This window comes from Dufourea novaeangliae, unplaced genomic scaffold (assembly GCF_001272555.1).
Source record: "Dufourea novaeangliae isolate 0120121106 unplaced genomic scaffold, ASM127255v1 scaffold187, whole genome shotgun sequence".
NCBI classification, from domain to species: Eukaryota; Metazoa; Arthropoda; class Insecta; order Hymenoptera; family Halictidae; genus Dufourea; species Dufourea novaeangliae.
The window spans coordinates 2,973,687-3,045,775 of record NW_015374075.1 but is presented as its reverse complement, the minus strand read 5'-3'; the positions used below and the strand labels follow the sequence as shown (position 1 = coordinate 3,045,775).

Here is a 72,089-nt window from a genome sequence, read left to right as displayed (position 1 = left end):
GACAGTATTTGAATTCTGAAAATTCTAAATATTTCTAATATTTCTCCTGTCCTAGTTTCTAAATCAAGTTTTCAAAAGATGCTTCCAGTCGATTTTACGATCATAGTATATCTTATCCACCAGCTATACTTTATAGCACGTTTATCGAAAGCAACAGTAGTATGTCCCATGAGAACGTGACACGTTTTAGACATGTCCGAGAGAAAGAAGTGTCCTTTATTTCCGACGACAACCTGGGGCACAATCGTACTTAAGAAATGTCGTTCTCAACAGGGACTTTAACCAAAATAAATGAGAGAATTGACACAAATCGTATCCATCATTTTGAAAAAAATGATACTGAAATCGTAACCGTAATTATTTCAGTCTCGATTCCCTGGATGTAATATATTTGTACATACATTGTACGCATGTTTGTATACATGAGCCGAACGGATACAATTACCATTTACACGTGGACTCAATTCAAGTAATTAACATCATTTAGAATAATTACCGATACCTGGATTATTTATACGTTCAAAATGATTTCATTCGTATAATTATCAACGAATCATTAACGACCACATGTATACTTGAAATATAGTAATCCCGAAATTATTCAAGAAAACTCGACGACAGTCTTATGAAATATTAATTAATATGTATGTATGTACATAAGATAGTAGAAAAGTATTTCCCTTTTAATAATAAATCCGTATCTATAATACATCATTTTATGCGGACACGGTAATCGACGTTCAATCAGTAGAAATTGTTGAAACGCTGTTTCATTTCCTTACACACTTGATATCTATTGTTATAATTCTGTTATCATTTTTAACAGTCTATACACAAGAGGATAAAATGATAGCACTCGTTATATTTTTGAATATTCCATTAAAATCAACAGAGCTTATAAATCAGTACAGTATTGATCGTATATTTTAACGAAAATTACTGTACTATAAAGCACAGTGTTTTATAAAAAAAAGTGGGAAGTTACATATCCTCGTGTACAAAATTTACAGGTACGCGGCATAAAGGTTTATAAAGCGATTATTTCAGTAGCAACGATACCAATATTAAAATTGAAAAATATTTCACACATTTTGAAACGAAGAAGTTCCGTAAAAGTCAGTTTTCGTAACACCTTGTTTATGTTACTAAAAGGTGTGACACACCTTTTTGGTAATTTACCGATTCCTTTTACATAAAAATCTTAATTTTAGTATCAACATGGTTCGAAAAAACAACATATCTTTCTGACAGACCTAATATTAATACTAACAATAAAATAATAAAGACAATTAATAATATCTCGACTGTAGACTGTCATACGACTTAAAGTTTTACGAGTCTCTTAAGGAAACAGGGATGAAATATAAATGTACATATCCTGGTGAAAATTTTGAGCGGTTAAAAACATAATACGAAAATTTAGTAAATTTTCATTAGGGTATTCATTGTTTTATATTTGATAGCAGGAAATCTTACAGATTTCCAACTGTAAAGTCAAATTTTTCCCATTACAATGAAAAATCTCAAGGTGACCTTCGAATCTCGGTAACAAACGAAATAACAGTAAACTAGTAGTCACATCGTATAGCCTTTTTGGTACTACGCAACTTTTGTTTCAAACATTCTTTCGTATAACAAACAGTTCACAAGCAATTTAGGTGGCACACTTAGCAGAATCACCCTGTATATTAGTATCTTATCAGAAAATATTAAATTCCCCATTGGTACAGCTATTAAAATATTCGAAATTCAGACGTTGTTAAATTATGTTTCTTCTATGTATTGATAATAACACGATCCTCAGTGAAGATGGTTAATTCACAGCTTGAATAATGTGTAAATAAATCACTATCCAACCTGTGCTATCATTTTCCCCTGTATCGTAAGTGCTTTTAACACTAGAACTACCGGACCCGTCTCAGATTGTAGATTTCTTATTTTCCGAATTACTGAAGAAATTATCATAGTGTTTTTAGCGGTGTTTTTGTTGACTTTTAATTTACTCTACGTTTCATATTATACTTTATTTACTTAGTGTACATTTACAAGTACACATTACAATTTCATTTAATATACATTTAATGCTGGTAGTTTTAGCGTTAATAAATGTTACGTTAAAAACATTGTTGAATAGTTGGCCGGGTGTACGGTACTGGTAATAGGAATATGGCTGCTGCTGGAGCCAAGCAAGGGGCACCTCTTAAATCTTTTCGTACCTGACGCCACGCCACACGAGACTATTAACTTAATAGCTTACAGTTTATTGGGCCTCGGTTTCACGGTGCTCACGGTCGGTTTCTTCGGATGCCGTGCCGCGTTACACGGAAATCAATGTATTCTAGCTACCGTGAGTTCTTAATATACGTTGCACGCCTAAAAGAGATATAACGAAGACTTATGATTTTTTTTATTCTTCTCTTTCACGTCACTTCGATTACTACACAATAGGTCATTAGCGACGAAGTTCAGTCTGTATTACGGTATGTTAAGGAATCTAGATTTTAGAGTAAAGTTTATTTTGAAATTTATTTAAAGCTAGCAAATTTAGAATAATTTTTTGCTTAATAGTAAAAGCATGATTTTTTGTTCTCTACGAGAAAAAACGAAATCTGAAGAAAATTATATGTTGAATGGACAGAAACACTATCTTTTAATGAATTAGCGATGAATGGTATGATCTTACAGACCCAAGTATTAGTGAGAGTGATATCTAATGTGTGTCTATTATCAAATGTATCCCCCATACAAGGAAATAACACAAACAGTTTTGGGTTTCTTATGTTTAGATTTGTTTCTTTTCAAAATCAGAACCAAAGGCAATAGAACGCGATGGCCATCTTAGTTTGCGTTATATAAATTAGGAGTAGCTGACCAGGGACATCAGAGACATCATATATATTCTTTCATCGACAATTGTCTATATCTAGGGGTCTGTAAAATGCTCTTGAAGTTGAAAGTGGGAAACATATTTTCTTCTATACATTAAAGAACTAAATGGTTTACAAAAAAATTGTTACTTGGTCAAAGCAGTGTCAAAGCAGTGTCCAACACTTGATTGGCCGATTTCTTTTTCTCCCACAATACAATATTTGGTATAAATTTCGATAAAATCAATACTATGCCAGACTTATATGGTTATTTGAAGAAATCCCAAACAAATTACTATATTTATACCACCGTGAATACACGTATGAACCCTATCATCGTCGAGGATAAGGCCCACTTAGGTCCCACCGCACTAATAACTTTCGACCGATAAATTTCGTAATTTTACGGATTTCGCTATATCTCTTTTAGTAACGTACACATGCACCTGTTGGATCAAATTCACTAATATATTTTTATTCATTCAGTACATGAGCATGCTTGTAGCTCTGATCGTCACAGAGCTGGTCACTGCCGCGGTCGGTGGACTGATGACCTTTCGAATACTTTCTGGGTTAGAAGAGAGACTAATTAGCAAATTGGCCGACGACTATGGCCACGAACCGACCAGCGATATCCCTTTCAGCCATAGTCTCGACTTTGCACAATATAAGGTACACCTAACTGTGTCGTAATAATAGCGATCGATTAGTTATTCTTAGAGCTTGTTTGTCACACTTTAACTGTGATATGCATGTACAATGTTCCATTCTATAGTTTATGTACTAGGAGGTAACGACATAAAGAGATAGTAAACCAGAGGAGTGGGGGATGGTGGGTGGGTCATAAACAGTGGTTCGCTGGAGGTTTAAGTCTGACGATCAATGAAATGTACCACGACAGTAAGGAACTGATGTCTCACTCAATGTCGGTGCCGTGGCAAGCATCTCCCTTCGAAATTAATTTCCTTTTATTTAAATTCTTAACATTTTTTAACCACCTTATGTGGTTTTGAATTCAGGAATCTTTACTTGCTGGTTTCACAAAACGAGATTCTTTATGCAAATAGATTTACTACATCGCTATGTTTTTACCTCCTAAAGTCTGTTTTTCAAACGAAGACGCCTGAGGCGTGCTCGCATGCTGGCACGTGCCATAGAGGGGACCCAATCCAATGATCGCGGCGTAATTCGTGCTACGTTGCCAGACTGTAAAACATAGCGTGTACCTTTTTTTGTCCATTAGCTCAACAGCGTCTCTCTCACTAACTCGCTAAAACAACTTCCTTGTTTATCCATGAATCCTCACATTTTGGCATTTAAAACTTTGCACAACGTTTCCGTTTTAATCGTGTAATAAACTTTTAATGTTCGATCAGTTCAAATGAACCCAAAAAAGAGATTTTATCTGAAGTTTAAGCCATTACTGTTAAAACAGTACTCCCACTTTTCGTTTGTAATAAACAATGTTCTAATGACAAAGTATTGCTTGAATAACTAATACAAAAAGTGAAGATTAAGCACAAAATAAATGTTACAATACGTAACAATACGTACTATTCGCAACAAAAGTATATTGAAAAATACTGAAGTCAATTTTCACGTTTGTTACAAACATTCCACATGCCTTCCTTCCATTTCAATGCAAAACTCACATCTGCGAATCATAGATCCACGTACAACATAGATCAAGTAATCTTTCTCGACATTAATAGTGATCTGGTGTTCTCATACAACCTTGAATTAATGTACTTTCAATGCATTTTGTTTGTTTACATTCAATATATCACGAACAGACTCACTTACAAAATCGAACACTCGTAAATGCGAAAGTGGATTTTACACCGAAAGGATTTATTACTTACATTTCTCGGAGTAATATAAACCTCTAAAGTCCTAACAGACCCTTTTTTTTGGCACCCTGTATAAGAGATAAAAATAGATGGTACGTAGCGACACATGTCTAAACAGTTGAAAAATATTGGTCAAGACGCGAGGTGTGAGGATAAACACAAACGCTGTACAGTAGACTCGCGTTAAAGTACCGGTAGGAACGCCCTAACTTACACGCATTAGTCACAAAAGAACGTGTGCACACCCCACGGTCGCCATCTATAACCAAAGTTCTGATCCAATTGGTAGATCGACCGAACTGGCATGAGATCCTGCGTGCCCATTGGCTCACGTTAAAGTAGCATTTCCAGAAAAAACACGCATCGGGAGCCCTGCACCGCTACTTTAACGCGAATCTACTGTATACGCGTTGCGACGCAACAACGCCGCAAACTAGCCACTACCCATCTCAGGAGTCTTCTTCGAAAAAAAAACAGGAACTAGAATACACGAAAACCAGCGATTTCTTTTAAAAGTAGATTTGCCATGACCAGCTATGGAACGGTCAAAATGGCAAGATCGATAGCAATACATAGCAAATTTTATTTTCCGCACGAATAACGCCTAATAGCACCCTCAGCGAACCGTCCATCCATGCATATTATGATGGTCCGAAGAGCATATAGGTGATTCCATTGCAGTTTAATTGCTGTGGAATACATGGCTACGGAGACTACAATGGTACGGCCTGGTGGAGAGACGCGCAAATTTCGGGGAACAGAAGGCAGGTCCCTCTCACGTGCTGCGTTTTAAAAAATATCGAGGTACGCTTCCGGAGGATATTTTAAAAACTCTCATAATGGACCTGCCGAAAGCCCCATAAAGGCGGGCATTATAAAAAAACGCGTAACTTATATTGGAAATGTAATTAAAATAAATGATCTCATTAGTGAACGGTCCACGAACATAATCTTTCAAAGAAGAGTACTTTTTACGGATGCTGATAGAAAATTTAAATGGAAATTGAACTGATTCTTAAGTAACACGCGAGTCTTTAAACGAGAAATTAAGTAAAAGTAAACTAGCAGTAAATTTCTGATTTTTATTAAGGTTCTGATTTTTATTTTCAACTTTTAAGACGGTTATGTATTTATCGCGTCTGGTAGGAAATAGAAAGAAGCGGTCGATAAGGGAAATATGAATGCTATTTTTAAAAAAAGGGACATTTACCTAGAACATTTTACTTTCAACTTATTAAAACTGTAAGAATTATAAAGTACCATACTGTCACGTGGCAGTTCTATGAAAATTAGTTTTTAATCTTAACCGATCGATTTATTACATTTTAATTTAAAAATCATAATGAATTACAGTACCGATTGAGAATCGTTTGGACGCAGTTTAAAATATAATCTTAAGTTGATATTGATTATATTCATTATTAGCAACTCCTAAGTTTTCTATAAAAACAATTAGAAAACAAACCTTGAAATGATTTGGTTTCGAAAGGTTTATACATTTCTAGTAAAACATGAAGGAAGGCTGTTCAATATTACTAATTTTTATAATATATTTCTCATTCTTATTTATTAACATTAATATTTGAAATTACTATTTGAAATTAGTTTTCACGATGGAAGAAATTAATTTTAATTAGACGATTTTAAAATATAAAATTATTATTAAAGTAATCAAATCAATAGCTTGAATTAAAAATAACTGAAACTTACATTTATACCAAATTTCTCATTTTTTACCAACATCGAATGAATTTAGAAACAAATAATATATGTATATTACATACATTCCCACCACATTGTTTATATTGTGTTGGCCAGAAAATAATATGGGTTCTTGTAGTAAATGATCCTTTTTTGCTTTTCAATTCAAGTTACTGTTCCTAACTAATGAAATATATACATTCTGGAAACTGACATTTCAACACATCATTTTGACTGACTTCGTTTTAAAAATAAATCACGAGAAGGTATAAAGTATTTTCGAGAAATTATGTTTTTTTATTTCAGGTTATGTGCACATAAGAAATCATTGTTGTTTGTGCCGCGTTTTTCCCTTTTCGAAAATAAAAAAGGATAATTACTCGAAAGTGAACCTTCACGCCACAAATGTTCAAAACAAAGCCAATTCAAGAAAATTTCACTCAATCGTAATAATTGTTTTTTAAACAACGCGTTGAAGTGCCAACTTTCATAATATTTTATTAGTTTGGAGTACTGGTTTCATTCAACAAAAAGAATTAACAACTGCAGAAACCCGGCAGTAGATTTTAATCAACCCAAGATATATTTCAATTCTTGTTTTAACAGGCATGAAGATAAAATAACAATCATTAATAGCACTAATAATAAAAACATTATCTGATAGGTAAAAAATACCGGAAGTCCAATGAGCGTCGTCTCAAGGGTGTTTCACAAAAATGTAAGTGACTCAGTTACTTTCAACGTTTGAAAATCATCGTGTTCATTAAACTTCTCTCTTGTTTGTACGAAAGACTGAGAAACCATGGTTACATCCGAAACCAAAGGACGAGACGGCGTGTCAAGTGGAAGATAAAGAAGGACATGATGGATTTCGTCATAAAGAGGTAGGAAATTCCATTCTACAATATTTACATTATCTTCAATTTAATGAGAAATCTTACTTGGTAGTCTCAGTTGTATAAGTCGTATAAAGTTTCTTAATATTATCAGTAATATCGTGTAATTTTATATATTTTTACATATTTAAATAAATTATTCACATACGCAATCATTTACAATTTATATGATCATTTAATACACCGAATGTAAAAGAACATTTGACATTTTCCTATTTTAACATGTTATCCGTCATCATGTAAAAAAAGTTATGTTGCTTTCGACGAATGTGTAGAAAAAAGGCAAATCCGAATGAAGGACACAATACCTAAAGTAATATAGGGGCCCATTAGGCCAGAATGTATTTTATTCGTTTGCATATAAATGTGGCTTAATGTGTTAAATTAAGATTAAATAGATGATTTATGATATCATGTTCCCGAAAGGAGGTGAGTCCTCATGTAAAAGTAAATCGAAAATATATATACATTGAAAATTTTTCTTATATGTCTCCGTATTTGAGAAAATCGAGTTTGTACTTTCGTTAAGTATAGGTAGATACCTACGTTAACTTGACTAGCTACAATCTGCTTCGTTCACCCAATCCAGCTATCAGTCAAGATTTGGTATAATTTGCAATAATGTGTTTTTATTTCATTAATAGAAATTTGTTAAAAATGTCATCCTTTGTTCAAATTTTTCATCTCTTCAACCGCCTGAATGATATTGTCTTTTAATTCAAGACGATTTTCCGTACCTTCAGAATAAACTAGTTTGTGTAATGTAATTTAAGCATATGACAAAAGCAAAAATCGAGAGAAGTAAGATCTGGTGATCCTGGGGCCACTTTCGTCTTGGCCGATCCAACTGTTTAATAAATTGTTTTAATAAATTTCTGATCTTTAAAAGTATGAAAAAAAAATATAGTTAGTGTAGCTGTGGATAGCCAGATTTTATTGAACCAAGCAGATTGTTGCTAAATAGTCACGTGCACGGACACATAAATATTCAAATTTGATTTTCTCGACAACGGAGTCATATATTAAAAAATTTCATTTTATATTATCAACTTACTTTTGCATAAGGAATCGCCACTCTTCTGGTTGTACCATAATTTCAGAAACACCCTATATGTCACACGTGATAAATGGCAAGACTTGGAATATGAAATGCAAGACTACAATATTCTTCGTTCTGTTCTTTAAGTAACCTACAAATATACAGTTACAGGCGCTGAAAATTTGTTAAGTAAGAACCACGCAAGTGATTCTACACATAAACGTTAATTCATCAAGAATTCCTTTCTCTACAGTCTTACCATACTTATACGATTATTCACTCCTTCCTTCATCTTTATTATTTTTCGTTAGTATTTCTATAGTCCACATAATAAACATTGAAAACAATATCTGTTCATCGATATTAGCCTACTAATGTTAATTGTTACAATATACCAAACTATTGTAGAAAATAAATAATCATTTTAAATTAATGGAAAGTAAAAAAATTCTTAATATTTACGAGCGTTAGTGTAGACGAAAGTAATCAGTAATGAACAGATAAATGAGCTAAATTGAAGTTAAATAAATTTTCTCGAAAATAAAGCTTCGTATTAAATATATAACTTACACATTTTTGTCTTAGTTATAAATTTGAAATCAAGTATCTAATTGGTCACTTGGAAAATTAGGATCTACTAGTTATAAATATCAAATGAAAGGAAACCATTTAAAGTCCATAAGAAGGGCATTGATAAGTAAAGTTAACCACAACAAGAATTTATATTTGATAATTAATATTTATTGACTTAGATGAAGATATTTTACAATACAGATTTATGAAATATCCAAAAATTTTCGGATATTCCAGTAGTGAATATAAAGCATAATAGAATAACGAGACTCGTGTCCCGTATAAAATTTATTTCATAACTATCCCCATTTCATTTTCCCATTTCGTTCAATATGTTCTTTGTCTAGAACTTGCTGTCATTAAATACGTATGATACCTGAAACATTTGAATATACCAAATAAATTCTGATGAAGCTTCAAACCTGTATTTAAGCTAGAGATGATCATATTGAACATTTCCTCTGGATTTTGAAAACAGACTGATATGTATTCTGCCTGATACCATGTCGTATAGAATTTATTTGTGCATTTTTAATCTTTTCACATATCATTTTGTATACAGATTATCAACCAATTGGCTATGCAATCCAAAAAAGCGCTGGTTCTGTACAAAAGGGTAGATCCAAAATATAAAATAATATTCTTTTTTCATGTGCAACTTCGTTATCCAAAAAAAAAGTTTAAAATTTCATTGGTTCTCGTGGCTTCGGTGTACAGTTGATGTTGCGTCTGACTATTGTTCGCTATTTCTACTTGTATTTGGTCGATGGATGTAATAATATAGATTTTCCCAGTAGGTATATTTGGTTACACTTTTTCTTTTATTTATTGGTTGCTGTAAACCATTTCTGATCAATACAGGGTGTCCCAAAATAGTTGTAGGTCCTTGAAAGGGGTGATTTCTGGAATAATTTGAAACAACTTTTTCCTTCGCGAGGAAGTTCCCGACCATTCAAAGCGCGAGTCTGATGGCTGAGCTTCTGCGGTAACGTTGACTACGCACTACCACGGGAACTCAGCCAACAAACTCGTGCTCTGATTGGTCGAGGTTTTTCGTTAATACCTCGTTAATGTAGCCTCAGAGAATTTTTTCGCTAAGAAAAAAGTTGTTTCAAATCACAACCAGGGATCACCCCTTTCAAGGACTTACACCTATTTTAGGACACCCTGTATAGCATACAGTTACAGCAACGTACATTTATTAGTAGTTTAACAACTTTATCGTAATGTAAACGAGTTTCGCATCATACTATACATTCCATAATTCATTTTATGTATGATTATACTTTAATGTTATAATTCTTCATGAAACTATAAATAATTTTTAATAATGTACTCTTTGGTTCACTTAAAAATATATTGACTTCCTGTGGTTAATTGCAGTTTTATGAATGCAAATTATTAATAGTCGTTACCAGTTGATCGTACCAGTCGATGCTGTGGCTGACTAATATCCTCCTTTTCTACTTACAATCGGTCAGTGAGTATGTAATATTGATCCACCGATTGAGTAAGCGCACCTAATATGGCCAATCCAAATTCGAATCGTTCTCCTTTGAAAGATAGTGGATACTTTTGTATCTAATTAGTCTCAGATAAAAAAGGAAATTGTTTGTGTTTCATGTACGGCAGGTTAGAACTGCTAAAATGTAAAGATTTTCAATCACGACAAACAAAACAAGCAAAAAACAGAACCGTGAAAAAGTGCACAGAATATCACCTACCTAAAAAATATTGATTAAATCATGTATTTATGGGCTTTTAAAGTCACAAGTATATGTGTAATTATTATTTTTAACCACATGAGTATCTTGATGGCTCTTTTGCCAAACTTTTTTTTAACGCGATTATGCTTGAAAAATGTCACTATAGAATTAAAGAAGTACAATATTTATATTACTAAATACATATTATTTTTAGGGACGATCACATTCACATGCTGGGTAAACAAAGTTCAGCTTTGTAGCTTCATAAATTTCATGTCTCCATCTGTAGCAAATATTACACTAAAAGGTAGGCAGTATTGAGTGCACCTCTGTGTGAGTAGTGTCATGAGACACTATTTCAGCAGTGAAACTAGTTAAAGATTATTTGGAATAAATTAAAACAGATAGTAAATTTAGGTAAAAATCGGTTAAAATTTGTTTGTTCCGTTACGCTTGGAAATTTGAAATTAAACGCAAAGGTGAACGTGATACAAATCTCATTTGTGATTTTTGTAAACTATTCTTTTAAAACAGATATCATTAGTAACACGGGTACAGTTAATATTATCCTCTAACATTACCTACTAATCTATTGTCTTAACGCCAAGTATAATATAGTCTAATCGATATTTGATATATTTTAAATTTATGGAATTCACATACGAAAATAATTATCATCTCTCGAGTGGTTACATTTCTTGACTTCCTTATGTTCCTGAATTACTTCATTCGTGCCGCTTTGCCAGAATCAGTTAATCTCTATTCGAAACTTTGATCAGTGCATCATTTAATACGTCTATTAGTAGAAGACTGCGAATGTAGATACATCCACAATTATATTTTCAGAAACAATTATTAAAAAGTGTATGTTAACACTAGAACTATCGAACCCGTCAAAATGACGGATTTCAGATGTTTTTATTTTATAATTACTCGAATCCTAGAGAATTTCCATGGGAATTTATGTTAACTTCTAATTGTTTATGTACCTTGTATTACACTATACTAAGCTGTATTGTATTATATATTACACGTATTAATATATCACACAATTTACCTTAGCATACATTCAACGTTGGTAGGTCCAGTGTTAAAGAAAAATATAGGGAGAAGTACTTTATGAACGGTCTTAGTATACCTGAAGGAGCCTAAACAATAGTCCAAATTTTATTGCATTACTTATTTCGTTTCGAATTACATATTCACACATAGTGTATGTGAATAAATGCAATATATTTTCTTTTATTAAAGTATGCAGTATTCAACGTAACTGTTCCTCATATTTCGTTTGCTCTAGATTGTAGATTGTATCGATTACTTTTCCAATGTAACCCTTCCACAACAATGAACTTATTGGGTCGCTCGGAAAGTTCGTAACGTTTCGAGCAAACAGAGACTGGCTTCATTATCTGTAAATCGTTTGATCTGGTGAACAAGTACTATATTCAAGATGTGGATTGAATATATTTGCTTTACAAGTTACAAGTCATTTTTTTATTTTCTATGAGAAGTACTGACGAATTTCATTAAGGACCATTTTCATTACGTTCTATGAAGCTTGTAGAAAAAATTACACTACTTCGACTGAAGAATTTTATAAGATCTACCCAATTAATAGAACTTCACCCCATCAGATGATTATTCATTTAAATCACTAGAATATTCCGAATAAAAAAAAATGTCGAATACAAAATCCCTCTAAAATTAGATTGAGCAGCTTTTCAAGCAAAGCGATCGATGTTGTATATTACTGGTAAGATGAAATTGATTAAAAAATGAAAAGAATTTGTAAAAATCTAGTAAGTAGGAATATAATATGAATTAACAAATACCTATAGATTGTAACTCTGCCCTTAAAAACACTACGGACTTTCCGAACAACCCAACATAATAGTTTCCAACAAAATATTCGCTGTGGATTGAGAATCTGCATACGTATATGTTCGATACCAGAGTTCACAATAAACATATTTATTGGTCTCAATTTTTCACTGTAGTGTCATTCAGAACAAAATCTAAAAACTGTCCTCACCTTGGTTCTTTGCTAAAAGAGCATTGAAATAGTTTAACATAAAACCCTATACATACGCGCCTGAGGTGCGTCGAGCACTACGACCGCCGAGGGTGTCAAAACGCACGGCGGGAAAAAGAGGACGTTGCTTCTGAAAATGGGCCGAAAAGAGCAGTTAATTCCCAAGCTTGCTCTAGAACAGGCCTGGCCAACACGCAGCCCGCCATGTTAAATTATGCGGTCCGCCAGGTGATTTTATATTTCTATTGAAGCTTTTGTTTCTCGTAGTATATATACAAAAAATATTAAATAAATGAAAATTTGCACGTGTCATTGTTATAATGCGCAAGTGCGACTACGAACTCCAGTTCTGTATTTGATATCCACGAACGCCAAATGTTACTAATAGAATCCGTTTTGCACTTAGTAAAATATTTTGTGCAACGAGTTATAAGTGCTTTTGGATCCACATATGTTTGTGAAATATTTTTTTCGAAGATGAAATTTACAAAGAGTTCATCACGTGCTTCATTAATTGATGCCTGTAAATATAGATTTACAAAAATTAAGTGAAAGAAAGGATAAACAAATATCTCATTAATTAAGACCCGAGAGTTAATTATATTGAATCATAGTATAACAATAAAGTTTTATTCATTTTCTATTTGTATTACATTTTTTAAAAGCATGTTTACCTAAATTGCGGCCCGCTGTAACGTTTGGATTGGCCTGCTCTAGAAGCTGTTATTTCACGACACTACAAAATTGATTAAAAAATTACTTTTTATCTTGTAACACGTAAACAAAAGTATGTCTAAACTACCCGTAGAAAATTGTGTAAACGAAACTGTTATTTTACCAAAATAACAATTTTATTTAGTTTTGTAATGAAAAATGTTTATAGGGTTGCCTCAGTAAAGTCACCGGTTGGCTGCAGTGCGAGAGTTTGACATTAGTATTTCTGGGGATGGCGATGGCTGGTATACAAGTACGTGTTATCGAAGCACATTCGATCCCGAACCTTGAAAAACTGATATCACATGTGTATACGTTTCAGACATTCGGTATAATAACATCGGCGTTCCTTTGCCGAACGATAAGAGACATGCAAGTGGACTGAGATTCCCCGTTATACTCGCGAGGTAATCGAGCGGGTCGCTCGAACGTTACGTCCGTTCCATTTCGACGATTTTATAATCGGAACGTTCGATTGAGGGAACAACGACACCGATGATAATAAACTCGTTAATTACGAAACGTTTCTCGTAAGCGAACAAGAACACTGGTTTCGTTACTTCTAATTTAAAGGTGACACGATCGTTATGGAAGTTGTACTGTAAAATAGAAAGCTGTGCTTGCTCGAGAACCTTATAAGCGATTCCCGTCCCTTAAATGTGTTTCATTGCGAAATATGGTGCCAATTCGAATTGGAACAAATGTATCTTTTAATATGTACATATAAAAGTTACTCGTGTTCGCTCCGCGTAGGATTGCCATAACGTTATCATTTTCCATGTAATTTACCATGAAAACATTGGAACATCGTCGCGGCGCCATCATCGAAAATGTCGCAACTAAATCATAAATTCTTACGTATCGTGAGTAACTTTAATGTGAGTATGTGTGTGGACGAAGGTATATGGAAAAGATCTTTACTTTCTATAATGTTTTAATAGAAATTTTTAACTTCTTTCCTATGTGTCGCGGTTAATTGTAAGGGGTATAAATTGTTTCCTCCTTTCAACAGATAATAAGCTACTACAATAACTGAATAAGGAAAAGTAAGAACCTTTGTATTCAGATTAGATAACTCAGTCGACTGACTGCTGTCACCACTATACGCACAAAAATTACATATTAAAGTCATATAATTTGTTTATTTGATTTTATACGTTTTCATAAAATCTGACGTGTTATGCAATCCTTTTGTAATAATAAGAAATTATATCGAATGTATTTCAGGCATTATTATAAGCATAATCTTTCTACCCATCAAGACATCAGAAAGAATGATGTAATCAATAAAATTTTAAAAATTTTAGATGAATCAATGTTACTGCGAGTAAATTAATTAAATATTACTACAAATCCGCGCATTCATATCGTGATTTCATAGGAAGTTTACCCACTTCTTGCTGCTTTACTTGCAAGATCTATGTTCATTACCAAGTATGCATAATGCTATTGTGTCGTTTAACCATTTCTTATTTTTAAGCTGAATTCCCTAATTAAACTCACGCATTTCATCCTCTTCTACTCCATTGATCAATCACTTTTTGCACTCATTCATTCATATTATCCATTGCTTCTTTAAACAAGTCGAAGAATTGTTTCCTTTTTTTTATGAATTCATATCTGTTTAAAGTTTGAATAATTAACCATTATCAGCATTATTTTTTGTCAAAATTCAATTATCATCTTCATAATATCCCCTGCCATACTCTTATTTTATAGCAACAGAAAAATATTTACATATATCTAGGGCTTTTGAAACGTAAAATTTTATTCAATATCATTAAAAATTTATTTAATCTCACATCATCTTCAAATAATTTTACGTTAATTTACTTGAAACAGTGTTAATGGTGGTATAACATATATTAGACGTACCAATAAGTAATGCACTATTTTTGGTCCAATAAAATATTTACTTTGAAAAAAATTAATAGCCTGTGTTGTCTTAGTGTTAATCATACACATCCTCCACCATCCTTCGTCATTAAGAATTAGGGAATAAACTCAAACAATGTTTCTAAAAAATAAAAATTAAATTATTTATTGGTAGACCTAATACTGCAATAATATGTCTAATAATAGCATTCGAGCCACCAATATTTCTTCTCTTTTATTATTCAATATGTTATCGTTTGTCATCTTTTTTCATCTGTTATTCAACTTCCAAGACACAGTGAATTTATCGTAGACAAAACATTGTATGGAAATGTACTTATTTATAATTTATATTTCACAGATCTGGTCTACATATACGCATGAATGAACAATAAAGTTAGAGGAAACACTTTATTTCCGTTACAATTAAAAACAACAAACGTGATGTAAACGACATAAAAAAGCACGATGCCGAACAAAACTGCACGTCTCTGTACAGACATTAAAGTCACTCACTGTACAAAATAATTTGTAAATACGTGAACCGACGACGAGGATTCACTGAGAAATCGAAACAGTCAAGCGCGAGCAAAAAAAATAACAAACTGACAAAACCATCTTGCTTTTCTGGAAGCGCTCACTCGACTCGTGGCGCGAAATAACGTTGCATGTCACCAAACGATTTATACACATTGGCACGCGCATATATGTTCTAAACTATCTTGGGATTTTTTACGTGAGAAAAAGCTCCGTCGATGAATGAATGTACGCGATATCGATGTATATGTGTGCGGTAGAAGTTTAATAGCTGCGAGTACCAATCGCTTGAAAAAAAAGAAAATAGCGGACACAAGCGTCCGCTGTCTATATAAACCGAAGAAAAATGGTGTTTTTTATGTTTGTGAGTAATCTCGAAGACGAAAAATCTATTACAATAACTTGTGCCAAGTGAAATGTACCTTGCGATAAGCGAATCTAACTTTGTTATACCTTTATTTTCTTATGAGAATTTTATTGGAAACCGTTTTCGCGCATTCGTAGAATATAGTGGAGAAATAATAAAACCATTGCTCTCTGTACAGGATATTTATTTCACATTTACATGACACTTCCGATGATGTTGGCGTTCGTATTAAATTATTATACGTGAAATGGTCGTTTTATATGAATATCTTTTTACTGGCATTTCTTTTTTATGCTTAAAATTATATCGTAAAAAATTAGTTAAACTCGTAAAAAATAACACACTGACGAGGAGTAGTGGAATAAGAAATATATTATACTACAATAAAGTTTTATATTTTGGTAAAATTTATTGTCATCCCTGATTCAACTAGTGGCAGCTTGTTTCTATTCTCCTTTTAAAAGTGTTCCTTTTTCTTTAACACGATGTAAAAATATTTATCCGTATTTACACAAATAACGTCTGCTATTAAGTCTTAAAATTCAAACTGTCAAAAACGATATTTCATACGTATCAAGCTACCAGTAAACGGTACTAAACATACGAATGTTACACTTCGATCAATTTCCATAAAAATTACTCCATACACAGGCAGTTTAACATGACAATGTTCACATACGGTATATGACTGGACACGATTTAATAAGTTTAATATAATACACAAACATTTCACTAAATGGATGTCACTTGACTATTCATAAAAGTAGATGTTACGATCGTTCACTTGTTGAACAGGCCTGCAGTTCACGGATATAGGACCATTCGATGATCGAAGTTTGCGAAATTGTGCAACCTGTATTAAATATTTATGTTTTGAATTATGAAACAAACGTTCGTGATTAATAGTTAGTGTTGGGGTTAATTCGTTACTTGAGACGCAGATATAGCGATTGGTTCAGGGTGTAAGATCCAAGTGACTATTTCACTACAGGGTGGTTGAGTGAGTGAACCACTGTAAGTGTAATAATTTTTCTCAAAGGTTGAGAAAATCCATTCCAGAGGGAAGGGTGGAATGTGAACCTTCATTCCTGGCTGAGTGATTCGCCATAAATTTGTTACGATGTGATCCAAGTAAGGATTATCAGCATTTGTGATCTGTGGACATCGCGTGATTTCCAATGTTAATAATTAGCATTGGATAACAATGCATAAATACAAAGATTTACAAATCATTTTCCCTGGATTTGTTGAAAATTGTTTTCTTTTTTTTAAATATTATAAAAATCCTATTACCCTTGAATAATTGCATACATAATATGTTATTTAAAATAATTTCCTCTAGTTCTTACAACTTTTCAATATTTTTCAGGCAAAAGTTGAATTTTCTGATAACAAAGTAAAATAGAACCAAAATATCAACATAAATACGACGACTGTAACTCTTGCGTATACATACGTAATATCTCGGTCAAAAAAGTATATTTTGGTATTATTTCCTTGTTACTGAATAATATGAAACAGAGTATTTCAAATTATTTCTTTATAACGATTAATTTTATCTACAGGGTGTTCATCGTAGTAATCGCCTCGATTTTTCATATATTTGCAAAAATTTAGCAAAAAAATGTTACGAACTAAAGATCAACAGGCAACAAACTGCAATATAAAAAGTTGCTAAAACACTTCCTCTTAAATTAGTAATTAATAATTAACACCTAAATGAGTAATTAAGGTCATATTCACTCTTTCAAACGGAAAAACAAAGTTGTTTTTTTTTCAATAATTAGCTTAGAAAATCATTCTCAAATCTAATAAGATTTTTTATTAACGCGATAGTCGAACATGAACGTAATTCCGTGATATTTGATAATTATCGAAAATGTCCGAAAAATCGTCGCGCCCGTTACAGTGAACACTCTGTGTGATTTCAACTAATTAATTTCGACATTTCGTTTAAATAAGTATAAGAACAAACGTAATGAAATACAAACTTGGAAAAAGAATGACACGTTCAGCATCCCATCAGCCTCTTCAGCAGTAATTGCATCCATTGGTGATTTAAATCCACGGCTCAAGTGACACACTTGCAACTCCATAGGATACCGAACATAATCTAACGTGTGCTCGCTGCCTTCTTCGTTAGTCTGCCCCCAGTGAAACACCATCGAACAGAAATCGTATGTATCATTCAATGGTCCTCCTTTGATATACGGTCGAGCTGAGGCGTTCCACATTGTATGTACTACCACTGAATAGAACATAACACGATGCGACGTTAGTAATAATATATACATAAGGTTTCTTAATATAAAAGCTGTCGGGTGTTCACATTTAAATGATCAAACATTTCCACTGTATGAAACAAAAGAAAATATTCTACGAAAATATTAAACATAAAACTAATAAAACCATGTGAACTTTGCATTAAGTACAGGTTATACCATTTTTAAATAGCAAATTATATTGATGTAACATTAAAATACAAATTTTCAATGATTTCAAGTAATTAAATATATGTAGTTGAAATAAATAGATTTGATGAACGTCGTCAATTTTCTCTTTGTAGAGTATCAACACATTCACTGTTGACGTTATGTTGAATTGTTTTCTTGTAACTGTTTAATAAATCGTTTCCAGACTTTTTTTTTGGAACATTTTTAAATATTTTATTTGTGAAACGTGTCGGTAATGTATGATTATTTATCTATGAAACACCTCGTAAGATCATACACCATTAACTGCTACCTCGTCACATTCCTCCGTTCAGTTCTGTATTATTGTATTATTTATTTCTGTATTATTAAATGCAATAGAAGACAAGATTTCCATCGGCATTTTGTTAACCACCAATATGAGGTAAAAACGTATACATTTTTAATTCTTTCTTTGTTAATTACTTTATAGAATATTATTTAGCATAAAGATCCGCAGTCTAATGATGAGGAAAGAGAAACTTCTTTTTATTTCCATCAGACATCAGAATATGTGTCAAGCAATGAGAATGCGGTTAGGTTCAAAAGGACTCGCTGTTCATATGTAGTAGTGTTAAAAAAATAAAAATCTGATTGGATCAAGAATGCATGAAGATCGAACATTAAGTTTAAATGAAAATAAAAAAAGTTTATTACGTTACAAAATTACGTAAGCCTTTTCTTTAAGAAAAGTCATAATAAAAGTTGTTAGTGAAACGTCATTCACAACACAGAACATACTTCCAAAGGGTGTTTGTTTGATGATCGGCTAATAATTTTTGAATAGTAATTTTTAGAAAATCAATAGAGAAATTTGCACCATTATTTCCATTATTTCCTACAGTCATGGATAATGGGCCCGTATTGTATCCGGTCCATCGAAGTGGTTCCGACGGTTGCACAACAACAGCGAACCGGGTTGTAATGTTGATTGGTGACTGATTGCTGCCATTACTGACGGGATACAACACTTTCCACCTGTGAGGACCATTCTGATCCGAATAACCGAACGAGAAGCCGGGAAAATGGCATTCATTCTCCACCCACGGGAATAATTGCGTCCAATCCAGTATTTCGGTGAGCAGCAAAACTTTAACACGCGATGAAAAATTTAAAGTCCATAGAAGAAATTCAAATAACGAGGTGGAGAGCGATCAAATATATTTTCTCATGAACCAATTTCTATTTAGTATTATGTATTGTATTTCGTATAATTGCTTTCGTGGGACGAGATTTATATAGTTCGTCGGAAAAATACATTTTATTTATTCGATTTTGTTAATATGTTTAATTATTCACTTACAAACAAGAAGGACACTGCTACATAATATCATAAACTCCGATACTGAAATGTTTAACATCTTTAATCTTCTTACGTGAATTTCGACACGGTTAGAAGTTAATGTAATTTGATTACACACGCGTTTTAATAATTGCCTCTATACAAGAACTTGTAAATTTTAATAACTTTTTCTACTAACCTCCTTTTTAATCGAGGTATAATAAGCGATAAGAAACAAGAGGATGAAGTATGATTGTATTGAACTGCAACTTCAGAGGTAAAATTTGATAATAATTCTTCGAATCTAGGCAGAAGTTAATAAATATTCTGTCAGCATGTAACAATTTAGCGAGCTCTAAATTTGAATATGTGCGAGAAACCTTGAATTTTATCCTCTACTTGATTTGAAGAGTAAGTTTTTCGGAAACAGAAGTTACGGTTGAATTAAAACGGTGTACAATAAAATGCTGTGTGCAGGTAAGACGTTTGTTCTTTACTTCGATGAAAAGTTAACCAAGGAACATGATTAATTCCATTCTATCCCCTAAGGCGATGGTCGAAAATGGGGCCAGTCCCCAATCGATATCGTCGAGGACAATGCAATCGGAATAAAATTTCCTGCGCTCATCATGAGCGGTCATTGGAACCAAGATGGCGAAATAAGAATGCGGAATACCGGTAGCACCGGTAATTCAACATCTTGACAAAAGTTTGACTTACATTACTATATTACTGTGTTTACGTGTTCATCTACGCTACTTCCGAAGATGTACTCGCTTGAGAATTAACATGGATATCGTAGAAAGTACATACTTACGGGTTAGAGGGAAAAAATATAATTTTATATATATATATGCAAAATATAATCTATATATATTATAGATAGAAAATTATATTTACAAAATATATATTTTATAGAGGTGATCGAATTTTGTTTGTAACTTGCAGTGAGTACTATCTTTAATAACTGATCCACCTATTCATATATTCTTTAAATATATAAAATTCAGTAATAGCTTGCATAACACAATTTTTAATGATACGAGTTTCACTATAACGTGGTTCGAACTTTTGAAGTAAATGTTATCTATGTATAATACGTGTTTTTCATTTTAAAAAGTTATTCAGCAATGCCTTTGATCCGGTATTCATATAGATACTTGTACATTTATGGATAAAAGTACATTGTGAAAGTAATCAATTACAATATTATTTCATCAGATGCATTTTTGTTACGCGAAAAAAATTTTTATATTTCGAGCCGATTTATAATCTACATTCCAGCTAAACGGTCAATTGAAAAAGACATGAATTTTTTTCAGAAAACTTTAAAATTTGTCTTGAAATTTCAGAAGATAAACTACAATCATAGAAAATACTTATCCTTTTCCTATAAAATTTTAGCTCATATATATGACTACATACTTGAAACTAACAATAAGTGCGTTAAAAAGTTTAATAAAGATTAATACAGTCTTCATTTTATTTGGAATCTGATAGAAACCTTAATATAGTAAAAAAGTTACTATTTAATTCTATTATGTATACGTTAGTTCATAAAAATCTATACTTGTATTAAAAGAAACATGTATAAGATATTAAGCATATTATTTAAATCATTAGAGAATTAATCCTCGGATAATTTACGTTCTATTGTTGTAAAGAATCTGGTAACAGATTTTCAATGAAAAATATATCAGGTGGTACAATACTGTTCATAAAACTCTGACTGTGTTTTGACATTTCTAAATATTTGTCAGTTCAAATAACTCTGGATGGAAAAAGGGGCCCAGCTACGATACGAGGTGGTCCACTGTCAGACGATGTACACGAGTTGGCAGAAGTGGTGTTTCGATGGGGTTCTTCAAACTGCAAGGGCGCGGAACATACTCTAAATGGGACGTGGTTCACAATGGAGGCACAAGCGATACATTTTAACAAGAAGTACGAGAACATTCAGAATTGTTGGCAGAAGAAAGATGGGTTCGCCATCTGCTCATACTTTTTACAAGCATATCAATTGCCACTCTGGGACGAGCATCCATTGTTTTCGAAGATTACAGACAACTTGTACAATATCATACAAGCTGAATCAAACACGCAATTACCAGGAAGTATGCTTATAATTAAATATCTTTCGATTTTATCAAATTTCCACCATATTATACATCTCTACTTCTTAGCAGCAAAACATTAACATTCGTCCAGCCGATACCGCATCTGTTCTGACCCATCATTAACTACGTCTAAGTCGTAACTTCCAATATTGTTGAAAAACCAATAATTAGTATAGCAATGAAACAGTAAAACTTATCGTTAATAGGCTATATCTGCATATACAATGTTACATGTATGTATATATTTTAATATTTCCTTAATAAATGAAGGCAGTCCATTTATGATTTACAGACACATTCGTCTTTTCATGTACAAGAAATACAATAAAACATTTAAATTTTATAAGCTAAAGCTTATGTAATTTTAAAAATTCAGTTTGATTCAGAACTAACGAAGTAATGGCTCTGCGTTGCTGTTAGATGGTCGGTCTTTAGAGGGTCGAAAACATTTTAAGAAAATTTATAACCGCTATCGTTCATAGGAAACTAATTCTATAATTATGTTTCACGATTAAGACTAATATATTGAGTTTATACCACAAGTTAATTCTTTCGTCAAGAAATATTAGAATTATTTATTTAATACTTGGGTTACGATAGGCGATACTCGTGAGTATATGAATGTTAGAACAATCAATTGACCCCATCCTGGGGTATACGACAAAGTGTATGTTCATTCAATCAAGATATGTTTAGTATCCTCAATACACGAATTAATTTCAAACTGATCCAAATCTTTTTCTCATTCAATTTACTGTCGGTGAAACAGCTTTCGTGGAGCGGGTCCCCCGACTGATTTTACAACTAGGCAGTAGGTTTGGCCATAAAACCCGTAATGTGAGACTTTTATGGTACTCAAACTTCGTTCAGGGCCGTGGAATGTCATCACGGAACTGTTTCTTCTGGTATATTTAACCTGGTTAATCTGTATTCCAATATACTTACTCTGGTTCTTTTTGATACATTTAACAAAATTTTGGTACAGCATACAATTTTGAAAATAAGTTATACAAATGATTGGCTGTTACGAAAAATTCAAAGTAATCAATTAACGAGAGTGAGAGAGCGAGAGAGAGGGTCGGAGAGAGGGAGGCCATACCTGGATTATCCAAGGTGCATGGTGATCTAATAAAAACCCGAAATTTCCTCTAGATTCTGACTCGTCGGTCTCCAACCCGTTACAATTAATTTTGAACTTTCCCTTCGCAAATTCCGGTTTTATAACACGTCATCTACCTTTCAAGATTGAAAGAGACTAATTTGTCATTCTAGAATTGTTATTATATTCGTGCAAATACATATTCGTCGTAAACGAATGTTTAACTTACAACATTCACGGAAGAAGTTTATACAGGGTGTAACAAAAATGTTGTCCGACCCGGAAATGGGGCACTCGGGGGTGAATTGGAACAAGTTTTTCCTTAGAAACAATGTAATCTGAGGCTTCGTTACCGAGATATTAACGAAAAACCCCGACCAATCAGAGCACGAGTTTGCCAGCTGAGTTCCTGCGCTAGTGGTGGCTACGCGCTGCGACTGGTAGGCAGCGTTACCGCGGGAAATCGGCTGGCAAACGCGCGCTCTGATTGGTCGGGGTTTTTCGTTAATATCTCGGTAACGAAGCCTCAGATTACATTGTTGCTAAGGAAAAACTTGTTCCAATTCACCCCCCGAGTGCCCTATTTCCGGGTCGGACAACATTTTTTTACACCCTGTATATTTCCTAATCTTTGACAACTATATGTTACCCTTTATTAATACGTAAATTACATATTATTGAGCACGAGATGAGAGGGGCCTCAGATGTAAAGTAAATGTACTTCTGTAAGATACGCACGGCCCTGACTGCAGTTTCACCAATGGGCCTTCGGTCACCCACAAAGTTCCTAGTTGTAAAATCAGTCGGGGGTCCCGCTCCACGAAAGCTCTTTCACGGACAGTACTCTCTGTGTATTGTGCATAAAAAGAAATAACGGTTGTTAATCTATTCACATTTAACAATTTCATTGGATCAGTATCAGCTAACTTTTTTAGTAGATTGATTATTATTATATTATACCAAATACAATATTTTTACAATAAATTCATGCAGGTATAAAATCTCTTTTTACTGGATGATGAGGTTTTCAAGTCTTCTTAAATATAATAGATTAAGATTAATTAATTGTGTGATTTCAGTAAAATATTCGACTGTATTTTATTTCATCTGTTGTAGATTCTTTGGGCTGGATGCGACAAGCATGTCAAACACCAGGTTACTACAATTATTTAGGATCGATGACAACTTTTCCGTTCTACGAGAATGCCACCTGGATTGTTTTCCCGGAAGCAGTCCGGATATCCGAAAACCAAGCGAATTTATTCCGAATGATATGCAACAAGCATGGCGCCCGCATAACAGAAAATTATCGGGAAATACAAGATTTAAGTGGTCGGACAATTTACTACGTAAACTAAATCATACTTGTCTGTATAAGAAATTATAGACATTGTGTAGATTGTCAAGTATAGTTTTCTAAATAATACATATGTTATAGACCAATTAATACGGAAATTATTCATAATGCCTGACCATTATGAATAATGGCAAGCAAAATCAAGCACTGTAACAAATTTCACGTTGTCTATCATGATATATCACGTTAACCAGTCAATAAGGTATTTCTATCGTCTGGTCGGACAAAATGATAATAATGATACCTTTTCTCTTGAACTGTCTCTACTTAACTCCGAAATAGATATGCGTGGAAACACGTAAAATAACTGTCTGTAAGCAACTCTGAAGCATTATACTGATCCGAGTTGGTTAGACAGTTCAACGAAAAAAGTCACTCAGAGTTGGTTAGAGACAGTTATTTTGTGTTTCCACGCATACCTATTTCGGAGTTGATTAAAAACAGTTCAAGAAAAAGTCATTCAGAGTGTCAAATCAAATTTCCCAGAAGGATTGTAGCGTTATTCATAATGTCTGATCAACTTAATAAATCAATCAATATTTATCAAGCTGCACGGCCGTTTTAGCCATTACTTATAATGACCGGGTATTATAAATAGTGACCTATTAATCACTTGGTCCATAACATATACATCAAATTATGTATACAACGTTTAGTGAAACTCTAGTGTACAAAGGAGGTCTGTTAAATATAAAATTGTACCAAAAGCATCGACTTTTTACTTGCAGCTTCAGACTGAGGAAGTTTGTAGAAATTCCGATTTTTATTGGTCATATCAGAAAAGCTTGCACTAATGAAAAAGTCATTTAATCTATGATGCGATTTATTATCTAGGGAAAAATTTTTGAATTTTATTATTTCTTTATTTATGTTACTGTGTTCTTATACATTTGTCTTGTATATACCATGAGTGTATAAAATTTACAATTTAACAAAGGAAATTAGTTGTAATTTTATTGTTGGAAACGTTATTATTGAAATTTAAAAAGTTTAGCACTCGAAGCTGAAATAAAACTTTATTTATGTTTATTGAACTTGTTCTTTAATTCTACTTTTTGCATTTTTTATGTTTCTGGCGTCGCATATGGATTCCTAGATACATGGAATGATTGTATAAAATTCGCAGTATATTCTTGATGTATCTAACAATAACTCGAACGAAATTTCGATATTTTAAATAACGTAAAATGTTATTATACGATTGACGGTGCGCAACAACCTTCATTGCAAGGTTTCAAAGATGTAACCTTCAATGTAATACTCAATTTTAGTATTTATTTCGGCTTCGTGGCTGTAACAATTTGTAACGCTTTCGATATTCTATAAAATTAATGAAAGGAATTCCTGATAGTTGAAGTACCAATCAAAGAAAGAATGGCAAGAAGAACAAGCAAAAAAACTAAAAGGGTAGGTTAGTACAAGGGAACAGGTTATTCTTATTATCTATATCAATGGTATTTTGAGATTTCCAATATATTTACATTGGTCTATTAGTTGCAAAAACGTTTAAGCCTTCTGGTTTCATTTCAACGTCATCTTCGGGCTTACCTAAATGGCGACAATCACCGATTGACTTGACCAGAACAGCCACGTGGCCTAAAAAATTTCCGTCGTTATATTTAACGAATTATTGGTCAGACGAAAGTGCAGCTATAATAACGAATACAGGCAAAACAGGTTCTCTTTGAATATTTTCAGTCATTACAGTGAAATTCTGATTAAAATTATTGTTTTGAGTTCAACTTGACAAACCGTTTAGAAGTAGAGTAATTTCAAATATCTAACGCGTGTGTAACAATGAAATAACATTACACCGCATTAATTAATTTTCAGTCAGCGTTGAATTTGCAAATAGAAGATTGCCCACCATGACAGGTGGTCCTTTGGGCAACGACACGTATCAGTTTATGAATGTGCAATTCCGTTGGGGTGTTGAAAATTCACTTGGCGCTGAACACTCTGTGGATGGTATTTGGTTAGACGATACATCTTGAACCAATATATCGTAGTCATACCGCTGAATATTCCATAGAATTCGCTCGATACAGGTACTCCATGGAAGCACAAGTAATGCATTGGAATATTCGTTATGGAACTATGGAAAGATGTTTCGATAAACCAGATGGAATCGCAATACTCTCGTACCTCATGCAAGTAGGAATCGAGGTAATAGTTAATCCAATCGATTTCTGGATAATGTGTGTTCCAATAGGTCGTCGGATGTCCTGGAATCCCGGATAATCCTTCTCTTAAGCCGATTACGGACAATTTGTGCAAGATTAAAAGAATGGGCAGCAACACTGAAATTCCACCAAGTAAACAAATTTTTTTTTAAAAACATGATGCATATAATTAATTCACGTTTCTTTTACCGATAAATGAACCTTCACTAGTGGAATTAACTTTTTTCATAAGCTTCAAATTTAATTGATCGTATTAATTGAAAAAGAAGAACGAATATTCAAAACTTGCATCAGAAAAATTACATGAAAAAAGAAATGACGGAGCGAAAGGAAAAACAAAAAGAATGTTATTTTCTTGATACCAGTGTATCAAGTCACACGGTGGAGATTATTATTAGAACTGCGTTTTCTATTACATATATATAAATTTTTCAACCCTCGTACACTTTTCGGGTCAATTTGACCCAAAGGCTATGTTTGATACACATATTATAATCTAGCGATCGTCAAGTATATTTCCTTAATTCAATTTTAATTCAGGCCCAATTTAATTCAAGGAGTTGTAATGCAATAGTTTATTAGACAGTGATTGGACAGTGTACGAGCGTTAAATTACTGGGTTTTCAAATTAATTATATGTATAATAATATTAAATGTATTATATATTACTACATGAAAAAGTTCCCCTTATTAATAACGCTTTAAAATGTTTCTTAGCGAATTGTCTGGCTTGGATGCTGGAAGCCTGTCTGGGACACGGGTATTACGTTTATCCTGGTTCCCTTACAACGCACCCGTACAGTGAATGCGTTATTTGGATAATTGCATCGACTGTGACGAAGATATCGCTTCGTCAGGTATTATTTAATGCAATACTTTTTCTCTATTCATATATACATATACATATAGAGATACATATAACCCATATAATCTTATGATCACTATTATTCAGCATTTTATTTTATTTTTCCATACAGATGGATGCATTTAGAGCTCTTCGCAATATTAGATCAGAAAATATATTAGAAAATCGAAGACCGCAACAGAACATTCACAGAAGAAGAATTTTCTTTGCCACCGATAGCGCAGTTGCATAATGAAAATTACCTTTAAAACAACAAATAAACATTTTAATATGTTCAATATCTGTAGAGTAACAAATTTCTGAAGTTAAAAATAATTGTCTAAATCTTTAAAAAACTATTCCATTAATTGTAATAGTGTGTTTTACAGTTATAACCAAGTCGGGAATACCTAAGTATAATATCCGTATATATTCCTAACTGTGAATACTCTATTGCGTATTCTTAGCACCGTTCAAAGTCTTATAATAAATATAGGAAGAGTCACACTCAACTATTTATTTGCCTCTCAAATGTCACACTGAAACATAACCCACTATTATTTAACATATATACACAATACACTTTCATCATGTCATTCTCCAGGAAAAAATAAATTCTCAAGTCATGTGTCTGTACGTTTCGTTTCGATAAATGTTCTGTCCGTACTGTAAAAATGTTAGGATACAACGGTTTAATTGGTACTCAGTCAAATGGAGTTCTAAATATTTTATCAGGTTATGAGATGCGTATAAAAAATATTTATGAATCTCTTTTAAGGATTACCATCAACAGGACAATCACCAATTGATTTAGACGACAGAATAACACGGCCACGCAGGTATCCTCCTTTGGTTCTGAATGGCCATTGGTTGCAGGACGGCGAAGCACGTTTGATGAATAGTGGACACGTAGGTAATGTAAGAAATATTCAATATTTTATAAATTAACCACTTTGATTCCGATGTATTAGGTGTGCCAATAAGTAATGCACTATTTTTCGTTAACTTCTATGTTTGTTTCGAATGAACTCAAACATTGATGCTACCTTAACAATATTTGGTATGTGTTTCCAACAGCCTCTGTCATTATCACTGAACAAAAGATCGAACAAATATTCTAAATTCAAATTCTATCATAACGTTATTACAAGCATAATGAATTACTTATTGATACATTTAATAATTTTAAGTTTCCACTTGTATGGGTGACAATAGAACAAATACTTCCACAGAAAAAGAAATAAATTAATCCAATGAAAAATTCACGATGAAAGATTTGCTTCCTTAATGTTACGAAAAACAATAAATAATTCAGAGTTCATCGAAGGAGTAAAAACTGTCTAATCAACATAGGTTCTAAAATCCTTCGATGTAAAATTAACTTTTACATTTACGAGCGTTCGATATCGCAAGTAAATCTCTTCGGAACAATATTGAATGTAAACAGCAAAATCGATTTGGAGATACATTAATTCAGGATATGGCGACCAGCAATCCGAGATACGGATGAAATAAAAGGAAGACATGTGCAAGATCTGTAACGGATGAAAAAACAAACTTTCATATTTTTCTTTGAAAGGATTGATTTTAGGACCTACGGTGATTAGGCATTTGTTACTCCTCTCGGTGAATACTATAAGCCACGAAAGTCTTAGAACTTTTCTTTTATCGTTCTGCATAGCTGTGGAGGGCTAGCATATTTTGCCATTTACTATTCAGTACTTCACAAAATGATCTCGTCAACAAAACTGGTCTTAATATTCGTCCTAAAAATAAAAATTAAATTCCAAATACAAGTGAAAATGCCATGAGTCCAAGTAAATCCAAATACCCTCTTCTGGGTGATTGCAGGATCCATCAGTATTACAAGAGTTAATAATAATATTTAAATATTCCATCAACGTGAAGTGTCTTGTCTAACATATTTTCTTAATATTTAGCGAAGATAATTTTAACCGGAGACCGAATTCCATCTACGGTTTCTGGTGGACCACTCGCAAATGATGTGTACGAATTCTGTGATGTGCATTTCCATTGGGGTGAAGATAATTGCATGGGCGCTGAACACACGATCAATGGCACTTGGTAAAAGATCAATACATTTGTAAATTTTTAATCACTTAAAACACGTGATGTCACTATAATACGTTTCTTACAAAAATATTATGTTGCTCAGGTATTCGATGGAATGCCACGCGGTACATTGGAATAGAAAGTACATAACGCAAGAAGAATGTTACAGGCATAAAGACGGACTATGCATTTTGGCGTATTTGTTCCTAGTATGGAGTATTGATAACACGTGTACATGGTTTGCTCGAAAAGCTCCCGGAATGGTTCAATAAAAAACATGTCACTTATACACAAATTTTATTAATTCAATTCTCGACGTGAACGCTTCTTTTGTTAGTATATGTACAACTTTCAACCTTCCAGAAGTCCTTCAAAAACCCTATGGAAATCATTCTTTAGGATGGCCTTCAAATAGCTAGTTACGGTTCTTTGAATTTCTAAAATTCACTCATATCGTTTCTTCTTCATCAGAAATTTGACTCCTGGGAATAAACCAGCAGACTTCTATTTAATTCAAAAAATCTATTTGGGAAATTCAAAGAACCGTAGCGAGCTGTGTAAAAATCATCCCGAAAAATGATTTCCCTACGGTTTTTGAATGACTTTGAGAACGCTGCAAATTGTGCATTGAAAGATACGCCGTTGTAGAGAATTAAATTAATGAAATTTGTTTAGGTGCAAAATTGATGTTTTTATTGAATTATTCCGGGAACTTTCTAGACAAATTATATATTGTCATTATACAGGGTGAGTCACCTAAGAATTTCACCTGAAATATTTCCGTTGGTTTTAATGATACGAGAAAATGAGTAAGGGAAGAAATGTTTGCTTCAGTAGGACAATTATTGTTACATGGAAGATGTCTTTCTCAAGGTCATATTTTCCGATATTTCAAGGTCATCGTCGTTTTTTTAAACGGGATAAGGTATTCTGATTAGTGTAATATTGTATCCAATGAAAAGACAAATTCAACCATGTATAATATGTTAACCTCCAAATGACCTTCGCTGGAGTTATACTGCAACAAGCATATCTTAACGTACGAAAACGATGTTCGTGCTTCCCGTACTCTAGTAGGATTCCATTGATGTAAACATTGAAACATTTCCGAAAAATATCCCTTGTTTATAAACTGTCGTATCCAAGAAATATCTTTTAACAATTTAGTATCTTTAAGCATTAAAAAGCACACAAACATTTCCTATCTTTAAACATTATAGTAGTTTTTAAAACAATTTTAAGATCACTGATATTTTCTTAATCGGAATCTTATATTTTACCAATATTCTTAAAGGGCATAAAAAACCATTTCAAGTACCTTAATAACCATACCGTTCCCATCATTTAACCTTGAGATATTTTCATCTGAACAGCTCTTAACTCGTAAACGTATAATTCAGTATATTTCAATTATGTCCAGAGTACATAATTTCTCTGAAATTCAGAAATTTGAATTACGTACAAATAACGAGAATATTTATGTGGTCCACCCTGTACAATTTCAACCCATTTATTGCTACTTGTAAATACAAGCATGTATTATAAAAGGTGCAGCCAGCTTGCTGCGTGTGTGTTAATCCGCAAATGGAAAGAATAACAGAAAGGTTGAAGTTCGTTGTTGAAGCGGATTCGGAAACTAAAATACCACCCAGTATGTATGAACAATAATATCAATAATGAGATACATTTTATAAGAATTGTATTATTAAGAAATTATATAACCTCTTCAGAAATTAATGTATGCACTTTGAGTTTCATTTATTTATTCAGATTATATTACAATAAATAAAACTTGCAATTTGCAGTGAATTAACAATACCTCAGAATTAAAAAGTGCTTATGGATGTACACTAGTACTAGACAATGTCTACTATAAAAAAATAACACATAGTCTTTGTGTTTGTTCTAGACTCTCTGTCATTTATGCGGAGTGCCACATACTGCAGTAGATACTATACATATTCAGGATCATATAATGTTTCTGAATGTCCTGAATGCGCTACTTTAATCGTTTTCCCTGTAGTTAATCCAATACAATGTAGCGAAGTAAGTACAGTATAGTGTTAATCAATTTTAATTACATTAACAATTACGAATCGACAGATCAATGAATTCCGGAAACTAAGGAACAAAGATGGGCAGCCTATAAAGTCGAATCGACGAAACACGCAACCCTTAAAGTGTAGAAAAATATATTTAGCAGTGTCTTAAAAGTAATATTACCCAATGAATATCTTTGACTAGTTTTTATCAACCATTCTGTACCGACCATAGGCAAATATAAAACAAATTACTTTATAAAGGGACATTAATTTATCATGTTTTCAAAATGATCACCCACCGTAGCTATGAGGTATCGTGAACGTAGCTTGAAATTTTCAATAACAAAAAAAAATAAATAAATAATGCATGGTAATAATAAATAATTTCCAGTTGAGTATCCTCTATTTCCGTTACGTTTTACCACTATTCTCATTATTCCACTAAAACAATTTGTTTTTTAGTGTTCAAACTAGCCATGAACAGGAGCCGCTTGTTAAGGGTCTACTCTACATCTATACCTGGTGATACTGCTTTAGAAACCGCAGTCAAGGCCGTAGTATATCTGACCGTAGTTTCGTCAACAGGCGTTCGATTCACCACAATTTGTCTAAATTTTGTCTGACGTAAGAATAACCCCATTTCACGCTGTGACGGATCTAAGAGGGCGTTACAACGTCTAAACCGTCACTTGTGCACTGTTTTCGTTGGCGTCGGGGACGCCATGCCTTTGGGCTATACAGGGTGTAACAAAAATGTTGTCCGACCCGAAAATGGGACACTCGGGGTTGCAAACTCGCGCTCTGATTGGTCGGGGTTTTTCGTTAATATCTCGGAAACGAAGCCTCAGATTACATTGTTGCTAAGGAAAAACTTGTTCTAATTCACCTCCTGAGTGCCCCATTTCCGGGTCGGACAACGTTTTTGTTACACCCTGTATGTATACATGTACCGTTAATTGGTAAGAGACCGGTAAAGATAGCGAGCTACGAACACATGCGTCCAAATCGGTCGGCAGTAGTGGAGACTGCACAGATCGGTCGAAAACTCGTCCGAGCGTAAGGTTGTTCTTACGTGGAACAAAGTTTAGTTGTAAAATTATTCGGTGTCCTCGTTCGCTAAAGCACTACTACCGTGTATAAAGTATAAACCAAACTTGCCCAATGTGTGTTCCGCGGGCCGAATTGTCCAGCGCCCCTACCGGCCTTTCGTGCAATCCGTTTACTAGTCACGATCAGTTGTGCTGTTTAGCGATCGGTAGACGAGACACAACGGTCCGAGCACGCGCACGCGCCTTCTTATTTCTGCACCGTCCCGCACGCCAATCGTGACATAGACTGTATGCCGTCATGTGGGTGTAGAGGGGGTAATTCCTCTACGACAGAAACAGTCGGCCGTTAGGGGCGCGGATCGATGTGTCCCGTGGTCCACATGTTGAGCAAGCCTGAAATATAGTTGCTTCAAAGATATAGCGTTAACCATAAACCCGACCGACCCTAAAGTTTGTGTTTCAGCAGCCGAATCCTGTCACTCGATACCCTTGAGGTGTAAAAACTGTGCTCGACCATCGTTCAAAGGTGTAAGGCGTCAATTTGGGATTGGTTTTCTGTTTTAATGCAATTAAACAAGTTATTATAGCGTACTAATTTCAGATTTAAAATACTTCTATCCCTTTTATTCTTGATGAAAGCTAATGAAAACGTAATTTCTTTCAAATCTTCCAGTCTTTTTCGTTTTGTTCTTTGGAACCCCATAGCTGAAAGTTGCATATGACCTGAGTGCGATGGGACACAATGGGCTCCCGATGATCGAGTACTAATGGTTTAAGGGTCGACCACGTTTATGGCTGACGCTATATCTTTGAAGCAGCTATATACTGTATCGTTCCCATCAAATGTACAGTCGATGGGCACCATTTTATGTCCTCGTAAAGCCATTAAATTGTAAAGGTACCCCCGTTTCGGTAGCTGAAACTATAATTTGAGACGTTCAAGCATCTTTAGGACCCTGCAATGTCAATTCGGAATGGATTGCCTGCAGTTTAATTTTTACCAATACAGTAATTACTTTGAGTAGGAGGCAGCAGAGGCTAAATACCGCTCACCTTTGATGAAATATTATAAGCAGAAGTTTTAAATATCAATTCCGAAATGACGTTTGCATCCTAAAATTCAGGCCACTTCTAGGTATCTTAATTTTATGAGGACACACTATTACGCCCGTCGGCTATACATACTTACATCCCCCAATTGTAAGATGACACAGACATCTCAATTCTGTCGCAGTAATCCTGAAGCACAGCCCAGTACAGTAAGCTTTACCGTATATAGACAGCTTTTAATTCCTTATTTATCAAGTTCGTTCAGATTATTAAACGAGTCAATTGTCGCAAATACCCGTTCTACTGTCGTATCAAAAAATTCATAAATACGAATAAAAAATATTTCCTTGTATGGACGATCGTTCGTTACAGTGTAAGACTTTTTGGAAGTTTCATGAACCTGAATAATTGGCACGCGAGAACTTGAGTTTCGTCCACGTTTGTTACGCGATATATTGCTTCTAACAGATCCCTGAAACGCTGTTGGCTTTATATTATTTATTTCTGGCCCTACGAGAACAGATTCTGTAGATTGTTTCATGAAACAAGCAGTTTTAGCGTACTCGCTTTCGAATTCGAAACGGTTAAAAAACGAGCACAACAAATTGTATACCATTTCGTGTTTGGTGTATTGACTGGGTACACATAAGCTGGGTTTCAGACATTCTTTATAAAGCTGACTGAATTGCAACAGCATAGGATGCCTAAGTTCTGGCTGTTTAATTGTTAATAACGTCTGTCGGAGATCTTCCACGCATAAATTCCAACGCAGTTCCTTTTGGTTCGTTGCGCTGTAGTATATTTTATGAAATTCCGTAATAATACTCGGATGATAAAAGCATAATGGATTTTTTGCTAAGAATATCTCCGATTCTAGAAATAGAGACCCATAGCAAGGTCCTGGTATTTGAACAGAATACATGTCCTCCATTATTTCGTTAATTACCTCCCGTATCGTGGTATCACGAATACAATGGTCCAAGTACTCATCGACAAGATCATAGGTCAGAATATTTGCTGGACTTTCGGCACAACCAGAAAGTCGGAATATTAATGGGGACGGACACAAATCGGGATCAGTTTTAAATCTCCAAAGTTCCGAGAAAACACCTAATGTTCGAGGTCGGTACCAAAACTGCAATTTAACTATCTGCCCAGGTGGAATCACCCCTTTCGTCTTATTGAAGTAAAAAGGACTCAGTCGTCTCTTCATACGTATTGTCGTCGGCCCAGAAGCCCCGTTTCGCCATTCATAAATAATTACACGATTTCCTTTGTTCTCCAATTCAATCTCCTTTTCCGTTCTCCTGTTTACTCGCGCAGAGAAAGACACGTTCCACGTGATTGGATCAGATTTTCCGTACTCAAAAGCAGATCTTGGCCCTATTATTTCCCGATCTTGAATCCTCAGTACGATCGCCTGATCTTGAAGCTCCTCTGGATCACGTTGATCTTCCTCTTCGTCTTTTTCCAACAGATCGTCCGAAATTGTTATCGGTGGAATTCTTTTTGCTTTCACTTTTAATCGTGGACTTTGACCATGGATTACTAGATGCCTCGTTTCTGGTTCCTTCGGCACGAGCAACGCGATTTCCTTCGACAACTCAATTTTTCGTTTCATTAAATATTGACTCCGCTTCCATAATGGTTCCTTCGACTTCAAACCAACCAGATCCTTTTCTTTTTCCATTAACTCCGGCAAATCGACGTACATCAATTCCGGAAGTACATTCAATTCCTTCTTGCTCGGTGTAATCGCGACGATCGGTAAACACGGATCGCCGTGATTGGACAATGTTTCGGGAGTCCTCCAAAATTCTGGCCCACCGCGAAATTTGTCTGGAATAACTGGCGCCGGAACAGTCGCGTAATCCATTAAATTTCTCATTTCGACGAACGATCGAACGGTCTCGGAAGTATTCAAAACTTGATCGGTTCGATGACGACCAGTAAACGACTCGATGTGCTTGTACTGTTTCTTTCGGTTTGCTAACCATTTTTTCCAATTGACCAATGGACGATCTTCAGGGTAAACGATATCCTCTTTATAGAAGGTTCTATCGAACACGCGTATAGATTGTGGCAATTTCTTCGACCATTTTCTTGGTTCCTCTGATTTGCCGATTTTTCGCGCGTAATCCATGAGTGACCTGCAAAATCACTTACGAAGCAGTTATTGGTATACTCTGTACTTTAATGTAGGCAGAGACGCTTAGTTGTATTGCACAATAGAACGGATAATATGTTGTAACTAATGGAAAACGTGAAGAACTGTCACATGATATGCGCATTTTACTCAGTTATTAGCACATGTTTCGATTCACATGAAGTTGTCTGTATTCACTCAAGTTTACATCGTTATTATTGTTACGTTGTCGCGAGAATAGGTGTTTGGTTCAAGCGATATTTAGGGTTATCGATATGCGAGTGTTGAAAGCGCGAAGTTTGAAACAGATGTAATAGGAGAAGTGAGAAAAGTGAAGTTGGCACATGTAGGAAGGAATTGAAATCAGTAGATACTCATCCAAAAGGATAGATTTCAAATTATTTATGTTTGAACAATTTCTCTTTATCTCCCTCTTCTAATATGCAAAACAATGCTGAGGTGTTAAAACGTTCGCGAACTGGACAATTGATAAATGAAAGGAAATGCATTGGCAAATAGGAAGTCTTTCTAATTAATTAATAATCTCCTGATTGGATGTCGGTATTTAAGACATTTTGATATTAAACAAATTGTATTTGTTTTTATAATCGGTCAAGGAGATGACTATCCTTTTTTCTTTTTTCTGCCATTCATAAAAGTAAAACATAAAAAGTATTTGTAAAAGTTCTTAGTAAATTGATTTACATAAAGAAATATTGAAATTAAAATTAAAGAGTTGTGAACAGTTTAAATCGTAATTGTTATTTAATTGAATATTTAAATACAATTTTACAACTAAAAGAGCCCCATAGACGCTAGCTCACGCCATTTTTCCCAGGAAGCTTTAAAATTCACTAAGGAGAACGCAACATTATAAATGTGCAATTTATAGTAACTCATAGGTATAATACAAAATAATGTGTGTACTGATGCTACAGATTCTTTTGACGAATGGCCTGAAAAAAAACACTGTCTGTCGAGTTCATAAAAATTTACAGTAATTTTTTCAATTAACTTTTATTCAAGACTATTTTCCATAAGTACCAGTTCTTCCGTTTCCTTTTTTTATATGCGTTTTGCACATTTTTACTTACTGTTTAAAACAAAATCATTGGTTGTTTATTATCCATTATGTTACATTTTTCTTGTACATTTTTACTTACTATTTAAAACAAAATTATTATTGTTATTATAAATCAACGTTTTAGATATAAATGAGCAATTTCTGCATTCAACTTCAATGTGTATGGATGAAGAGACAATTTCGTTTCTCTCAGTTTTCACGTGACAGTAAATTGCAACTTTTACTATCATGATACGAAATGTTATGATTTTTGTAGTCGTGAAAACTAGAAGTAGCGTTGTCATGGCATTGGATTTCGTGTCACCACTTTAATGTCACAAATTCCAATCATTTTGATTTATAAGTGAAGTTTGTAAGGCAGTGTCACGCACTGTACGTGGTGAAAATTATCGTATTGTTGCGACTTTATGTATATTATTGGTATTGTATACAAGTAGAAAAACATGAAAGTTATTAATATTTATTCCTTCACTCAATCTACTTCCGTATCCAAACTTGTTTCTTCCACTTCCTACTAATTCTGTTGCTTTCACAATTTCTAATTTCACAAACAACACGAACAACTGTTTAAACTGCTTCACTGAACGTCATATTTCAGAGTAACTAAATTTCACGACATTAAGCTCTGTGAAACCATCTGCAAGAAGATATGGTGTCGTGACAGCAAAAGCCATGCTTTTTAATGTCACATGAAAATATGAATGTCTAATGAAGTTGCAGTTAATTATACATAAAAAAAATCGAAGTGATGTGGGTTAACGTTAAAATTATTTCAACTCAAGATGAATCCAACAGGTACGCAACAATTTTAGATGTAGATTACAAATTGTCGTTTCCAATTTTATAAATTCTCTTGATGTGCTTTCAACATTAATTATTTAAACCACGAATTTTGTTAGAACCAGTTGAAACGAATACACAAAATGCCACGTTGATTGAACGTTTAATTTTTACTAACGCTGACTTGGAATCTCCAGTCGATTTAAATATTAGCCTGATGACAGTTATCAAGTTGAATCCCTTGCAATGGGTTAACATTGATATAACACCCAGGAAAATGAAAATTACTAATACAGGTTACACAGGTAAAACATGTTATTTGTAACTTATCATCTGTAATTAATTGTCGTTAAAAATTATTTGTCAATAGTAATTCTTAGTGCAACCTGGGTAACGGATCGGCCGTATCTTACCGATGGACCGTTCACAGCAAAGTATGTGCTTTCACAAATTCATTTTCATTGGGGAGAGAACGATATGAATGGTAGCGAACACACGGTCGATGGTGCAAGGTTTACAATACATTTGAACATTTTATTATTTTTAATACCTATATTACTTATACATAATGTAAGTAATAATTAGATTGCGAATGTTTATGCAAATTTTATGCGAATGTTATGCAACGTTTTCATAGATTATTTAACAAAAACTAACGGAACAAAGAACAATGAAAGAATTGTAAAAAACAAAATCAAATGAGGTCTTTATTAATGTTTGTTTAAGCTTCCATTTCATTGTACTTTGAACATTTGCGTATTCCACAAATACATAACATTTGTGTTATAGTGACAATAATTTCTCTTATTTCTACACATGGAATCTTTAGTGGCTCCAAAATAAATAAAATATTCAATACTTTCATCTGTGTGTATGTAAATATTATTTCATTCAAATTACAATTGAAAATCTTTAGTGTGAAATATATTTAGTTTCGGACATGTGTATTGTGGAGTCACGTAAAAGTAAAGAAAATAAAAAAAATTAACATTCGTTAGCAATACGTTGGAAATAAAAGAAAAATAATTTATACATAAGTATTGGAATATTGTTTTTTTTATGAACTAATTTCATTTGATTTCATTCGAAGTATGCCAATGGAATGTCACGCAGTTCACTACAAGAGCAACTACGAAACATTGGAATTAGCTCTAAAACGGACTGATGGAGTTGTTATTGTAGTATATCTTTGTAAGGTATGAAATATATGTGCATACATTAAATGATTACAACTACGTAATTTAAAGTGTTTAGTTACAGAATAAGCCAAATGAATTTATACATCAAATTGTCAAGAACTTTCCTACTATTCGAGCAGCGAATTCCTCAGTTCGCTTAGTGCCTATGAACCTAACAAATATTCTGAGACCGTTTACTGAAGATTATTTTTTGTATCGGGGCTCTATAGTAACAAGTACTAATATACACAAAATTATGTGGGTAATTAGTAGGGAACCAGTAGGAGTATCAATTGAGCAAGTAAGTTTACTGATAGTTTGTCATACCTACACCTCTAATGTCTATACAGGTTACAGTTACAACACTATTAGGTCGTTGCACATGAAATAAATGATTTTATTGATAGGTATATTTGAAAAATTTTGAATGAGAATTATTAACATACATTCTTTCATGATTGCAAACCTACACGGTGTACTCTACTCGTTTGAAATTTATATGTTCTAAATCTAGCGTACCAATAAAACCAATTATGTTAAACACTAAATTTAATTAAGATAGAGGATCAATCTCAGTTAAATACTGTCATTTTCATCACGTGTATTAAAAGATGGACATTTAAGCCGAATTCATAAGTAAGGTTAAGTTTCTGCTAAAAAAATACTATTTAGTGATGTTAACATTCACCGAAAAAGTGGCAGCTAAACGTGTTTTTAAAAAGTCTACAAATTCAGTATAATGCACAATTATGTAATTAATACAAAACTAAAAATACGAATTAACACTTTCACTGCCATGTCACCCAAATATGGGTGACAGATACATTCTAAAGGGGGCTGGATTATTTAAATACCATTAACAAACTTTGAAAAATTAATATCGCATTATAATTTAAAACTAAAGATATATATTTTAGACGATTTATTACTTAAAATACGAAATAAAGTGTGTCTAGTTACGTACAGCATTTCTCACTGTGGCATTCACCGTGTTAAAAATCGACCAAAACATACTCGCCTTATTTACCAAGCATCTGAATATTTAATACAAAATTCATATCTAGCTCTGACAGTGAGCGCTGAATCGTGTACACCAGCAAGGTAATAATAGTACGTCGTTAATTAAAAATTGAGTGACGTCTATAATATTGTCCCATAATTTAAATAATATTATCACGATTTCCAATTTATTGTTCCTTTTCCATTATACGTCTATTCCAGTAATGAGCAACCCGCGTCCCACTGAAGTTGTTTGTGCAACCCACTTTAACCAGTTAGAGTGAAAAATTTTCGCGTTTCATACAATAAGTATACGAATGTATGAAACAATGAATAAATTAGATTTTTTAAAGTTGAGATTACGGTTGCAGCGGTTTTATACGGATTATTAGATTTTCAATATTGTATCCCGTTATAAAAAAAGGCTGCTCATCATTGGTCCATTCAGTTATTATACAGCATACAATATTGTGATAATTTTTCCCAGTCGAAGCAAACAATGTATAATGTACAATTGCTTGCTCAGGTTGCAGCATTTCGCACATTAATGAATGAAAGAGGCATGCCCATATTATCGAACGTGCGCATCGTGCAAGAGGCAAAACATAGCAGCATCTTCCATGTTTGTCCATCGGGTTCGACATACGCTTCCCTTTTACCGCTTCCGTGGCATTCATGGTCCAGCACCAAAGATGGAAATAGCCCCAATACAGTTCACGCTTCTATAGAAAATACTTAACCTTGTACCATTCGTCGTTAAAAAATATTACAGAGTACAATATGTGAGTACAGCTTCTTTATTTAAATCTTGCACCTAATAGTTACTGCCTCCTGAACAAATACGCGTTTGCATGCATTTGAAATGGTATATTAATTACAAAATTCGAGAACTATTATAAACATTGAATAATTACGAGACTTTGTGAAAAGTAATAAGTAGACTGCGGATTTTATTCTTTTATAGCATAGGTACTCTAAATTTCATGTACTTAAGGGTTTAATAAAGTTTAAAGAGGTTTTTATTTTACATCGAACCTGATAGAGCATTAAATGATGTAAATAGATTTCTCTTCGACTTCAGTTCTTGTAAATTAGCCCAGGAACATCTATATCTGCGTAAACACACGCAGTCTAGTAGTAAGTATTGTAAAATCAGGAAGTTATGTGAAAAGTAATAAGTCAGTGACGAATTATTTTCGGCGTCTTCGGATTCTTTTGATCCTCTCTTTTTTGATTTCGCAGTTAGGATATAGGGTTGCACAGTCGGCTCCACCGAGACCCAGGATAGAAGCTTTTACAGAATCCAACATTGCCGACCATGGAGATCCTTTTAATACCCTGCTGGATATCCAACTCATTCCTAAACTGGAAAGAAGGATTACATACTTATCTTTCTATATTGTAACATTCTTTAATGGTTTCTCTAGTTTCAAGTTAACGTTTAATGTCACATTTATCGAAATTATGTATGTGAAACTATGGAATCGCGGGCGACCCAAAATAAACTCAAAATATTTTCAATATTATTGAACATTTCCGAACAAATTCTTTTTCTATTCCTCTTTAGACATCTTAAGGAAAAATAACTGCAGCATGCCATTTAAAGAAAGAGAATCAAAGTATAAAAGCTATTTTGAACTGCGTTCTGAAAGGGTCTCTGTTTGATATGCTTTCTTCTTTAGTTAGCCCAGGTATGGTCTTTAGGTCTACATCGACCCAACCATATTTTCATTTCTTTAACAACTGTTACAACTTTTCACAATTCTCCGATTTAATTTTGAGATTAAGAATCTCGTCACTTCAGAAATGTTCTTAGGTTCACGAAATGTGTAAGAAAATTATTACTGATCTGCGTATCTCTCCTTCCTCCTCATTATTTGGAATGTATACCTGGATTGAAAACCGTAGCAGGGTTATGATATTCAGAACTATGTACAATACTACTTGGAGTGCGAACTCATGTGCGAGGAAGTAGGGACGACGGAGGTCCAAAGGAGAAGGAAGATATGCGGTGAACCTAACCATCTTCTTCCTATTATTCTCTCTATCTGTAACATTCTGTAGTAGTGATGGGCACCATCGACTAAACTAAACTATCGACTAGTGACTATTTAATCGCAACATACTATCAACTATTTAGTCGATGGTTTTTAGTCGACTGAAATTTTGCTTTATAGGTTATGTATAGATTACGTCGTCAACTTTTCAGCACCATTGCTGTATTTACCTTTTAGAAATGTATTAGTTCATAGATAGAATTTCGAAAATATAAGTGGTACACACGTTTTTTTAAACAATTACTAATATTCGATTTTTTGTAAGCTATTTAATATTGGCACTTAAAAAATTAACTGCTCTAAATTTTTTATGTAAATCTATTAGGTTAGAAGCAATAATTTGAACAGTTCTTGGTAATGCATAAAAAGATGTATGAAAAAATTGCAATTGGTTTGCATCACGAAGAAAATCAAGATTCAGTCAATAGCTCGACAGTTCGAGCGAGTCGCTTGAAGCGACTAAATTTAATCGACTAAAGTAGTCGCTTCAAGCGACTAATATTAGTCGCCTGAAAGTAGTCGCTTCAAGCGACTAATATTATTCGCCTAAAGTTAGTCGCTTCAAGTGACTAAAGTAGTCGACGATTGAAAGAATTAGTCGACTGAAAGTAGTCGTTGGTTACTATCGACTTAGTCGATAGTTTTTAGTCGATGGTGCCCATCAATATTCTGTAGTACATTTGCGTGTAGAGGTGGTATAGACGCCACGCTCTGGCCTGTGCACGTGTGTAAAGCCACGTCACCGGCAATTGCCGACGCAGTAGGGACGCGGCTTAAGACTCTGAAATAAGTTCACCGCATACCATATAAGTATTCCCTCCTTCTCCGACCGGCTCCCTTCAGTCCGCTTTCCAGTTACTATACAGGGTGTCCCAAAATAGGTGACAGTCCTTGAAAGGGGTAATTGAATGTGAAACAACTTTTTCCTTAACGAAAAAGTTCTCCGAGGCTTTGTTAACGAGATATTAACGAAAAACCCCGACCAATCACACCACCAGTTTGCCAGCTGAGCTCATGGAGTAACGTTGGCTACGTGCTACCGCGAGAGCTCAGCCGGCAGATTAGCGCTCTGATTGGTCGGAGGTTTTCGTTAAGATCTCGTTACCAAAACCTCGGAGAACTTTTTTGTTAAAGAAAAATTTGTTTCAAATCACCCCAGGAATCACCCCTTTGAAAGACTTATAATTATTTTGAGACACCCTGTAGAGCTCAACGGATTATGATCAGTATCACGCAGAAAAAGAAAACGTTGGTAATGATATTATACATCGAAATTGTTTGAAATTCCTCAAAGCAATCAAATATCTAATGATGCATGGTTATAAACATATAAGCGTCCATAGCATTCTGTGTTTTGTAATGTATAACCTACCTCCAAACGGGAACCCAAATTTTACGCGCGTCTATGGTTTGCGTAGAATGTCGATTGTTTTCGCATAGAATTCTGCGAAGACAATTACCAGAATCCATGTCGGCGACGAGGGCACCTTCAATAGACCTCAGAACATTGTAGGACAGCTCATTTAATTCTTCGTTGCTGGCATAAGATAGAGGTAAGCCAGCGATATTCCTCTTCGAACGTTTACCAGTATTCACCATTGTAGCAGCGGTTGCGTTCATAGTGTTCTAGAAAATCAGGTAACTAGAGATTATGAATTTCTCAATTTACTTCTTTACAAACTTAACACGTTGACTACTCTAATGAATTTTTATGCATGCTTTACTGTATATGTCACAGTGCAGTTTTCATAGTCACAAGCATATAATGACAGGCTATTATTTTGTAATATTATTAAACAGAACGGTATATTTATTGCTTCTATAAATTTTCTGTAAGAAAGTCGTTAAAAAGTGTACGAGGAAAGTCACAATATTTTGTAAAGACCACTTTATGGAAGCTTTAATAAAGTCGCGCAAGAGTTTTAATTTCTGCAAATTTTATACAGAATCTCTAGTAAATCGTGGTGTATCCGAGGAGCAGATGGTTTTGCATATAAAAAGGAAGTGAAAACGTAAAACGAAATGTTTCACATGAAGCTTCGTATACGAAGAAATAGGATTTGAAAATTTATTATGCAACTATGGTTTTGAATGTGTCTATCTATTACTTATTACTTCTACTTATACCAAACGTTGGTAAATAATACTATAGAATTACTTGTTTTCCGTCTCACTTGATACATAGATTCTCACTCTTGATTTATACAATATTCTTGTGAAAAGTTGATAATGTTCTACCACTACCAATATATTATAATATATTATAATTATAAGCATTAACTCAACCAGAAACAGTTAGGAATGGACAGACATACGAGTTTTGTAGTACACAAATGTATACATATATAGTAAACGTATTATCAAATCTGATTGTCACCAAAATTGAAGTTTGTATAAATAAAATGACAGTATGTTTAAGTTGTATTCTTACGCGTAGAAACATCTACATTATTGGTTCCACCACGATTTTCTGCATCTTCATGTGTACACTCGCAAAGATAATAATTATTATTTGTTAACTACAATAATTTCCTCTTTACATCACGCTTCGCTTATTAATGTTATTCCAAGTACATATTTTATTTGACAGCATTTACTAGTTATAAGTATTTAAAAAAATTTTGTGACGTCGATTATGAAGGACCAGGATGCTATTGAAAAGACAAGCATAGATCCGTTCACGATAATGGTAGTCAATGTGTTGATGGCGTTAAATGATATACGATACCGTAGCATTCATCAGCAACTGTATAATGAATAAACCAAAGGCTAAAAACGCCAGAGCCGTAAGTGCAATTTCAAAGAAGTCTTTCACCGAAAGTTCACTTCCTTTTCCTTTATAATAATGGGGTTTATGATACTCTTCTTCGTGTTCGTGATAGTACGGTGCTGGGTAATAGTGTTCCTCGTGTATGGCCGGAAAAGTATCGGTGTGAGGTATGAAATGATCACCTCCGTGACCATAAGAGTGACCATAATAGACATTGTGTCCTGAAGAGGACGACAGCATGTGATCTACCCAATCAATAAATAATTGTCTCACAAATCTTCTATGTAGCAAATCTGTCCACAAATTTGTGCATAGTTATGAATACACTCGAACGCCAATTATCCGAACTAATAAGGAAACAGATCCGTTCTGGCAAGTGATTTTCTTGCATAATCAGTCTAGTGGACTCAAAGTTTCGAATATGTTATAAAAAGATTGTAAATAAAACACAATTGAATGGTGGTTGTTTAGTGGATAAAAGAATACACGATGATAACGTATCATAATAAGCAAATAAATCATTTTCAAAAATTGCTAAGTCCCATATTCATTTTAAAACAAATATTTCAAAAGCATTGATTTTTTCTTTTGCTTTCATCCATCTTCACGCAACAGCTTTGCAGTTTAATGTGATAGGCTGATAGGTGAATATTTCCGTCATTTCTTCATCTGTGTAAAGGCTCCCACAAACTAACGCGATATATTCGCAGCGGTAACGAATTTTGTAAAGGAATATCATATGGATAAAATATTATAATGTTTAAGGACATTATAATATTTATCAAGATTTATAATCTATGGATGAACAATAAATACATCACATATATTTATCCACTTAGTGATCATAAATACCCTCTCTATATTAATAAGATTTATAGTAATAATTGAAACAATTAAAAATATTATTCTAAATAATAACATATTATTATACTAAACAATTATTCAATCTATATATTCATATTTAATACAATAATAATAATCATATCATTAATTCAATGATGACGAGACGTAATTTGAGAAAGAACCATACTAGGATATCATACTTTAAATGTAATAAAATTAATAAAATATAGAATAATTTTATTTATTGTTTCAGAACTATTCTTTTTTATTTCATTTTTCTGAACATATTTTCACAGATCAATTTCACCTAATATTGAAATTGGTAGACTATGACCTCCTTTAAACATTATAATATTTAATCCATATGATATTCCTTTACTAAATTCCATTTAGTTTAGGAAGATTCGCAACAGTTTAAAATGCATGGCGTCTTATGAGGCTGTTCACACCAATGTTGAAAATTTCCGCATAAATTTGTCTATATAAAATATATCGCCGCGAATTATTCACTGCCGCTGCGAATAAAACACGTTGGTTTGTGGGAGCGTACTTTAACAAGGACAAATGAAACAATATCATCTTCCCCCATAATTTTGTATCGTTATCTATTTCTAATCATTACCGAACATTCTCATAATTATAATTCACAATTCTAAGTATATTGTGCATCGAATCTTACAATATCTATAATTTCAATTTAACTAATGTTGTCATTTACATTGTTATGATATGTAATATGTACTCGCGAAATACTAGACTCAGACGTTTGAATTGGAAAGAGTATAATTTTAAAAATGTAATCATCGTTGCATTTTTCGGTTAATCAATATTCGGATAATCAGTATTTTCAGTAACTGTTGACGTACTACAGTATATATTTTGTTAGAAAATGAGCACGAATTTGTGAAGTGAAAAGATTATGGAAAAATTGAATACTGTAAAATAAGAAATTAGGAAACGTTCTTTACCATTTTCATCGCCTTGCTCTTCGTGGAAACCTACTTTGCCAGATGGTATCGGCGCCGGCATCGCGTATCCCGTAACTTCACCATCGAATTCATCAATATTATCATCCCTAGGTCCTTGCATTTTGTTCATCTTCTTACTAGGAGCATAATGTCGGTACACGTCGTCCAATGTCGTCCTTCTAAACAAATCAACATATCCATATTCTAGCTATAAACAGCAATTTAACCTCTTAGCTGTGAATGACAAGTATACTCGTCATGAAGAAATAGAAATTCTTCATTCACTCGTGGTGCGAGGAAAGCAAAGTACCATTTGTTATTCAAATTAAAATTTTTGTAAAAAATTAAAAGTATTTGTAAATTAGAGATATTTTAGAGTATTTCGAGACTACTTGCCTATTTAGACTTGTTCTTTCTGCATCATTCTTCTAAATAATTCTTCTTTTAATAAAAAAAAATAATAAATGTTTAAGTTTTGTAAATAATGTAAATAAATTTCAACAATTTTTCAATTTTACAGCAGCTGCACATACTCTCTGTTTGATGATTATATACCTCGTTATAGCGTCGTTCCAGCGACACAAGGTAGATACATACATACTTTTAAAAAACAACACCGCAACTAAGAGGTTACGATTATGATTATACCCATCATTATCACGCTGACTACCACAGTTTTTAATATTGGAACAATACCATAATAAAATATATTTATTTCTGTTTTTTCTAATAACAATATAAATATTTACACGACGACTTAAACACTCATTTAATATTACTTTGTGTAATTTAATGGGTCCTGTCACCGGTGACCACCATGGGAGATCACGTGTTGAGGACAATTTAAAAGATACAAAAACAATTCAAGGACTAGTAAACTATTTTAAGCATTCCAAATTGTACAGTTAATTGTGAATTTATCTGAATGTGTTATTATTAGTGTCGCCAATAACCCGAACAGATGGTTGATGCGACCATAAATAATAGAGAGAGAAAAAGCATACCCATAACAAAAATTTCGACTTTAACTTCGTTAAAAAAAAATGAATCTAAAATAAAAATTTGGTAACTTAGAAATTTGATTAAATGAACAGCTTATAACTGAAATAATATGGTATAACTATTTCCTTCTTCCTCTGTCTTTGGTAACAGGAAGAAATTTCTCTAAGAAAAGTTATATATTTTATTTTCTAATTGTGTTTCAAAACTCGATACGCATCGAATAGAACTTACATCATTCGTTCTTCTGTGAAAGTTTTAAATACTTACCGTTGTAACCACTGTTTATATTTCACACTTCCTTCATCCGCCAACATTTTGTCATGAACAGTAACATTATCGACGTCCACCAAGTCACGCAATTCATTATTTTCCGTGATGCCGAGCCGCCTTTTAACTCGAGGTGTGCTCATCAATTTCATGATTTCCTCGGCCATGTAACCATGACACAAATATTCATTCATCTTTTTCCTGATTTCATAAATCACGAATCACCAAATGTTTAGATTCACAAGAATAATATAATGTTTCAATCTACCTGTGATACTCCATGTTATTTAACGCATCGCTGGCAGAGCCATCCGCTGTTTTAGTATCAGAAACTATTGATGTATTTTTCGTTGCTTGCTGATCTGGGAATAAGAATGATCCAGGCAGAAGATCAACGGACATTATGTCGTTTTCATCGATACAGAATTCGTTGCCATCGTCGAAGCATTGTTGCCCGACAGTTGCTCGCACCATTGACGAAATCCAACTGAGAAACACGATAAAATAGAATTGCTTGAGGAAAATCATTTGTAAAGGTGTCGACGTGTTACTTCATAGGAGCAAGGTTTTGTCATAACGAATGACAGCACGGTAAAGACTGGCAAGGCAAAACGGAGACACGGTCCTGTAACAAGCTGTTCACCTACTAGAAATAATTGCTTTAACTGTATACATGCCTCAACAACGTTAACAGTGCTTCTCGTGAAAATTACAGTTCCTTAAGAAATAAATTATATGAAATTAATAATTTATAATCGCGATCAAGCCAATGTGATAATATGATTTTTATAAATATGTTGTACATCGTAACAGAATGTACGATTTTATAATAATTTGGAGTAGTCTTTAAAAAAATTACAAATGAAGAAATTTAGTGTTTTATCAATAGACTAGGATTCTATGCAGTTATAGTTTGCGCGATTGTCTGAAACGACTGAAACTCGGTGTGATAAAATGAAGGTTAATGAGGTTTTTATTTTGTTTACAACTTGACCGAACCCTTACTAAAAATTATCCAGTTTTGTCCGATGAAACTCTCTTCCGTCCAGCATAGTCTAACTGTTCAACGATATTTCTTAAATAGTCGATACAAATCGCCCACATGCAAATAGACTGGATTTTCTCAACACATATTTGTACACGTGACTAATCCTGTACCAGTTGGTGACACCACCAGGCGATTTACACGTAATCCGACACCTATGATTAAATACCTTTATTAAAAACCACTTACACTGCTCTTATGAATGTTTTAGGAGCTGAGGGTCTGTCGGGATGGATGGGGATGGGTTTGGCGAGATGAGGTAATGGGAGCTTTGTTCCCCTGGGAACTCGCTCACCTGTCTAATATCTCACGAGAGTGGCTATATCTGCGCCCATACCAATAGCGACCAGTTATACATGGTGCTTACAGAAAATTAATCGCTCAGTTTTCAGAATTCTCGCAATCTCTTTAATCTTCCACTTCTACTTCAAACAGAATGAAGCTTCGTTCCTATGAAAAACTAATTACATTACCGCTTAAAAGCACGAGTAGATTCATTTGCAAACGATACGTCTTAATCTTTGTCAACATGAAACAGTATTAACATTTTTTCAGACAAGTCTTTTTGTTTTACATATACAGTGGGTAAAAAAAGGATTTGTATACAGCCACATTTTTCATACGTATCACAAAAATTCTGTTATTTTATTTTAAGTTGTATTGAGTCGAAACAAGTAATTTCCGTTGTAGACAACGTAAATAATTAATAATAGTACTAAATAATAAATAAAATTAGTGAATACTGAATTACAATTAGGTATCGGTAATAACAGGATTTTCATTCAATAGTTATTACTAAATTTAATAATGATGAAAATTGTATAATAGGTTAACTTTAATTGTAAACTATTATAGATTGAAATAAAGTTGAAAATGCAGCGTGAAAACTATTTGTGACTGCATGTGATAATACGCTTTCAAATGGTAAAGCTGAAAAAACTGCCATAATGGTACAACCGAAAATAAAATAGCAGATATAGCAGTAGAATGGGCTACCAACATTATACGAAGCTTTACTGAAAACACAAACTCCCACATCACGAACGGATCTACAAGAATCTACCTTAAAAATGGTAATGGGAAATGGAAACAATAAAAATGGTAATGGGAAATGGAATGGAAAAATACAGTACCACCACATATTCAGACAATGAACAGTAGTTTCAAAACTAGGGAGAATATACCACTAGACCTGTCAAGAAAAGAACACATTACTTATAAAAATTGTATATACTTATAAAAATAATCTATTTTCATTTACCCTGGAAAAATAGTCCTCCAATTTATGGCAAATGTAATGTATATATAACTGTCCACCACATAATTATACACTGCAATAAAGTACTTGACGTTACGTCAAAGAAACAATGTACATAAACTACAACTTAAACGAGAACTTCTTCAACCATAAAGAAATACGTATATTTCTCCAATTCCTTAAACAAACAAAACTAGTTACAAGTGTAATGTGACTGAACATTATTACAACTTAAACGAGAACTTCTTCAACCATAAAGAAATACGTATATTTCTCCAATTCCTTAAACAAACAAAACTAGTTGCAAGTGTAATGTGACTGAACATTATTACATCTTAAACGAGAACTTCTTCAAGCATGAAGAAATACGTATATTTCTCCAATTCTTTAAACAAACAAAACTAGTTGCAAGTGTAATGTGACTCAACATTATTACAACTTAAACGAGATCTTCTTCAACCATAAAGAAATACGTATATTTCTCCAATTCCTTAAACAAACAAAACTAGTTACAAGTGTAATGTGACTGAACATTATTACAACTTAAACGAGAACTTCTTCAACCATAAAGAAATACGTATATTTCTCCAATTCCTTAAACAAACAAAACTATTTGCAAGTGTAATGTGACTGAACATTATCGTTGCTGATAACCGCCAAGAATGAATGCGGCACAAAACAATGAGGGAAAAAAACTGCCGTAATGAAACTGAACCACGTATGATATTTTTGCCTATGAATGGTAGCAATGAAGTTGAGTTTAGTGGGATAAAAGGATCTCACAGATGCTGTTTTCAGCAAGGGTGTGGCACCGATAAATTCTCCGTATACGAATGCGTTCCACGGCAATTTGTGCACGCGTTAGTACGCCCTTCTTTACGCAGGTGTTTGATTGATCGTTTCAATTACGTGGCGCAACGTGCATCAAACGTAGAAGTAAAATCCACATCAGGAAGAGGATCGTTCATTCGGGAACTTTACCAAATATCGTAGTCATAAAAGATACTTTTGGTGAATTTGCGGACTTGAACTACCTAACATAACATGAATTCGATACAAACATTTCTTTCTTATTAATACAGTACTACATGTTTATAAGGAAATATTTTTATTTTATTGTGGTCTTTATATTGTATCGACTGCTTCATCATTAGCGGTGCAAGTTAGGTTCTGGATATTATATCTGTGACATTTTGAAATCTGACATGTTTACTCTACTTTGTGGGGAAATTTTCTAATTTTTAATTTTCTTAGTAGGTACTAATAATAATTAATAAGTAAGGTATAAATGATTACATGTTTAATAGCAGTTTCGACTCGTGCAATAAATATTTCCAGTATTGTACTTGATAATATTGAATACTTTTGTCATGAAATTTCTATTTTTTTTAATATTAATTTCTCAATAGAATATTAAATATTTATGTCCGTGAGTGTTGTTTTTACAGAGTTTTCTATATTTCTGCACTTCATGTTACTAAACAAATCAAATTTAATGAAATATATTTTGTCACGTGGAAATATGAAATTTCAGAACCCCTAAAATTTGTAGTGTACCGTACGTTAATATGTATGTATTTTGACAGTATTCAATTTCACTTATCTAAAACGCGTAAACTACAGCGAAAATAATATTTTCATTTGTTAAAATATGCCAGGAAACGATTGAATTAATGTTTCCCCATTTTTATGAAATAGTAGCCATTGAATATGTATCTATAGTATCTATTCATCGTTCAATTCAATGTTTAAGATTTCTCGCGGCATTGAATCAAATTTCAAAAATACACAAATGATAAAACCTTAAAATCATTTGCTGTCATCTTTCCAGATACACAGACTGCCTTTTCTGGAATACGTTGAAAGACGTTTTAAGGGCTCATAATGGTTTCCTGGAAGAAGCGCGGATACCTATCCGTGAAATTCCGTGCGCGTCGACCATGTCGTTACTTCCGCCTTTCACACCTAACGAAAAGGTGATGCACAGCATTTCGTTTCACGTACAAGAGGCTCAATATTTGTTCTCGTCACTTGCACGGTTAAATTTTTTAAGAAGGTTCATAAGCGACACACGTAAGATGCAATTTTATCCACAAAGAAATAATATTCTCTTCATTAATTCCGAAGAAGTGTTCATTTTTTTTTATAGCAGTCATATCATAATAATCAAAAATTTCTTTCATCGTTACCTTCTGAGAATATCGTCCTTACAACTGTTAAAATGGGAAGTCCGTAGTTATTAATTAATTTCACTCATTTCTTGAAAATACTCGTTTTGGTTACTGAATTATTTGTATATTATTTATGCAGAAAAACAAATAAATATATTCTTGTCGAAGGACATGTGTAACTGTCGATGTTTGCTCAATCACACATTTAAAAAAAAACGTTATAGTATATTATATGTAAACATCTCAATTACATAATAGGAATTTATTGCAATCTAATTACAGCATGGATAAATATATTCTTTATTTTCGTAAATAAGCTATTGTAAAAAAGCATTTTAAAAAATAAGCTTTTCAATTTTGTTACTATAAACGACAATTTTTTTGAAGAATATTGCAAGAAATTGTTTAGAATCGGTACATGATATAAAAGTAAGTAGACAGGGATCCTGAAAATAATTGATGACACCAGTCCACGGTAGATAGCATTCACAATCGCCATTCATCCTTTTAGCAGCATGGAACTGAATGGATTTTTGGTATATAAGGACGAACATTGAGATTGGCTGGTGCTATCTGGAAACTAATGGTACCACTACCGACGGAAATGTTCGATATTTGAAGCTCGTAAACAGAAACAGCTCGATATGGTTCGATAAAATGTATCGTTGAGATGAAGCTTTCTGCGAATCACATGTTTTACACGTTTATCTCAAATGTTCTGCTCTACCATTGTGTACAATTCTATCGTTTTACATTACAGAATTTGAATCAAATTGTTTAGATTTAGAATATACTGAAACGTAACAACAAAAAAACAAATTTCTCTTAAACCCTGATAAGTATAGTACATTATTACTAAATACATCAGTTTATAAAGTGTTCTACATCATTCTACATAATTTAGTGACTAAAATAATGAAAAAAATATATTTTATGAAGACAGACATTCTTTAAAACCCAGGCTTATTAAAAAGAAACATGCATGTACTATGTCATGAGTAGTGAAAGTTTTCCGCCAATTATCACAAATATATGATAAATTGTTGTGAGGAATTTTGCACTATTCATGTACATGTTGCGTTAATTTCTGTTAATTAACTTTCGCTTAGCTAATACTGGACTAATCCATACCGATATTTACGTACGTAATATCAGTCGAATAATACAAATATTGCATAAGGTATAACCATGTATCTTTCAAATATAATATATGTATTATAATTTAGATTGAAGTAATTATGATTTAGAGATACCAATTTCGCCGAAAAGTATACTCATATACAGTTGAACCATGGTTATCCGAACTACTAGGAAGAAAAGTTCATTCTAGTGAATTGTTTTTCGGGTAATTGTTCCAGGAGTTTCACAGTTTCATATATCAATAAAAATAAATGAAATTATATCATTTGTGTCCACTTATACTGTATTCCAATAATCTGTATTTGCAAATTTCGATATCTGCTATAGTGTTGCGGGTCCGAATGGACCCTGTATTCGACGTATCCTCGACCGCCAGAAAATCCATCATTCAAGGGTCAATACATATAAAATTTGGTTTTCTTCATTGTAGTATGTTGCAAAATTTTCACAAGAACCTTTGAGTCTTGCGCAGTCCGAACATTTTTGCTGCTAACAATATTTAATTTAATCGCAGCAATACTATAATTGCTAGAATATTTTAGCCGCCTCATCGTCATCTTCAGCGTGTGTATCTATACAACAGGTAAACGCATTTTTATAAAATGTCTAAACGCGATTATGAGAACCACTGGATGGAATTTAGTAAACGCGTGAAGAAGTATTTTGCGGTACTTTTTCACAGCGTTCTTCGTATGGCAGAAACGTTTATCCAATGCGAGAGTGTACATATGATAGAGAAGGAACCATTAGTTTGCTGACATAAAGCTCTGAAATAGAGGGGTCGAAGAAGGCGGACGCTTTGGAAGAGCATGCGCTCGTAAGCACCAATCAGAAGTCCCCTTACTGATCCCTGATGAACTCTTTTTCGGTGGATAAACTTCACTACTGCGCATATCGTGATATTAAGCTACTATGTTCTTAGAAACATCGATAATGCATACATATAATAATCACAGCCATAACTGGATAATACCAAATTGTGTTGTTATAATAACGCGATGGAGAATGAATCTATGTTAATGGTACCCTATCCACGTATAAACTAATCGGTTATAGATAAACATTTGGTGGTAACAACATGGTAAGGGAAGACTTTTGAACAATTTTTAGTATGTAGACGATAAAACTAATTGCAATACACACCGGTGAGAAATACTGAGATGTCTTTATCACAATGAACTCATTTTCAATGAAGATTCTAAAGCAAAAAGACAAAAAATTTTGTGAAAACAGTTTGGAAAGGTATTCATATTGAAATCGTGCTTTTGCCATTATTTCTGTTGCTTTTATTCCTGAACTGTAAATATAATAAAACACTTTGGAAGTAGAATTATTCTCGCTTCTATAAAAATTCCCTTAAAAGTACTGTTATTTTATTGTAATTCTACCATTAACAGAAAGTCGAAGGACGATAGAAGATATTGTTTCGCAATCATTGAAATTCATTGCAAAACGAAGATGTCGGACGATGTTTAATACAAGAGTAAGGATTCTATCGATTTACCGTACGTATGATAGTAAAGTAACGTTAAACGAGTGTGAATAAGCTTTTGACCCCTACTCCTATCAGGTAACAGAAATGAGTGGGGATCCTTGGCGCGAGATGTTCTTCCAGCTTCATAGGATGACCTTCTCTCAGGAACCAATGGTGGGGAAGCTGGGAGGTCCTTCTGGACCACGGACACGTGCCACCTGTCATACATTTTGAGGTACTTGCTTTCGGGCGGTTGAGAGGGAGATTAGTCGAACATTAGATCTGAAATGCCACCACGGATTACCGCGAGATAAATATAACGAAACATCGTGTTTCAACGATCGTTTGAAAAACGGTAAAAGTGGTAAAACAAAGGAATGAACGAACCAGTGCACATGATTGAAAACAATATTGTGAATGAGAGATTTGTCCTTGGGAGGGAAACGAGTACAATGAAATGTAATTCTGGACAATAATTGTGAATTTAGTCTTAAAATCATAGTAATTGCGTTGAAGTTATATTAATTATAAGTTTATTTAAAAGTGCATCGGTACATAGCTGAAGTGACGTTTGGTATTGGAAGATTTCACCAAGAAAGTCCAATGACATTGTCGGCAATGGAGCCGTATCAAAATCATAACAAGGTGACTGATGAGATCTGTGATCTCCGGCGGATACATATGCAACAGAATAGTGATAAAATCGATGTTATCGACGACACGTACGAACAGACGAAAGAAGATCGCGAACGATTCCTTAACTTTGCGAATAGTCACCACGATACATTGGAGTACGCATCCGATTCTAGTAATGAGAGTTATAAGGAGTCGCACAGGAAACAAGTCGAACGAAAAAATTCATTACCGATTACCGTGTCTAGTGCGTTCACAATTGACAATATTCTTGGGAGGCACGATGAAAGAGATACGGAAGTGTCATCCAGCTTAAATAATTCTCACGACAGGGATGAGGAGCAGGACGAAAGGGACGAGAAAATGGAAGAAAGGCAGTTTATAATGCCAACTGCAATACCGGCTACGCATTCAGGTACAATTTATGCTATGAAAAATATACATTATTACTATGTCTGTTAAATGACGACATCCAGCGATGTGTATTTATTTTGCTATTACATAATTGCACTTATATCGAAGTGAGATACAAAATTTTTTGTGAAGTTAGAGACATTAATTTACTAAATGATGTGAAAAAAAAATTTGAAAAAGTTGCAATTGGTCTGACGCGAAGAAAATATTAAAGGTCGTGTTTTACAACTTTTTAATCTGAGGCTATAATGAAAATTTAATAAATACGTATCGAAGATTTATGTTAGTTATGTACATACTGAAACTTTCATTGAAATCGGTTAATACAGAAACGAGGGACAGACATAAAAAAAAATGAGAATTGTTAGATTTATTACAGTTGTAGATCGAAAGTCGGGAAAAACTGCGATTTTCAACATTTTTAATCGTTTGTATCTCGTAGCAACGTTAACCGATTTTCATAAAATTTTCAACATGTATATAACTAACATAAATCTTCGATACGTATTTATTAAATTTTCATTATAGCCTCAGATTAAAAAATTGTAAAACACGACCTTTAATATTTTCTTCGCGATTCGGACCAATTGCAACTTTTTCAAATTTTCTTTTTCACATCATTTAGTAAATTAATGTCTCTAACTTCACAAAAAAAACTCAAGCCATTTGGACCAATTTTAAAAGAGTTGTTCCGTTTTAAAGGGTGTACGAATACTTTTTACACCCACTGTATATATGTATATGTATATATGGGTACATCATATAAATCTGTAGTGCGATAAAAAATGGAAATTTTTCTATTATAGTCAATATATATTTTATGTGAAAAGAGTAATCTTCTCAATTGATGAAATATTGTAATAAACATAATATACATTTTGATATTGCCATTAATAATTGCGTGTAGTAAAGCTTTTTATGTTTAAAATGTAATCTATTATGTCACAGATATGGGAATCGGACTATACACACCGACAGGATTATCGTATTCCGAAGTCACATTTTCCGACCCATCTGGATATTCAGCAACATCTTTTGCTTCTGCGTCTCTTTTGTACAACAGTTGGTTCGCTCAAACGAAACCTGGTCAATTATTCGGTTTGCAAGGTGAGTTTATTTACTGCGTTAACTAATATATCTCTAGTATCTCGCTTAATCTACATCTAAGTTATGAATAAATAATTTAATTCTTATTAGAGAAGGTACTAAGTCTGATACATTTTTGAAAAACTTGCTTAAATCAGTTATTATATTTAATGCAAAGTATGTATCGTGTTCGTCATTTCATTCTCCTTGATAGCAACAAGAATATCCTTCAAATATTTCGAGTGGTATATTAATATGTAGATATATTACACTTAATTTCAATTGTCAAGCAAATGAAATACTCAATTTACATTACAATCAACATTACATATTCACTAACATAAAATGGATAAAACATTACAACAAATTTTTAAAACAAACACGTTAGAATAAACTTTTACAACATATTTTTAACAAAAGAAGTTCATTGTATTACAGCTTCACGACTAAAATCCAAAAGATATAACTAGTAATGTTCAGACAATGAATTCTCATAAAGTTCAATACGAAATTTCACCGTTTCACGTACAGTTCTTATGGGTATACCCTCCCCTTTCACATTTTATGGGAAAAGAGGAAACTTCTTGCGCCTCCTTTGAAATAACAGCGTTCTCGTGTGTTTTCGTTTTGCCACGACAAAAGAGTCTAATTATCTACTCGTAATAACTTATCGCCGTAATTCCATTTTCGCGAACAATGCAGAGAAGAGCGAAATCGTCGTATTCTTTCTCAGCTGTGGGGAATATTGGACATTACTCGAGGCGTCTGCGGTAACAGCTTTTCGACACGCGAACGACGCATTAACAGGGTGTTGTATCCCCCTAATTTCGATATATTAGCTGCTATATAAAATATTTAGTTGCTCGGAATTCAAACGATTATAATTCTATGCAAGGTATTTTTAGTTTTTAATGCGAATTCGTTTAACAGAATCCGTTCTTGTTGTTCTTTTTAGTAGTACATAATGTAAACAAACGGTATGCGTGGCCAAAAATGCAAATAAGGATGTAATACTCATAAATAAGTCACGAGATATGAACTACTTATGAATCACTATGATTTCTGTATTGTACTACCAATGTAATACATATATATAGTATGTATATACTTGAATTTGAAGAAGATATTTTAGTGGGTTGAAATATATTCTTCTGGTGTATGCTTTCGTTTTAATAATGTTGACAAGTTTTTCTAGAATTCACACGACTTACTTATTATGATATTTATTGTCTTTTATTTTTTCCACGTATATTGAATTAATGTAGTTTAAAAGCAGCACAGTACGCCCCAGAATGATAGAACCACCCTAACAAAAGGCAGTTCTAGAAGTATGGTAAATGTTAGAAAAAAAACTGCAACATTACGTTATTCTAATGCATATTTAATACATATTCGACCTAAAGAAGATGAAAGGAAAACCTGTATTTAATACACAATAAGAACAGAAAACAAAATCATGTACCAAAATGATAGCATCATTTAATAAATCTCATTACACTGTTCAACACATACAAAATGTGTAATTTTCAATAGACGTTTCTTATAATCTTTATGTGCTGAGACTTATGTGCTTTCCAAAATACATAGTTTTTGAAAAAATTATTTTATAAGAAATTACAATTGAAGTTTTGTACTTTTACAGTATGTAATAGTTATTCAGTTGCTTTTAACACGCAATAATTATGTGGACTCTCTCGAACAAAATGATGTCAATTATTATATTATAGAATTTGATATATTTGCATGATGGTCAAAGTAAAAGGACATCCAAAACGCAACCAACTTTTGCAGAAATTTTTTAATTTATTTCACAAATTAAGGCTCTAAGGGAAAATCTAACTATAGCATACGATGGAGTTAATTTTTCTGCTAAGGAAAGCGTAAAAAAAAAGTTAAAAAATCACGTTTTGCATACTTCTGCTCAACGTAACGGAAGCGCTAAACGCACACAGCTACACGACCGCCGTCATTGAGTACCATTGCCGCCACGGGTTTGGTAAACTAATTCACTTCTCTAGTGAAAATAAGACATTATTTTGTAAATCTTCTCCTAGATTTTCTCCTAGACCCATCTTTTGTTAAATAAATTGAAAAATATCTGCAGAAATTGGTGCGTTTTGGATTCTTTTTACTTTGACCATTATGCGAATATATTTAAATTTCATAATATAATAACAATTGACATCATTTTGTTGGAGAGAGTCCACAGAATTATTGCGTGTTAATAGCAACTGAATAACTATTATTGTAGAAGCACAAAACATCTTCAATTGTAATTTCTTATAAATTAATTTTTTTCAAAAACTATGCATTTTGAGAAAAAACTCATGAAGATCAATAAGACACGCCTGTTGAAGATTACACATTTTTTACGTGTTGAGCAGTAAAATGAGATTTATTACACGAGTGGCGCTATCGTTTTGTTTTCTTTCTTATTGTATGTATTTATGTATATGGTATATTGAAGGTAGGTTTCCTTTTCATCTTCTTTATGTAAAAATATATATTAAGTAAACATTCGAATAACGTGATATTGTAGTTTTTTTCTAACACGTACATACCATACTTTTGGAACTGCCATTTTCTAGAGGAGCTCTATCATTCTGGAACGGACTGTATGTAACATCAATAACAACAATGAACCTTCTAGACTTCAAATCACGCTATTAGACTTAAACTGATTGCAATTTTATTTTCTTCCATATTAACAAGAGTATGTCTTTCCAAATGCACTATTTATTCTTAATTTTAGTTCTGCTATGCAAATATAATGCACAATTTTTAACAATATTTTAATATTTGTTTAGGATTTTTATCAATTACAATATATCCAAAGTAAGATTTAAAAGAAAATACAACAATATACTCACCTTAATCTCACAAATTGGAACAGGTTACTAAACTATTAAAAAGCAATTTCTGAGTATTCATTAGTTTGAAATTAATGATTTGAGTGAAAGCTAAAATGTGGATATTGTTACATCATGGGAAAATCCTATAAGGCAGGAGTTTATATAAAATATTTTTCAGGGTTTATGATTGAACACATAATTTTGCAATATTTTTCATACTTGGAAGAATATTTTGTCCACTTCTTGAACGGGAAACCATTAAATATGAATAATTTTGTACAGAGATCTCAATCCGCCATTTTTGTTCCTCTTCCCTCGATACTATCCGCCATGCTGTTAGGAGCCCATTTATCAGCGACGTTACTCTAACCATCTTCCGGAGATGTGCTAAATGTCTCCGTACACTCGTAAATCTTGGTTCTGCCGGTTTTTCTTCTTCATCAAAATGTTCCATTCTTGGCCAGTGGTCTCTCATCTTCTGAGAAACATGAAATAATTTGCACGATAAAATCGTTTCGATTAATTTCTACAAATAATCAAAAAACGATTTATATTTGTAACAAACTTGCTTGTTTTACAAAACTTCATGAACTTGATAGAGATTTAATTTTATTGAAATAAAACTTTGAAAACAATTGATTCCAATTATTTAATACAAAAATCGCTGAAACTGGCTTTATTGTCGTACCATGGTCGAGAAGTATATTTTACCTTATTATAATAATACATAGTTAATAGAAAATTAAAAATGGTACAGTGTTTGTTTTGTGTTTGTATAATTTATAATTAAAAACAATTAGTAGACGGAATATTGTAAATATTTCCTTCGAAAAATAATATATCTTTTCTGAAATAATATGATAATGAAAGGTACGTAGCGAAGGTTACACAAATCTGACAATAAGTTTACCGTTCGTCACAGTTTTAAAAGTGCTCGAAAAGTTTCCGGAAAAACGCAAAAGGCCTTATACAAATACGTAATATCTATTTGTTAGCATACAGGGACGGGCAGCTAATTCAACATTAAACAAAGGGAATACTCCCCATTTTCACGTAAAATCGACGTGGGTTATTACAATTCCGTGATAAAAAAACTAAAAAATTTTTGTGAGAAATAAATAAGAGAATGGCAAAAACATATTATAAGAAAGGGGATAGAAGTTTCCTATTAACTGTTGAATAACAGTATGTATAATTTAGTGTATTTGTAACAACAACGTAAAATATTTGATGGTTTCTGTTTTAATATCTAAATTTTCTTAATGAATTTTTGCCAAGAAAGAAATTTTTCGTCATTGTTTACATAAATATGATATCACTAAATTTATAGAATAGTCTAAATAAAAACATTTTGTTCTAACCTATAACTAAGTTATATACGTTTTTTTTTTTCAAACTGTAATTGGAATTCGAATATTGAAGTAAAATAACGTTGTAACTTTGACAAATACATTATACCGATGCATGTCGCTTCGTGTGAATTCTTTGTCTAATTTTTTGTACAAAGCACATCGCAGTGTCGTGTTATTTAAATGCGTGTAACAACGGTATAATACCTCATATAACCCCATGAACGGAAATGTGTGGAACTTCTTTGCACCATAATGATAATCGCAGCCAAACGTTCCACGATATAAACTGTTTGTTCAGCTCTTTGCCACATTCTGCCTTATATTGACTGTAAGATGTCACACGTTCCTCAAACAATCCCACATGTTTTAGACACGCTTGGAAACTCTAGACGCGGTCCAATGGGTAGACCCAACCGGAGAAAGTGGTAATTGAGTACAAGCCGACGAAGTTAGCCAAACAATTAAGAAGGATGATTATAATGTTAAATTTTTATTATCGCGGCCGTAAATCTTCGAGAAGGTCTGTTCCGTTGAACTGTCATTCCTGGCGATGGTGCTATTCAATTAATATTTAGGTTCACAGAAATTTCTCGGTGTATCGTCAAGCATTTTTTTATCTTGTGCGTAACGCGTACGTAACTAAATTCTGTAAAGTGTGTTCATTTTGTGCAGCGCCCAAACCAAGCGGAAGACGGTCCAGAAAGCCGGGAATCGATCGAAAGCCTCGTCAAGCTTATAGCGCAAAACAATTGGAAAGGCTTGAAGCAGAATTTAAGGTATGTCAGCATATACAAATGCCTAACCGAACTATTTATTGATGACTTTTAGTTCCAATAAAATGATATTTATAATGATTAAAAGGTTGTAATAATAGAAATCTGTGAACTTAACAATAAGTCTTAAATTTAATAATAATGATGTCATTTTGAGTTGACGTACAGAACCTTAGAAAAGAGGAATGGAAACTGTTTTGGAGTCAAACGACATAGAAATGTGCAAATTATTAGCCTTATCACAATCTTTTGACACCTTACAAATTTTATGTAGAAAAGTCAAGAATCTTCTACTAAAAAAATCTCATTTAAAATGTGAAAGAAATCTTTTTACTTTTATTCCATGTTATCTGAAGTACTCGAGCAATTCATTCGCTCCTCTTTTTTTCGGAGTGGTATCTTTCTCTTGCTTTTTCCAGTCTGGAAGTCTAATCGGTGTATGACACGTTACACGTTAATACGTGGAAATGGTTGTAACATACGAAATCGTGTTAATATTGTTATTAAAAATACAAAAGTGCATTTCGTTTGTAAAAGTAATTTACAGGAAAACTTTCTTCTTCCTTGCACTTTATTACAGTTTGGGCTTAATAATTCGCACAATTCTACAGATTAAAAATTTGAATTTAATAAGGTAGAAGCATTTATTGAATGTGGAATTGACGAAACAAATTTTACCTCAGATCGACAAATACTTAAGCGTGAGCAAACGAATGGAACTATCGAAATCATTGAATCTGACGGAAGTGCAGATAAAAACGTGGTTCCAGAATCGGCGTACCAAGTGGAAGAAGCAACTTACCTCCAGATTGAAGATCGCTCAGAGGCAAGGACTTTTTCCACCCCCGTATTTCCCTCCAACGCAGTACCCTCTGTTGCCATACTACACTACACCACTCGTGTTTGGGAATCCAACATCAGATGACGCTAATGTGAACGTGGCAACAATACCGTCACGACCTGCGGTATCGTCTCCAGATACCGCCTGAACTGGTATCGATTCGCACTACTTAGCTGACCGTGAATTGCGTGGCGTTGAAGTGCAATAAAAAACGAGACTATATGTACCACGAAACATTAATATTCTAATTAAATCATAGTCAAGAACATTTAATTTAATGGTTTTAATTAGAGAAGTTGTCGTGTAAATTGCGAATATTAAGTTACCAGAATTGTACGAGGTACATGTATATTTAACAATACAAAAGTTACATGTGTATATAAATTGCGGCGATGATAAATACATATTTGTGCAATCAACTTCTATTGTTTTCGTAAATAGATTTATTGAATGTTTATTGTTTATTATTGAACATTTAAATCCATGTTGAATGATGGAAGAGAAACAATAGGAAATCAGGTAACATTTCAGGATGCGAAATCAGTTATATTGTACATGATAGATAAATGCGTAATTAATAATGTGAAGGTACGGAATAGAAATAAATTTAAACTTGTGACTTTACATTTCTTCTATTTATGTTAAAAATCTGACTGTATGTACTTTTTTAAATAACTGGAAACTTGAATATGCAAAATAATTTATTACAGAAATGAAATGTTTATCGTAAGGCAAAGAGTTAAATAATGAAAAATAGATGCAAAACGTGCCAAAAATTGTTTTACTACAATTATTTGTAATAGTCAATTATATTTTTAGTTGCATTGTATTACATATGTACATATATCTATTACTTTTGTATTTTTGTTGTATTAATATCATAATGTAGTAATTTATTATTATCGAATTGAGTTGACAAGTAAAAATCATTTAAATTATTAATAATAAGCATCAATTTTTCAATTTTTTAAAAAAATATACTGATAAAATTAACAAATTTTAATTACTTTCGTATTAAAAGTTTTCGTATTATGTATTATTGAAGAGAAGGTATTTCTATAATTTTTCTGAATTACTTTTAAACGTGATGCAAATAAATGTTCTAAAATTATTTCTAACGTAATGCACATATTTTTATTTCATCATATGTTACATTCATATATTCATGTGTTAGTTTAATTGGATATGATAACACTTTTTCTCTACATGATTTTTTATTTGGATGTAAATAACACTTAACTAAACATTTAATTTCTATTCGGTGATTATGCGCTTATTGGAAATGCTATAACTGTTTCTGTTATAATAAAATTTGCATGAAATTAGTATTTGTATAAGTTGGGCATAATAGATATTATACAGAATTCATAATATAATTAGCACTTAATATACAAATATAGTGAGATGTAGCGCAAATAAGTAAAATTAATACAACAGTAAAGATAACAATACTATGTAAAAGAATAAATCAGTCAAAATACTGATTAAAAGTGTATCTATGTATACAGAAACTTCGAAAACATTCATTTTTTAGCATGCATTGATTACATCCGAAGTTTATTAGAATTTAATAAATATTTATTAAATTTATGTATACATATGTCAATATCATAATTCATAAGCAAAATAATACCAGTTAATAATCTTGGTACATTTTATATTCAGCGTGGAAAAGATCGTACATCATACGTAGTACAATTTAATCATCTACTGTACGTATATGCATTAGTAACGAAATAACTATTGTTCTTATAGGTTTGTTACTATTAATGTCTATAAACATATATAATATACGAATGTACATATTAAATTTTCAATTTTTATCTCCCACTGTACATAGAAACATGATTGACACGTGTACTGAACATTGTAAGGAGTAAAGCCAAAGCATGATCGATGTGTTTTCAATGTCAGTATTTTAAAAATTAACACAATACATAAACAACTGTATTCAATGTACCATTTTTATTTTTGTATGCAAATCACTCAGCTTTTATTTAATGCATTTACGTAAATTTTAAAATTAAAGAGAAACGGTGTTTCATGTAACATGATTCAAACAGATTTTCCGGCATCATTTCAATGATATGTTTAAATACTTTTCGTAATAATGATTGTTTAAAACTCACTCAAATAGTATTAAATCCAATTTCAGTTTCTGTATACAAACTTCCATTCATAAGTAGGTATTAAGACACTTACTATAAAGTATAATGTAATACGGTACTAACTATGAAATTGCTGAACGTCTAAAATAAAGATTGGTTAAAATAATTGCAAATATACAGTAATAAAAGTGGCCTGGAACATATAAATTTTATGAAACGTCACGATTACTTTATATAAACCAGGTGTCCCAATACTTATGAACGGCAATGCACTCTCGGTTGTAATATTGACTAAAAGACTATCTTAAAAGACAATTATAGTCAAATCAACATTGCTTATATTCTGTTTACAGATTCACTATATTTTTTCATTACAATATGGGAACAAAAATTTTTAATGATTCACGAATCACATCATGAAATTTTGACCGATAAGAATATTACTTTTCTTCCCTTACACATTGAATTCCACGTCTCACCATGCACTGCGGCGTATTAGTATATTTCGTCGCTGTATCTGTTTCACAAGCAACAGTATGTTGATTTGGGCTTTTCGCGGTTTTAGGGATTTTTGGTTTTTCCGAGGTTTTCAACATTTTCGGGATTTGCGGAGTTTTCGGGGTTTTTGGGGGTTTTGGGGATTTTGGGGGTTTTGGGGATTTTGGGGGTTTTGGGGGTTTCGGAGGTTTCGAAGGTTTAGGGGTTTTTGGAGTTTCTGGAATATTCGAGGTTTGGCTTGGCGTTCTTGGAGTTTTCAACTTATTCGGTTGTTTGAACAAAACTTTATCCTTAAATTTTTTAAATTGTAATTTGAATTTCATATTTGTGGATTTTTTTTCTTCCGGATAGTGAGTTCCTATATTGCGCACTTTCACTTTGACAGAGGACTTCACTGTTCTAACGTACGACACTGGGCTACAACTTTTGTCTAATTTGTCTTTAAAGGAACTGGAAGCTTGGATTGATGCGTGAGATTTTTCAAGGTTATTAGATACCATACCAGCAATTGTCATTGCATTGGCGCAAAGATAACAACAACTTTTTGTGAAATCAGGAAAGTCTTTTCCTAGAACGTGGTCATTACAGAACTTGTCTTTCCGATCTGCCGGATGTGTGCGACTGCTAAGGGAAACGTCTGAAGTTTGTGCAGTATCTGCAGTCCGTTTCTTTTTCCTTCGTCGCGACCTCCCACCTTGTCTACGATTTCTTGCCGTAGTATCATTTGGATCTGGATATCCTGCGATTCTGGTACTGTTTTGATCAATATCATCGTTCGATTTCTTTTTACCTCCACATTTTAGTTTTTCTTTTACACGCTTCCAAAAGTTTTTCGTCCGCTTTGTAGCGTTTCTAAAAAATCTTTTCACTGGATTATCAGATTTTTGTCCGGATTCAGGGCCTGAAGCATCGCCAATCTGTACTTTGCGTCCATGTGATTCTTGCTGCTTTCCAGAAGTTGACTGTGCTATCATAAAATGCAATTAAGACTTGGTGAAGCCGATAAACTGTAGTTGTTTCGGACTTATAAAATTTACTTGAATGTCTAGGAGATTGTGAAATGGCCTGTGTGCGCTTTAAATTACCTTTCTGTTTCTGTTTCGCCGATATATTTTCGGGATACTGATTTATATTTCCAAATTTAGAAGGTGCCACTGTTTCTTCCGAATTGTATGTGCCCTCCATTCTTCCATATTATCCAGTAACATCAAGTAACAGACATCTTAATCTGCGTTTGGTTATAATAAAAAATGTGATAGTCTTCTTTTATGACAACTAATAAAATATTCCTTACTTTTTATATGTAGGTAGAGGTTAATTTCATTAACGATTACAGGTTAATATTGTCATAATGAATTTCAGAATATGTGTGCAATTGAATATGTTAAAAACATTAGCAGATGCTTAAGATAGATGTTTACTTTATTTTGAATAACAAATAACAACTTTATAATAAGCAATTTCGGAATATCAACATTCAGTCCATGATTAGGTTTTATAACTCCCGGGGTTTCGTCTGCTCAACGGTACAGTAACCCCTATAAGCACAAACTCCCTATTAGAACATTTGACATATTTTTGAGTGATTTTTCCCAATACAACGATGGTGCTGTTGCGATCCTCGCTCATGCCACGTAGCGATATATGTCATAAGCTCCAGAGGCGCGAAGTTTGAATCGAACGACACATGTAATAGGAAAGGAGGGTAAAGGTGAAGTTGACACTAATTGAAGAAGCGTGAAACCTGTTAGAGATCCTTTTAATAAACGCATTTCAAGATTATAAAATAATTAATATTCATTTATTAACGAATGTTTAAACATTTGCCAGTTGCCTCCGCCTCCTATCCTACCACTCAGAATCATTGCAGATATGTAAATCGCTCGTTATCGATAACCGGGAAGAAACGCATCAACGAATCAGGATAAATCTTAGAAATTAATAATTATGGATTGGTCAGTAGTAACTAAGGACATTTTGTAATTAAACAAAAAGGTGTATAAAGAGAAATGAAAATACATTCATTCCATCGACAACATTGTAACGGAAAGGACTAATATAATTACCTTTATAAATTAAATTCGTTTTTCTTTTAATTAGTTTAAATCGTTTATCGCAATAGTTTTAAATATAGTTCAAAGTTTAATTTAAATCTCTATTGCAATTTATTATTATCGTTATAATTTCCTTTTAATTTCAATTATCCATAAAGCTAACGCGTTTCACTTTTAACTTACATTGAGACTAAGGAATTTCCTGAGGGCCCACGCAACAGTGAAAATAATTCTTCACCCCATTCACATCAGACAATCTAGAAGTTACTAGACGAAATGAAAACTCTTTCTTATGCTGTCACACTCTACGGTGATATTTCATTTTATTTTTTCCTAGTTCCTATTAAAATGAAACATTATTAAATTTGGTATTACACTTATAAACTACAAGGATAAAAAATGAATTAGATAATGTATATATACGTGTCATTTATTTCTCATATATATTTAATACTTTATATACTGTCTATCTACGAAATTCTGTTCAAACCGGTCGGTACGTGTTATGGCGTCGATAACCCGCCATGTTAAGTAGAGTCCATAAATTCGTATGTATTTTGAGGAAATTTTAAAACAAGAAAAATGAAACACAATTTCATTTTTTAATCAATAACAGAATCTCGCTTCTTTTCAGCAACTTGTGGCCATTTTAGTAACAATTTTTTAATTATATTTGTCTAGAAGGTTTCGTAGGTTGAGTGAATAGCTTCTTTTGCGGGATGTTCGTTGTGTAATATAAATTTATGTTTTGTTTACTTTTAAAAAATAATAATAGGTTCGGCGATATTTGAACCCAGGTAAAAGAAAAAACTGCATTGCACTGCCTCTTCACCAACGTTGCTAGTTTCAAAGAATTGCGATTATCAGTATTTAACCGATTAGGCGATTTTTCCAAACTGATTTCAAATTTTTCAAAAGTTTATACTTAATAATCCTACGCAATTTCATTGAAATCGGTGAGGCTTAGGTACGAAGCACTCCTTGTACGCTTATTATTAAAAAAGATTGTAACAGAATTCTAAAATGGTTTAAAATTTTATTCTCCAGTATAAGAGTGTTAAAACACTATTATAATTTTATTTCTTTTAATTTATATTATGAAAGCAGCACGTTTATTGTACATAATACAAAATAAGTAGAACATTGTATCCGAAAAATACTTTCGCAAGGTTTAATGTAAGCATTATTGGTCGGACTTGCAGAAAATCCTAGAAGATTTACATTAATAAAGATTTTAAAAAATAGTCTTTATTTTCTTTGAGTAAATTGCAATATCGCACATTGAAAAAATATCTCTTTTAATTTCATTCGTGCATAGTTTGTATATATTTTTATGCTATATCGTTTCCCCCTATAAATAATTCTATTTTTTATGCTTGAGTTTAGACAAAACTGACTCCTCTTTCTCGTTATGGATTCACTTTCGGGGCGCCACCTTGCGACGCGCGACGTAGGGACTTTAGGTCGCTTAGGGCGCCACGCTTAAATTGATAATCATTAGACTGCGGATTTTATGCGTTTATAGAATCTAGGGCTCTCTGAAATACAATAAAAAACAAAACTTTCATTGAATGCAACGACTTTTCTATTTTATTCTGAACTCAATAACATTCTGTCTTCAAGAATTACTTTATAAATAGTACTCGTAATATCGTGTCTTTTACAGTTGAAAAAATTGTTCGATGTATGATAAATGGAATAATAATAAACCAAGAAATGTAATGCCAAATTCAACAATTGAAATGACAGTTCTTTCAGGTATAGTCATATTCTACGTTCCAGTCACAAAGCTGGGCTACCTGTCATACCATAAACAGTTCCTGTATACATAATAGTGGAACAGTAGAATAAAGTAATAGAAAACGTTGAAACATAATCTAAGCACTTAAGAAATTAATTTTCAAAAAGGTAGATATATGTCAATCAAAATTTTACCCATTATACATTTGTAATCAAGTATACAACTGGTATGTTACAGAAGTTTATACTTTACGTATTACAAAAGTAAGAGATTATTAAAATTTTATCCTATTATGCATTAAGTTGTTGCATGTTAGACCTTTCGTACGGAGAGAACAAAAAAATATTTGCACACACAGTTTCTATTAGAAATAAATTTTATACTTTGAATTCACCGCCTCCACCCCACAGCCTGCACCCCTCTTTCTTTTCTTTGTATAGTTACACTCACCTTCTCTCTGACTTGAGCATAAGCAACGTGTGTATTCTTTTAATATATAAAGCCTGTTCAATAAGATATAAGAAGCCTGTGTTCGTTTGAACATGATCCTGAATCCCGGCTGAATATAATAAACCACTAACACTAACAGTTTCCTTCTATTGATTATATTGAAAACAATAAGAAACATACAGTAGTGAAAAGTACATGTAATATAACTGATTGAAAATAGTGGACTATTATACAAATTTCGCTAGTATAATCTAATGTTGAGGAGTAATTATTTTATTTATATGTTTTCATGGCTATGTATTTTATTTTATTCTGTTGAGAACCGTGTCCAGTAAGTTTTTGTTTTATGTACAACCGTTGAAATTACGCGGGACTGTAGCAGTAGGTTTTCTTTTGTTCAAGTGTGTACTGCGCCATGAGGTGCGTCCAGTTGTACCTTGTATTATTAGGACTGTAGTCAGTGCAACGTTCTTTATATGTATAGTGTTTATTACTGTTCAAATATATATTCTATTTTACTAATATTGGAACTGATAATGTTTGATCTTTCCTTCTGGAATAAACATAACATAACAACATCTAACTATCTATAAAGTTATTTAAAAAAACTAACTATGTTCAAATACTATTTATATCTAAACCATTTTCCAATATCGTATTTTGAATTTTGATGACGCCTCTGAATGACGTCGCACGAACCTTGCAGGACAGCAATGGCTCCGAGGTCTGGTGGTAGATATCGCCATCTAGCGGCGAAGGTCCTAGTGACGGCATAACTGATAGTGAACATGGCAGGGAAGTCAAGGCTCCAGCAGTGGCAGGACTGCCAGTGGCGATGGTGGCGAGTGGCCGACGTTGTGCGTGTGTTTTGTTGCTGCTGCGATGCGTTTGCTAAATCTTCAATCGTCTGGTAAAAGAGTGTGAGAAAAGAAGCAGTCAGCTGGTTCGACGTTTGGGAAACAGTGCTGAGAAACAAGTACCGGTGAAGTTAATAACGGGAGAGGATAAAAGAAGCGAAGTAGAGAAGTAGCCGTGCAACAGAAAAAAGGTTACGAGGGGCGGATCGTTGGTGGTAAGGACCGTTCGCGTGAAAGTGATAATATTTCTGGTAAACGATGGCGTAACCTCGTCATTTCTTAGTCGGGACGTGCTGTGTGTCGTGGCGTGTATCGTGTGCTGTGCTTGATCCTCATTTTCGTTGGGTTACCGTGCTACGCATATGATTCGGCTGCTCCGAAAAGTCGCGCGCGCGGACAACGGAACGCGTTTACAAAGTAACGTCAGTGAAAACAAAATCGAGTGTGTGGTATGCTATTGTCCAGTTGGTACGCAGGCTAAGTGGTGAATATATTCGTAACATCGGCCCGTCTTTGATCACCGCGTATCACGAATCTCTCGCGTATATCCGCCACCGTTCTATTCCCTGTTGTTGCATCTCGTTACCTATGTCCTGTTGTGACTATTAGCGATTACCGTTCGGAGCCGCTACTTCCTCGCGTCGTCGCGTTGTTGTTTTGTTTATTGTTGTTCGCACGTACTCGCGAGGTGGTGCCGATACTTATACCGTGGCTCATAACTGTGAGAGAAAATATGGTTACGATGTTCAGTGATACGTGTGGATACGTTCCCTTTCTGTTGTTGCTGTTGCTGGTTCCCTACATTGAGAGCGGTAAGTGATGCACGAATCTTCCTTTTTCTACGTACGTGTTTCACAACGGACACAATCATCCCCCGTTAGGATTCTATCCACTGATACGTCGATGTTTTGCGTGACAATGCACGGTCTCCGTCTCGCCTAAACATCTGGCTCGTGAAATGTGCTTTTAGTTGGACGTCATTGCATACGCGCGCGCCTATGTGTGCACGCGCGTTTCTGCGTATGAGGCCCCTCTCTCTCTCTCTCTCTCTTTCTCTCTGCGTGTGTGTGTTTGCGTCTCATGAATCATCCTTTCACTACCAGCGTGTCTCGTGCGTTTCCCTGTGATGCGTTTGAAACGAAAGACAAGTGCACAGTTTGCTTTTCGAAGATCATTGTTTTTTCTCTCCGTAAACGAAATGATTGTTCGGTTACGCTATGACGTCCGCCTGCGTATTAGTATACAGGGTGAACCACGTAACCTGATTATTTTAATTATTTTCACCCTGACAGGATTATTGGAAATGTTTGTTCCATTTTCAAAGATAGCTGTTCTGGTGGAATTTTATCAGGCATTCGTGTTATAACTCATGTGTGTCATCTCTATTTCTAGAGTACATTTTTAGGATTCTGTACGAACATCATAGTATTATCTATTATGCTACCTTTAAATAAAACATGAGAAATAAAGTGAAGGAGCATGTATAAAAGTGCCATTTTACCTATCTAAAATAACCATACAACG

The 72,089-nt window shown here is 33.4% G+C and overlaps 7 protein-coding genes across 7 annotated transcripts in view; 6 read left to right on the top strand and 1 right to left on the bottom strand.

Moving 5' to 3' along the window:
• Positions 1-13,763, top strand: part of LOC107190587 (tetraspanin-11-like) — a 23,452-nt gene extending 9,689 nt beyond the window's left edge. Inside the window, exons 3-9 of the mRNA XM_015579413.1 lie at positions 2,135-2,347; positions 3,354-3,539; positions 5,399-5,521; positions 7,083-7,136; positions 7,210-7,302; positions 13,548-13,631; positions 13,701-13,763. Coding sequence (XP_015434899.1) covers positions 2,135-2,347; positions 3,354-3,539; positions 5,399-5,521; positions 7,083-7,136; positions 7,210-7,302; positions 13,548-13,631; positions 13,701-13,763 — 816 coding nt within the window. The remainder of the gene's footprint in view (positions 1-2,134; positions 2,348-3,353; positions 3,540-5,398; positions 5,522-7,082; positions 7,137-7,209; positions 7,303-13,547; positions 13,632-13,700) is intronic.
• Positions 13,764-20,374: 6,611 nt separating this feature from the next.
• Positions 20,375-24,484, top strand: LOC107190529 (carbonic anhydrase 7-like). The gene is made up of 4 exons (XM_015579339.1): positions 20,375-20,387; positions 20,460-20,597; positions 21,671-22,024; positions 24,243-24,484. Exons 1-4 carry the CDS (start codon positions 20,375-20,377, stop codon positions 24,482-24,484), a joined length of 747 nt encoding a protein of 248 aa, XP_015434825.1.
• A 1,373-nt stretch (positions 24,485-25,857) lies between these two features.
• On the top strand, positions 25,858-27,763 carry LOC107190528 (carbonic anhydrase 2-like). Its single transcript, XM_015579338.1, has 7 exons — positions 25,858-25,894; positions 25,978-26,160; positions 26,317-26,458; positions 26,532-26,637; positions 26,696-26,798; positions 27,384-27,523; positions 27,644-27,763. The coding sequence occupies exons 1-7, from the start codon at positions 25,858-25,860 to the stop codon at positions 27,761-27,763; spliced, it is 831 nt and encodes a 276-aa protein (XP_015434824.1).
• Positions 27,764-28,184: 421 nt separating this feature from the next.
• Positions 28,185-31,794, top strand: LOC107190527 (carbonic anhydrase 1-like). Its single transcript, XM_015579337.1, has 7 exons — positions 28,185-28,245; positions 28,289-28,423; positions 29,451-29,595; positions 29,687-29,792; positions 31,132-31,234; positions 31,493-31,629; positions 31,687-31,794. Exons 1-7 carry the CDS (start codon positions 28,185-28,187, stop codon positions 31,792-31,794), a joined length of 795 nt encoding a protein of 264 aa, XP_015434823.1.
• Positions 31,795-37,736: 5,942 nt separating this feature from the next.
• On the top strand, positions 37,737-40,650 carry LOC107190526 (carbonic anhydrase 2-like). Its single transcript, XM_015579336.1, has 6 exons — positions 37,737-37,749; positions 37,854-38,039; positions 38,105-38,246; positions 38,825-38,930; positions 38,995-39,213; positions 40,399-40,650. The coding sequence occupies exons 1-6, from the start codon at positions 37,737-37,739 to the stop codon at positions 40,648-40,650; spliced, it is 918 nt and encodes a 305-aa protein (XP_015434822.1).
• Positions 40,651-41,101: 451 nt separating this feature from the next.
• Positions 41,102-48,265, bottom strand: LOC107190598. Its single transcript, XM_015579424.1, has 6 exons — positions 48,087-48,265; positions 47,819-48,019; positions 46,550-46,728; positions 44,697-44,983; positions 43,341-43,594; positions 41,102-41,276 (listed from the first exon to the last, which is right to left on the bottom strand). The coding sequence occupies exons 1-6, from the start codon at positions 48,218-48,220 to the stop codon at positions 41,102-41,104; spliced, it is 1,230 nt and encodes a 409-aa protein (XP_015434910.1). The 5' UTR covers positions 48,221-48,265.
• Positions 48,266-55,509: 7,244 nt separating this feature from the next.
• Positions 55,510-63,005, top strand: LOC107190525 (homeobox protein MSH-D). Its single transcript, XM_015579335.1, has 4 exons — positions 55,510-55,954; positions 56,902-57,060; positions 61,916-62,019; positions 62,700-63,005. The coding sequence occupies exons 1-4, from the start codon at positions 55,510-55,512 to the stop codon at positions 63,003-63,005; spliced, it is 1,014 nt and encodes a 337-aa protein (XP_015434821.1).
• Positions 63,006-72,089: the final 9,084 nt, after the last annotated feature.

Coding starts and splice junctions, on each gene's coding strand:
- LOC107190525 (XM_015579335.1), top strand. CDS start 55,510: ATGACATTGTCGGCAATGGAGCCGTATCAAAATCATAACAAGGTGACT. Junction 57,061..61,915: donor TCAATTATTCGGTTTGCAAG/GTGAGTTTATTT, acceptor CATTTTGTGCAG/CGCCCAAACCAAGCGGAAGA. Junction 62,020..62,699: donor GGCTTGAAGCAGAATTTAAG/GTATGTCAGCAT, acceptor ATTTTACCTCAG/ATCGACAAATACTTAAGCGT.
- LOC107190598 (XM_015579424.1), bottom strand. CDS start 48,220: ATGTCCGTTGATCTTCTGCCTGGATCATTCTTATTCCCAGATCAGCAA. Junction 44,984..46,549: donor AGAGCAAGGCGATGAAAATG/GTAAAGAACGTT, acceptor TTGATTGGGTAG/ATCACATGCTGTCGTCCTCT. Junction 43,595..44,696: donor AGTTGCTGATGAATGCTACG/GTATCGTATATC, acceptor CTGATTTTCTAG/AACACTATGAACGCAACCGC.
- LOC107190528 (XM_015579338.1), top strand. CDS start 25,858: ATGGCAAGAAGAACAAGCAAAAAAACTAAAAGGGTAG. Junction 25,895..25,977: donor CAAAAAAACTAAAAGGGTAG/GTTAGTACAAGG, acceptor TTGGTCTATTAG/TTGCAAAAACGTTTAAGCCT. Junction 26,799..27,383: donor CAACACTGAAATTCCACCAA/GTAAACAAATTT, acceptor AATGTTTCTTAG/CGAATTGTCTGGCTTGGATG.
- LOC107190527 (XM_015579337.1), top strand. CDS start 28,185: ATGTTAGGATACAACGGTTTAATTGGTACTCAGTCAAATGGAGTTCTA. Junction 28,424..29,450: donor GATGAATAGTGGACACGTAG/GTAATGTAAGAA, acceptor CTTAATATTTAG/CGAAGATAATTTTAACCGGA. Junction 29,596..29,686: donor CACACGATCAATGGCACTTG/GTAAAAGATCAA, acceptor TATGTTGCTCAG/GTATTCGATGGAATGCCACG.
- LOC107190526 (XM_015579336.1), top strand. Junction 38,247..38,824: donor CACACGGTCGATGGTGCAAG/GTTTACAATACA, acceptor TTTCATTCGAAG/TATGCCAATGGAATGTCACG. Junction 38,931..38,994: donor TTGTAGTATATCTTTGTAAG/GTATGAAATATA, acceptor GTTTAGTTACAG/AATAAGCCAAATGAATTTAT.
- LOC107190529 (XM_015579339.1), top strand. Junction 20,598..21,670: donor GCGGAATACCGGTAGCACCG/GTAATTCAACAT, acceptor AATATTTGTCAG/TTCAAATAACTCTGGATGGA. Junction 22,025..24,242: donor AAACACGCAATTACCAGGAA/GTATGCTTATAA, acceptor CATCTGTTGTAG/ATTCTTTGGGCTGGATGCGA.